We start from the raw sequence: 57,456 nt of genomic DNA on the forward strand, positions 1-57,456 counted from the left end.
CTAAGTCCATGTCCATGTTCAGGCTGGGGTCTGTAGTGGTGTCTGTGAATCTGGTTGCCACAAAGGGCTCTGTAGATGGTAGTGCCCAGGAGCCATTGCTGTGACCGAGTCAGCCACCAATTTGAGTGGCCTGTTCTGCCACTGGAGTTGTGATGGTGCCTGGGCCCAAGCTGCTGCCAAGGATCATGTCTGGGTTCATAGTACTGTTACAGCTGGGATCTGCGGTGATGTCTATGGCCTGTGTTAGCAAGGGGGTCATTGGAAATAGTTTGTACCGAGTCAGTCCCACTTTTCACTGGCACTGGGATGGCTGGCCCTGCCCCTTGCTGAATACTGTAGCAGGTAAGCTGGCCTTATGAAAGGGAGAGCTTGCTGCTAGACTTGGGAAAGATGGCCCCACAACTCACTCTAGGCATATACCTCACCTGAGAAGCAGACTACAGCTGACTCAGTTGTCAGGTAAGCTGACACTGAAGGCATGAGAACAGGAGACTCCACCTTGCTCCCCGATCAGCCATGGTGAGGGAAAGATGTCCTCCCTCCTTCATCCATTACTACCTGTGACAGGTGAGTGTAATGGCACTGAGATCACAAGTGTACGATAGCTTGCCCTAACCCTCACCAGATGTGGAATTTGACAAAGCAGCTTCTGCTTCCCATCTGTGAAGCACACTAGAGCTGCCTCTGTTGTAGATGCAGGTGAGTCAGGCCTAAGATATGGGAGCAACAGAGCTGGCCCCTTCCCCACCCCCATCTTCCATGTGTTGGCATGGGGAAGGGAAAGATGTCCTTCCCCTCTGTCCCTTGCTACCAATGGCAGGTGAGAGAGCTGGCCCTGGGAATGCAAGAGTGAGAAAACTAGCCCTTCCCTACACCAGAAATAGCACACAGGGGAGTGGGACCTACACTCCACTTGGGCAGCACACTAGAGATGGATGACCATGTTATTGAGGTCACAGGTGACCCAGTCCTGAGTGCATAAGAGCATGAGTGTGGACCCAGCACCCCTTTTCATGCCCCCTACAGCAATCAGGAAACAGGGCCCTGCACCTTGCCCTGGCAAAAAAAAAATAGAGCTGGCCCTGGCAAAATGAATGAGGGAGACTTCAGTGTCAGGGCCTTGAACAGGAGAACTGGCCCTGCTCCTTGCTACAGGTGCCTTTGGTGAGCTAGGCAAGACAGTGCTGGGTAGCTCTTCCAGGTAGAGATGATGAGGGAAAGCTAGAGAACTGATTAGCCCAGCTACCATCCAGGCCCAGAATCAGGGCTATGAGTTAACCCAACCCGACATCCAAATCATTTATGAACTGTTGGAGCATGTGAAGAGGATGAACATAGAGATCCAAAATAGCAGGATCTCCACGACACAGGATAACAGTATATACATGAGGAGCCCCACTGAGCCTCATTATCCATGGTGTAGCAGAAACCATTGGCCTGGAGCTAGAACAATGACTCATGGCAATGAACACTTGCAAGTAAACATGGATGGACTAAAGGGTAAACTGTGCCTCAAAGGACCACACTACAACTTCCACCAGATTTTTCTTTTTTGGCTGATTTTGCTTTTGTTTTGTCTTGTTTCTTTGTTTTGTTTGTTTGGGTTTTTTGTTTTGTTTTGTTTTGTTTTTTAATTTTAAATTTGGTTATGATTTGTGAGGGAGGTTGCAAAAGCAGAGGGCAGATGTGAGGAGATGTGGAAAAATGTAGGCTCTGAATGTATGAAATGAAATCCACAAAGAATCAACAAAAGTTAAAAAGAATAGAAAATAAAAAATAGAGTATTAGATGAGGATATGATTAATTACTTCCTCACTGCCCACAAGGCTAAATAGAATGAGGAATTCTCTACCAGGGATGAGGCAGCTCCCTCTCAAAATCTTACTCTCAATTAAAAGCACGCTCTTGAAGCTTAGGAGAGGGGATCTTTTCTTTATTCTGTTATAGAAAGTCCTAAAGAGGCTAAGGTGCATGAAGCCTTAGTGTCACACACCTTCAATCTCAGCACTTGGGAGGCAGAGGCAGGTGGATTTCTGTGTGTTCAAGGCCAGCCTGGTCTACAAAACAAATTCCAGAACAGCCAGGATTGTCCCACAGAGAAAAAATGTCTCAATTGTAAACAAACAGAGAGGCAAAGGTTAAAGCTAAGTTGAAATTGTTCTCAGATATCCTACAGGTTGAAGGAAGGTAAGAAGGTTCCTGTTCTTTTCCTCAAGCATTCATAAAAGGCTAGAGAAAACAAACCAATGTGGTATTGAACTAATAGGAGGAGGAAGCTCTCCTGTTGGACATGCTCTTAGCATAGTCAGCTTCAAACATTCACAGAAACCTGCATAACCTTGTGCACATTAATCACTAATTAAAGAAATGTCTTATATGCTTTACCACAGGCCAGACTTGGGGGGGGGGGTTTCTCAGTCATGGATTCCCCGGTCATATGTATCTCTAACTTGTGTCAAGTTGATTTAAAAAAAAACCAGTCAGGACACAACCATCATTGTTTCCATTGCTTTTCCTGGCATATAATAAAATATTTTATGTTTTTATTGTGTTTCTACTGGAATATGTGCTGTACCTTTTGTAGTATTGTAGCAATTTATATAAGAGATTATCAAATTAGAGTTCAAAATTAATTACAGAGGGAGATCCACAGGCAGCTGGCCCACCTGGTCTTCTGGCAGGTATGGCCTAGGGTTGGACAGGGGGTGTTTGTCTGGTCTTCAGGCAGGCATGACCTGGAACCAGAAGCTGGGTCACTCAGAGACCTAGAACATTCTGCTATACTCATAGGTCAGTGCCTATCCCACTCATCATCGGAGTGGCTTTTTCCAGCAGCTGATGGATGCAGATGCAGATTTCCATGCCAAATCATTAGGCAGAGCTCATGGAACCCTGAAGAACAGGTAGAGAAAGGATCCCAGGAATCAGAGGGGTCAAGGACACCAGGAGAACATGGCCCACAAAATCAACTAAGGAGGACTCATAGTGGTTCACAGAAACTGAAGCAGCAATCTCAAAGCCTGCATGGATCTCTGCTAAGTCCTCTGCATATATGCTATGAGTTTTTGGCTTGGACACTTTTGTGGAACTCCTAACAGTGTGCATGTTAGTGTGCCTGATTCTTTCAACTGCTTTGGGGCCCCCTTTCCTCCTACTCAGTTGCCTTGTCCAGCCTGAACTTTAGGGCTTGCGCCTAGTCTTATTGCATTTGTTATGAAATGTTTGGTTGATATACCTGAGTAGCCTTCTATTTTCTGAAGGGAAACAGAGGAGTAACAGATCTGGGAGAAAAGGGGGATGTGGTGAGGAAGTGGGAAGAACAGAGGTATAGGAGCATGAGAGTGGGAATGGAGGGAGGGAAAATTATGTTGGGATGAGTTGTATGAAAGAATAATAAATAAAAAGAAAAAATAAATTTGTTCCTAATGTTACTTCTAAAAAAAATTTTGTCAATTTCAAAATGGATATATTATCACATGATATTCCTTAAATTTCTTGTTCATTAATGGTGGCCTCAAAGGTAAGACAATCTTAATATTATTCAAAAAATCACTTTCATTAGAATATTTTTCCTCTTATGGATTTGAAATGGATAGCATTAAATAGTTTCCACTTAAACTTTAATTTCTAGTTAAAATCAATGATTCTGCCTGAAGGACCAAAAGGAGGCTCCATTTGCTGTTTGGTGGACCTAAGTCTGTCATCTCTACTTCTAGACACTTACTTTCTGCCCCAGCATTCCAGGAAATCCAGGGAAACCCTGTGAAAGAACAACAAATACTGTGACTGTTTTGAAATGCCACTTGGAACTGGTTGTGGATACATTTGGTCAGCCATTTTTATGATGACTATCCCTCAATCCACAGGTGGGGGAGCTCCCACTACTATTGCAGCACATCACTTGTACAGATTTGCCATTACCTTTTCTCCTTTGTGACCCTAGTCACCACTTTCACCTCTGGATCCCTAGGAGAAAACCAAAAGAGAGGGTCAATGCACTAATATTGTACTTCTCTGTGTGTGTGGTGAGGGGTAGTTAGGGATAGGAGCATGTCAAACTGATATATCCTAGGCCAACTCCCTCATTTTTGCAAAGCTCCAGGCTCAGATAATATGTAGTTTGCTTTCTGGTTAGACCCACTAAGTCTTTTTTTTTTCTTTTGATTTTTGTTGTTGTTTTGTTTGTTTGTTTGTTTTGTTTTTCAAGACAGGGTTTCTCCATGTAGTTTTGGTGCCTGTCCTGACTTTTGCTGTGTAGTCCAGGCTGGCTGGAACTCACAGAAATCTGACTGGCTCTGCCTCCCTTGTGCTGGGATTAAAGGTATACACCACCACTGCCTGGCACCCCTAAGATCTCTTCAAGTTAGGTAGTAAAAGGAAACAAAGAAAGTCCTGACTCTCAGATCCCCTCATCACACAGGGCATGTGTCTACAGGTGCTTGTTGGTGTTTGTTTTATTTTGGTAGAAGAGAAGGCTGTGTGATAGAAACCTGGCCTTAGGCTAAGTCCTCTCTTCCTGCACCCCTATGATGACTGAGGATGACTCCCTACCTGGTTCTCATTTGTTTCCCTACTCCCTGTGAGGAACAGGAACCTCACTGGGAGGTCCTTTATACCAGAATTGCCCTGCCTCAGGAGACCTGCTCTTCTCTCTCAGCCCAAAAATCAGTCTCTGGAAAGACAGAGGAGTAGCCAGGAATGATGGCTGCAGTTGATATCTCAAGAGAGAGCTGGGCCTGTCTTCTACTCACCTCCAACTCCAGTAATGTACCCAGACCAAAATCTGGGATGCTACCCACCACCAACTCTAGGATCTGGTCTGGCAGGAGAGACAAGGATTGACCTTTTCTACTCTGGATCCTGGGAAGCCCTAAAAGAAAGCAGACTGCTTATCATCAGCCTCCAAGACAGCTGGGTGTGCAGTAAGAATGGAAGGACTCCTGAATGTGCTGCTTAGGTCTCTGGACTCGACTGTGAGTTTTAAGGGGCATGCAGTAGTAAACAGGAAGATGTCCTGGGGGTTTGTGTTTATACAAGGCTTAAAAACAATGTAGCTTTTCTCAGCCCTCAAAAGCCTAATCCAGAGGCAAAACCCTGATAGCCAAAGAGAACAACAGGAACATGATCCCTGTGTCCCTGTAGCCCAAGGCATGATGTCCCCCAAAGGCCTGACTCACCAGCACAGGGTGACAGTCCTCCAGTCCTGCCCTCCCCATCTTTGTGGACAACTGCTGCTCCCCAGTCTTAGTGAGAGGGCCTGGGAATGTCCCTCTGGACCACACACTGAACTCAGTGCCCATTGGTCCTCTTGACCCCGCCAAGCCCATCACACCCAGGTCACCTTTTCCACCCTAAGGCAAGTAGAAGATGGAAAAGGACCACAGTGTCAGTTCTTCCAGAAACAGAAACAGGGCTTGTGGGAAAATCTGGGATGGAACCAGGGTGTTGGGTCTGGGTTGTAAACTTGAATTCCTATATGGCCTTTTGCCTCCTTCCGGGGCTCCACTCTCCATTTTTCATTGTGGCCCTTGAGATTAAATAGAGAACAAAAATTGTTAGTTATTTTGTGGTGCTCTTACCGTTTTAAGCATAGCTAGGAATATATGAGCAGGAGAGAAGGAATCCAGAAAAGACGGTTTAGCATTGAGAAAGAAGAAAGCAACTCTTTCCATTTGTCTGCTTCCTGACAGAAATTAGATAACTCCCTTAAAATATCAGGATCTAAGGAGCTGCTCGGCGGCCACTTTTTCTTGTTTTTTAAAGTATATTTGGGCCATTTCTTAGTACAGAGACGGATCAGCTTAGGAATCTTTGTGTAAGGCATTAACCTGAGAGGTTTTAAAGCTTCAAGAAGACAGCCTAATGGAGAGGAAGGACTTACAGGGTTGAAAGCCTTGTTTCCCATGTCTGCAGCAGAGAGCCAGGAAAATAAAAAAAAAATAAAAAAACAAACGTGATCCAGAGCCAAAGCCCCAGGTGTCCCCAAAGCCAAGGACGGATACCAGGCATAGGCCGCTAATTGGCTGGTCAGCCAGAGAAGTGGGGTACCACCACGTGAGGCAAGGATTCCCCAGGAATCTGGACAGCATCTACTGCTTCATCAAGCCGGAAGAACATGTCGCCTTCATGCGGTCCCCAGGACGCACCCAATGGCGGTGGTCCCACTGTGAGGAATATCTCAGGCTGCAGACGTGGGAGATGGCTAGAAATTTAGGCCTGTGATAGGGGCCGACTGTAGCCAATAAAGACCATGGCCAGGGGTTCACCCGGTTTCAAGAATACTTAGTGAGCTGCTGGATGCTCAACAGTCATTCTTACAGATTCAGGAAACCATTTACGATGGCCAAAAAGAGGGGGACTCTCCAATCAGAGAAGCAGTGTTGGATGTAGTTTAGTGCGGCCAGGCAAAATAGATAGTGGTCTGTCATGAACAGAGCAGAGTCCCTGGTTTGTGTGAAGCAGTCCCGGGTTTCAGCACCAGATGTTAGTTATTTTGCAGCGCTCTTACCCTTCGAGGAAATGTCACTAAACACGACAGAATCCACTAACAAGACTTTTATTAAGATAAAAGGGACAGACAAGTGCTCAGGCTTGTGGAAGAGACACCTGTGTGGAGAAAAGAAGAAGAAGAGGAGGAGGAGGAGGAGGAGGAGGAGGAGGAGGAGGAGGAGGAGCCGGGAATATGGCGTAGGCTCATAAAGGCTGGGTGGCTCATGTGCGTACTCAGGTCAATGTAACTACTCCATGCATGGCATTGTGTGCTCTTATGCAACCATGAAAAGTCACAGGATCCTGGTCACGGGAGATGCCTTGACCCGGAAATGGCTATTTTGACCTGGAACTGGCTAGGCAGAAGTGTCTAGGTCTGCCAGGTTTGTGTAAACATGCCCAACCATGGGGGATTGTTGTGGTGAATCCATCAAAAATGTCCAAGATAATACAGATCACCAAACTAAATACTCACTAAGAAGCTATACATGGTAATGTTTGATCGTTTCCTGGAAAGGGTTGTGAGAGGGTGGGGAGACAGTGTGAGGGCCTCAGAAAATAGGCTTGCCACACATACAAATTCTTTGCCTGATTTACTTTTTGCATAGGGTGGGCCTTTCAGACATCTCATTATACTCTCACCCCCAGTTTGAAGCCAAGCAGAGGCAAAAATCAGCCTCTGGATAGATAAATGGCAGGAGGTGGTTAACAAGTAGGGTGGGTTCTGTTGTGACTCAGAGTAAGCGTGAATCTGTTTTTATAGTATTTTTATTTTATAATTAACTTAATTTCACATATCAGCCATGGATTCCCCCATCTTCCCTCCTCCCACCTCTCAGTCCTCCCCTCCCAATTGACTCCACACTCCCACCTCCTCCAAGGCAAGGTCTCCCCTGGTGAGTCAGTCCAGCCTGGCAGACTCAGCCAAGGCAGGTCCAGTCCCCTCCTCCCCTTACACCAAGGCTGAGCAAAGTGCCTCAGCATAGGCCCCAGGCTCCAAAAAGTCAACCCATGCACCAAGGACAGGTCCTGGCTCTACTGCCTGGGGCCCTCCCAAACAGATCAAGCTAATCAACTGTCTCACTTATCCAGAGGGCCTGGTCCAGTCCCATGGGGGTTCCTCCACCATTGGTTCTCCGTTCATGCATTTCCACTAGTTTGGCTATTTGTTTCTGTGCTTCCTCCAACCATGGTCTCAACATCTCTCTAAGCTGGAATCTTAAGCATTCTCTATACTACAAAACTGCATGCCACCTCCAATTATTAGAGATACAAAGTCAACTATATGCTCATTGGTGGGTTAATTTGTGGGTTTTTTGTTTTTGTTTGTTTGGTTTTGGTTTTTTTTGTTATTATTTTGTTTTTTAGGGCAGGATCTCATGTGTCCCTGGCTGGTCTCATTTAAGTGAAGATGGCCTTGGACAGATGCTCCTGCATCCACCCACTGAATGCTAGGATTATAGGAAATGTATCACCACTTCTGGCTGCATATTCTGAATTTTGAATACCTTTACAAATTACCTTAAATGTAAAACTAAGCAAGTGAAATTAATTTTGCTAGCATTTTGCTTTCATTTAATTTGTCTCTTCAACATGTAATCACTGTAAAATTATGGGAAAAAAGGAAACTTTGAAGTGTACATGTTGCATGCTGAGGATCGAGGTTAGGGGTAGTGCACTTGTCTAGCATGTACAGGTGCTGGGGCTCATAAGAGAGAGTGGAGGAACCAAGGTACAGGAACCTGCTACATAACTGCTGGAAGTATAGCTATACAATGATGCAGCCACTAGCACCAGAGTATGCACAGCATTTATAATCGAGAAAAGGTAGAAACCCCAGATAACTACTGCTTGATGAATGGGTAAACAAAGGGTGCTGTGTTAATACAATGGTCAAGTATCTAGCCCTGAAAAGGGGTAGAGTACTGCTACATCCTATAACATGAATAAACATCACAGACATTAAACTCAGTGAAAGAAGCAAAATGACAGAAGAATGGGATAGTTCCCTATTAGCTGGTTTGATTTCTATTAAACACCCAGAGTGAGAAACCTGAAGCAGAAAGTTAGATTGGTAGCTGATAGGGGGTAGAGTCTGGAGGAGTGAAGAGTAACTACTAGTGAATAAAGGGTTTCTTCTCCAATGACAAAAATATTTTAAAATCAAACAGGGTGATGAATGCATACTTTTAAGAACATACTAAGAAAACCCTACTGGATTGTATACTTTAATAGAGTGAACTTACTAGATAAGTGCATTACATTATTATTTAAAGATTATATTTATTTCATGTGTACTATGTTTGCCTGCATGCATATTGTACATTGTATGTATGTCTGCTGCCTGTGAAGATACAAGAGGATGGTGGATTCCCTAGAACTGCATTTACAGATGGTTGTGAGCTCCATGTGGGTGCTGTTGTGGGTCCCAGGGTTTGTAGCTGAGAGATATTGAGGATTACCTTTCTCTCCAGTACAGACTGCCTTCCAGTACCAGGAACTCTGGTTAGTAGGTGAAGAATCTAGTTAGACTTCAGCTGAATTTCTCCATGTTCAATGACAGAAGTGTTACCTTCAGAAACAAGACCTTAACATCAGGTTGTGCAGAGACACCAACAGACTTGGAAATACCCTGTGCTATTTGGAGGGTTCTGTGGGTCCCTTTGGTTAAGGACTCAACAGGCTGTACATTGTTCCTGGCACAGGAGGTTTAAGATAGCGGCATAAGATGTCTAATTGGAGCCTTGTCAAACCTATTATGTTTTGAGCCCGTTTAGATTCCTTTCACTTATGTATAGGAAGCTTCTGGGGTAGTCAGTTCCCATATAGTTTTTCAAAGGGTCTGCAGTGTTGATTGTCCCTGCTCATATTCCCTCCTTTATCCTTCTCTCCCATCTTCCTCTAATTAAACCTTCCTAATCTAGTGTTCACTTATATTTTCTTAACACTATAGACTATTCCCTTCCTTGAGAGATACTCTCCTCCCTTCTTCTCCCTTACCAAGTACCAAACCTCTGTGGTTGTTCAGATTGTAGTTCTCATATCAGAACTTTTAAAAGAAAAAAAAATCAAAACCAGTATTTGTCTTTTTGGATCTGGTTTGGCCCAATCCGGATGGATTTTTTTCTATCTCCATCAGGCCAGTCTTAGGGAGGTATTTTCTCATGGCTGCAGGACTATAAGGACCTGACCCACCAACCAACTCCCCCAGTGTTTTGCCTTGGAAGCTCTGCAGGTAGCTCTACTCCAAAATTCCAATTGACAGTGTTTTGCACATGCTCTGAGCATGGTAGGCTTTCGTCACTGGAGTCTGACATGGGCATGCGCAGAGCACGTGCACGGGGTTCACAACTGCTGAGCACCATTGTGTGCTCACAGCGCATCACAATGCCAGGGTAGCTGTGTTGCTAAGGGTAAAGCCGAGTTTGGCTCACACTGAACCAAGGATCTGCGCTTGCAGGACGGTCCCGTGTGTCAGTGGCGAAAATTTACCAGTGTTTTAAATTTGTATTCTACCAGTGTTCTATTTTTTACTGTAGGGTTTGTGAGGGTGCGGGTGGGTAAAAGGGCGGGGCGGGGGGGGGGGAGGCAGGGAGGGTCTGCACAGCCTTAGGGCTGAACATGCAGGAAGACATTGACCCAGATGCCCTTAGTATTCAAGCCCCAAAGCGGGCTCGCTGGTACACCTGCCTGTGGCCCTCATGCCTGGGTCATGGGTGCTGTTGTCGCAAACGACGAAGCAAATTTCCCCTCGTGAATGGCCAGGACACAAGGAGCAGGTAATGGGACCTGGGGAGGGGAGAGGGACAGGAGGGACAGGAACTGTTGGTGACAGTCAAGGCAACTAAGGAGAAACACACCTTCCAGGACTGTAACCTGAGGGAGGGGAGAGGTCATGCTTAGGCTCTTCTTTCACTGAGCCCAGTGGGGTTTGTGCCTGCTTTAGGCTTCCAGGCATCTGGGACCTGCCCAACTTGGAAGGGCAGCTCCTAGGCCTTTTTTAAGAGAAGTAAAACAAAGAACTTCAGTTAGTTTACAAATCCTTTTACATTGTCTCTTTTAGAGCACTTTATTGGGTGCTTTAAAGTGATTTAGCTAATGAAACTACATACATTTTATTTTTATGTGTATACTTAATTTTTTTTTAGATTTATGTATATGAGTGTTTTGCCTGCATGTATTTCCAATGCACCACGTGCAAAAGAACGTGTTGGATCCCCTGGAACGGGAGTTACGGACAGTTGTCAGTGCTAGAAATCAAACCCAGGTCCTCTCCAAGCAAAACTAGAGTTTGTAAACACAAAGCCGTCTCTCCAGCCCATAACGGATATTTTTTAATACTATGTTATATACAACACAGAAAACTGTAACATGAGATAAATTTTTACATAAAATGTCAACTTTAAGCCCCCCCCAAAGAATCACTAAGAAATCTTACATTAGTGGGATCCCTGTTTGCTGAGGGATCATATAAGGAAATTTTCAGTTGGAACTATGACTCTGACCCCCACTCCTTTGAGTATATGTTGTATGTGTGTTGGTACATATGTGAAGGCTATAGGTTGACATTATCTTCCTCAGTTGCTTTTCATCTCATTAACAGAGTGGTATGTGTGTGTACACATATATCCCATACACCTGCAGTTAAGTATGTGAAGGTCAGAAGAAAGCTATATTTGAGAGTTGTATTCTGCCATATTGTGGGTTCTGGGGGTTGAACTCAGGCCATCAGGTCTGCTGGCAGGTCCCACCACCTGATGAACCACCTTGTGGTCCCTACTCCTCATTTTTTGAGGCAGGTTCTCTCACTCAAATCCCTACTAGGTGTGATTTATTGTCTTGCAGTATACTGATTCAGCTTAACTTGCAGGCAAACAAGCTTTGGGGATCCTCCTGTATCCACATCCCCAGCACTAGATTTTCAAGGTGTTGGGAGTTCTGAACTCAGGCCCTCAGGCTTGCCTGGCAAGAACATTACCAACTGAGCTCTTCCAATCATCCCCAGCCCTTGTTTTCTATTTCTTATTTCACACTATGTTCTAAAGGGGAACCAGGGACACTCAACAGTATATTTTTCCATAGCCCGTATGCTTCTTGGTAATCTCTGTAGTTCTGAGTGGTTACTTAGTCTTCAAAATGTGAACTTTATACAAATAATAGAACAATAAATTATATTTTCAAAATATGCTTTGCTTAACAAACACATTCTTTTAAAACACTGAACTTTCCAACTGTATTTATCCATTCTGTCAATCCATTTATTCCCCACATGGAACTTAGACATCTCCTATACAGCATACACATTCTACTATCTCTCAAGACCCTCTCATTCTTAAAATGTTTATGTTTATCTGCCCAGTCAGCTTTCCTTACATTCTATACATTTAAATAGTGAATACAAAGACCCATGCTCATTTGAATCCTGCTTTTCTTTTGGCTTAAAGCTTTATGAAAATCAAAGCAAGGGAGCTATGATACAGTGGGTTATCTCCTTATAGAGATATTTGCTCAATTTTGATGTGTTGGACACATTGGGGGTTCAAGGCAAAGCACTATGGCTTGCTTTGCTACCATTTGGTGTCTGGATTATCAGGGACACTATGTCTATTGTCTGAGGACTAGGCTGTGTGCCTGTTGGCAGCAAATATAGAAATATTACTTTTGGGCATTGAGAAGTGAAAAAAATCAAAGTATCAATGACTGAGGATTTAGATTTTTGTTACTGCTATTTTCATCTTGTTTGCCTTTCATAGTTTTAAGAGCTAAAATTTACATAGATACATGTGACCTGTAGAATTGCCATGGGCCTGTGGATTGTATCATATATCATTTTATGTAAGGCACAGTGGACTGCATGATAACCTTTTATTTTGTATAGTGGCAAAGTTAAAAATATTGCCTATTATAGTCATAAAATATCATGGCAGAGATTTTAGCAATGCTAAAATGTGAAATAAAGAGTAAGGTAGGCAGTGACACTGACCTGCAATCCTGCCTACTGGGAGGATTACCAAGTTCAAGCCCATCTTGGGGAATATAGTTTTAAAATATTGTAAACATATTTGAATAAAAAATTGTGTCTTCGGAGTAGGTAGAATTCTGTGTGAAATTGGTAAACATTCCAGTATTTTTATTGTTTCTTATATGTTTTCCTTTAAAATGCTATGTTCAGCATAGTTTTTGAAAATCATGTTGACTCTTTGATCACTCATTCTGCTTTAAATGGCTTTTGGGAAATCATGACAATGAAATTCTATTACCAGATCCTATTCTTTTTTTTTTTTGATTTTTTGAGACAGGGTTTCTCTGTGTAGCTTTGCGCCTTTCCTGGAGCTCACTTGGTAGCCCAGGCTGGCCTCGAACTCACAGAGATCCGCCTGGCTCTGCCTCCCGAGTGCTGGGATTAAAGGCGTGTGCCACCAACGCCCGGCCCTATTCTTTTATTTTTTTTTTCCTGTCCTGTCTGAAATGTCTTCATGCTGTGTTGGTCAGATGTGAGTCTGTTCACCCACATTCCTGAAACAGCTATCATGGTTAGAGACAGTTATCCACAATGAGTATAAAGAACTGAGACTCAAGTTTTTGGGCTTTGCTGGGTTCCCATCAGCAGTAGCCTTTGAACATGGTTCTGTAGAGAACTTTCCCACAACTGAATGAAGCCCAACATAGAAGCAAGAAAAACACAGCTATTGCACCAGCATTCACCAACTACAAACCCCAGGCACCTAGAGCTTAGCCATAGCCAGTAAAGAAAGGAGATGGAGAGACGGTGCTCCCCTCCCATGAGTTTTAGAACAGGCTGTGACTTAACATTACAAGGCAATATTTGGTGATGGTTTGGTGTCTACTAGCAAACAGGTAACTACAACAACAACAAATACAATGCCATCTATAGACTGTCAAAAATATATTGGCTGGAGAGAGTAAAGACAAGGGTTGCTTTCCTGTTCCACCATGTCCATCTCTTGGGAGAACAGAGAAGAGACTGTGTGCTATAGGTTCAGGAGAGGAGGGATGAACCAGGAGTAATAATTGAACTGGTCTTATACATGTGCAACTGTAAAATATACTTACAGCAGCCATTAAAGCAAAGGATGTGGAAGAACCCCTCTTCCTTGTCCCTGTGTGCATGCCTGTGTGGTGGTGGTGGTGGTGGTGAAAAAAACAACTTCAAAGCACCCCAAATGCAGTGACTTCTGCGATTGTTGGCAGCTTGATGCTTAGAGATAGGGTATATTTCGTGTTCTACCAAACCAACTTCTTGGGAGAGAGCATGAGACTCAAGGAACTGCCTAAAAAGTTTCTTGACAAGAAAGGGGTCATGGTGCCTTAGGGGTAGAGGAAGAAGAATGAAATAGGAGCACTAGGTGCTTTGAGCACACAAACACAAAGCCATCAGTTACTGCAACCATCAGAACAAAGTGTGTGCAAAAACCACCATCCTCCCTCTAGTGTGTCTGAATATGTGGATGTTGCATGTGATGCATGTGTCTGTGCAGTCATGAAGGGAAGAGGAGGATATCAGTGTTTTGTGTCATTCTCTAGCTTATCTACTTGACATAAGGTCTGTGACTTAACCTGGAGCAGCTATCAGCCACCAAGCCCAAATGATACCCTGTAAATCCCACCCACAGTACTGGGGTTACAAGTGCATACGTCCATGCCAAGATTTTTATGTGGTTGCTGAAGATTCAAACTCCGGCTGTTGTGTGTGGGCAGCAAACACTCTTATTGACTGAGCTATCTCCCAAGCCATCGACTGTTTTAACTTTTATTTTTAAATAGAAGTAAGTCTTAACTGAATGTTTTATAGATTAAGTTGAAACTCCCAAAAGCAACCAGAAAAAAAACTCCATAAAACACAGGTCAAGGTTGCATTACATAAATGCAAAAATGTCACTCAATATACAGGTAACCAATCTTTCAACAGAGTTGATCAAAGGACCAAACCAACTCATTATAGCATGTTTTTATTCTGAAGGCTCTCTGAAAAACCTGACAGCCCTGCATCCACACCAGGGAAAGAAGACACTACGTATGTTGTTACGGTAAAGTGATCCTTTGTGAAATTCATTTTCATATGAATTTTGTTAAAATGCAGCAATAGTTTACCTATCACAGTTTTGCATGGAAATTTGGCCAGAGAAAAACATTCTGTTGGTGTGAATTGTCATTTCTATAAATTGTAAGTGAGTAATAAGTCCTTGCAGATAGTGGTGGCCCAATAAAGGAATGGACTGGAAACACAGTGAGTGGAAGATTGAGAACAGTCCTCACATAATACATGCTTCATGTTTGACCAAGGATGGTTTGCAGATACAAATACACCTTAGAGTGATTTTAAAACATGACTGTGTTAATACACCTGAATACATTTTAATAGGTCCAGTGATTTCAGTTTCTAGGAATTGCCCAGGTGCCTTTACCTTTGGCATAAGTGCAGGCAGCTTTTATCTTCCTATGGACACTCCTACTTCAGGATCACATGTGAGAGCATCTCCTCTTTTCTGTCTTTGCTTCTTATTTACACTAGCAGGAACTTGTGGAAATTTAGCCACTTGTAATCTGTTCATCCAAATTGTTCATTATGAAGAGATTATAGCATGTTTTTTTCTTTGATTCCCTAGGAGTATGTGGAAAAGTCTTCCTTTACTTACATAATAGGTTTGTATTCCTCAAATAGCCAGCAGTTCTAGAAGCGAAGATTCAATTACCATATAGTAACATTTTAATGTCTGGAATTTTTGTTTTGTGTTTTAAAATAATAGACCCTTACATTCTCTGTGCCACATTTGAACATTTAAAATAGTGGTGGGTTTTAATTAGATATTGATCTATTCATATTAAAGCGACTTTATCACTGTGAGCTGCTGGAGGTAAGGAAACTGGTTTAATTGTATCCTGGAGCCTTAGAGTGAATCATAAGTTGCATATTAATGACTTCTGAATGTGAATCAATGGACAAAAGCTGTTTCATGGGTACTATGATATGGAGAACACACATTAGTGATTAAATCAGTGTTTATTTACAAATGAAAAATAATACACACCTTGGACTCCCCACGAGGATAGAGAAACACTGATGAAAGGAGGTCAATTAAAATTAATAATCATCTCATATAAGATCAGAAATTTTGAAACACTGGGAATTCAGTGTAGTCTCAGCCACAGGGCAAGGTCAAGTTTCTAAGTTCATGATGTTCTCTTATACTTGGCTAGCATAAATACAGGTTAGTACTTGATGACAAAGTAGTAATTTGTAAATAGATGAGCATATTTTGAGATATTTCAGGTTTAAGTAAGAGTTTCTACATTTTATGATTCAATACACTGAACCTTTCAGGAATAAAGGAGTTTTAATTTGTGTGGACACACACACAAAAAAAAGAATTAAATTCAGAAAAAAAACAAAGAAAGTGAAACCTCTAAATTTCTATTACAGAAAAGCAAAAAACAACTATTTTACTTTACTAACATCTGCAATTTGAAAAAGATGAAGACTGAAATAAACCTATCATCACTGGAAAAGGTAATAACTGACAATTACAAAGAAAAAAATTTATTAACTGATAATTGCACCTAATATAAAAAGTAACATATTTGCTTGTGAGAGGAATGATGCCTCTGCATCGCCATATCTGCAGTATTGCAAATAGTGTCAGAGAGAGAAACCAAGCTTTTAAAATGTCCTTCACCACCGGGCAGTGGTGGCACAAGCCTTTAATCCCAGCACTCGGGAGGAAGAGCCAGGCAGATCTCTGTGAGTTAGAGGCCAGCCTGGACTAGCAAGTGATTTCCAGGAAAAGGCACAAAGCTACACAAAGAAACCCTGTCTCGAAAAACCAAAACAAAAAAACAAACAAATAAATAAATAAATAAATAAATAAATAAATAAATAAATAAATAAAATGTTCTTCACCACCTTGATACCCTCATTTCTGGAAACACACAAGCATTTCACCCTCTAGTTCTCAACCTTCCTAAGGGTGTGTCCATCTGATGACCTATCTCATGTTGTGGTGAACCTGCACAGGAAATTTTTTCCCTTGCTATTTGATAACTGTCATTTTTCACGTCTTATGAATTATCATGTCTATATCAATGTTTTCAGAAGGTGTTAGGTGAACCCCGTGAAAGACAGTCTTAGGTTTTCCAAATGGGTCACTAACCACCTGTTGAGAACCACTATTTTCATGGGTATGTGATAGTAAATTAGACTATGGAGACAAAAATCAGAAAGGGAGCTCTTTGAATCAGAAAAGACGCCACACACAAATAAAGAGAGTAAACGTTAGAGAATCATGCAGTAGATAATGTCAACAGGAACCTACCAAACACTCTTGTATGACTTCAGTGGATTTATTTTAGGGGTTTAAATGTTTGGAATGCATTCTTTCTGTGCACTCTCATTGTGGTCTGCCCACTGACATCCAGGGGCGCTTTGGATCCCCTGGCACTGCAGTTCCAGAAGGTTCTCAGCCAAGATGTTGGTTCTGTGAATCAAAACCAGAGCCTCTGCCCCAGCAAAAAGTGGAAACCCTGCTGATTCATCTTTCCAGACCCCAGAATCAATATGTTTCTTATGCACCTGTTCATAAGCAAAGACCAATATGTCCTTAGTATAAACGGTGAGTCAGCTTTCAGGGTGGTTGCCAAAATTTTATACCCTAGGCCTCATCAGCCTGCTGGTATGAAACATTGAAATGCAGAGAACTTATAGGAAGGAAGAACATGAATAGGAGGTGGTCTTGTTGGTACACTCCTCTAATCTGTGCACTCATAATGCAGAGGACACTGGTCTCTTTGAGTTCAAGGATAACCTGTTCTCAATTTATTTGGTGAATGGGAAAAGGCAAGAAACTGTTTGCCACAGCAGAAGTGTGCAGGTGCAAGGATAATTTTTAGGAGTTGTTTCTATCCTCTCACCATTTCAATCTCAGGGTTCAATTGGAAGTGTCAGTCATGCTGGCAAGTGCCTTTATGACATTAGCCATTTGGAGGCCTTAATACATATGCTTTGAATGTAAATATATCAGCATTAATACACACTCACACACACTCCACAAAATACAAAAGAAATTGATACAATACACTAGCACACCAATGCCATCAGATCATTCTGCATGCAGGCATAATGACCCGGGATCCATCCCAGAAAACACAATTACCAGCAAACTGCTTAACTAAAACCATGTGTTGAGAATACTCGGTTAAAGATCATTAGACATGGTTCCCATTTTACTTCCAGCAATGAAACTCAGATCCACCTATCTCATGCCAGAACTCAGGCGACCTCAAAGAAACTGAGCAAAAGAGAGTGAAACACTTTTCTCCTGTTCTGTTTTGAATTTTGGTATTCATAATTTAAAGGAACCCAGCACAGCCTCTTTTGTGTCAGAAGACGGCTTCATTTGAAAACGAAGCAAATAACGGTTTTGGGTCTCACACACACTTCACATACAGACCAAACAAAAGAATTGATTTCCTTAACTGAGAAGGTTCATCCTCTACCTTTCCTTTGCAGAAGAGCGAGGAATATATTGGCTGTGCAATAAGGTCCTCCAGCATCAAGACCATCTTGGGGGACCTGGAACTGTCTCCGCTCCATGAGGTAATAACTGATAGCTGCAAAGAAAAAGAAATATATTTTCCTTTAATTCCCACTAATTTGACATGTAATATATTTGTTTGTGTAAGGAACGATGTCTCTGTGTTCCTATGTCTGCAGTATTTCAAATAGTGTCAGAGAAGAGGAAGCCAGCCTGGCCCATTTCTTCACATCCTTCATATCCTCCCTTCTGGGAGCCCACAATCTAATCACCCTGTAAGGCACTAGTTCTCAACCTTCCTAAGGGTGTGGCCATCTGATGACCTATCCCATGTTGTGGTGAACCTGCACAGGAAATTTTTTCCCTTGCTATTTGATAACTGTCATTTTTCACGTCTTATGAATTATCATGTCTATATCTATGTTTTCAGAAGGTGTTAGGTGAACCCCGTGAAAGACAGTCTTAGGTTTTCCAAATGGGTCACTAACCACCTGTTGAGAACCACTATTTTCATGGGTACGTGATAGTAAATTAGACTATGGAGACAAAAATCAGAAAGGGAGCTCTTTGAATCAGAAAAGAAACCACACACAAATAAACAGAGTAAACGTTAGAGAATCATGCAGTAGATAATGTCAACAGGAACCTACCAAACACTCTTGTATGACTTCAGTGGATTTATTTTAGGGGTTTGAAATGTTTTGAATGCATTCTTTCTGTGCACTCTGTTTGTGGTCTGCCCACTGACATCCAGGGGCGCTTTGGATCCCCTGGCACTGCAGTTCCAGAAGGTTCTCAGCCAAGATGTTGGTTCTGTGAATCAAAGCCAGAGCCTCTGCCCCAGCAAAAAGTGGTAAACACTGCTGAGTCATCTTTCCAGACCCCAGAATCAATATGTTTCTCATGCACCTGTTCATAAGCAAAGACCAATATGTCCTTAGTATAAACGATGAGTCAGCTTTCAGGGTGGTTGCCAAAATTTTATACCCTAGGCCTCATCAGCCTGCTGGTATGAAACATTGAAATGCAGAGAACTTATAGGCAGGAAGAACATGAATAGGAGGTGGTCTTGTTGGTACTCTCCTCTAATCTGTGCACTCATAACGCAGAGGACACTGGTCTCTTTGAGTTCAAGGATAACCCGTTCTCAATTTATTTGGTGAATGGGAAAAGGCAAGAAACTGTTTGCCACAGCAGAAGTGTGCAGGTGCAAGGATAATTTTTAGGAGTTGTTTCTATCCTCTCACCATTTCAATCTCAGGGTTCAATTGGAAGTGTCAGTCATGCTGGCAAGTGCCTTTATGACATTAGCCATTTGGTGGCCTTAATATATATGCTTTGAATGTAAATATATCAGCATTAATACACACTCACACACACTCCACAAAATACAAAAGAAATTGATACAATACACTAGCACACCAATGCCAGCAGATCACTCTGCATGCAGGCATAATGACCCGGGATCCATCCCAGAAAACACAATTACCAGCAAACTGCTTGACTACGAACCATGTGTTGAAAATACTCGGTTAAAGATCATTAGACATGGTTCCCATTTTACTTCCAGCAATGAAACTCAGATCCACCTATCACATGCCAGAACTCAGGCGACCTCAAAGAAACTGAGCAAAAGAGAGTGAAACACTTTTCTCCTGTTCTGTTTTGAATTTTGGTATTCATAATTTAAAGGAACCCAGCACAGCCTCTTTTGTGTCAGAAGACGGCTTCATTTGAAAACGAAGCAAATAACGGTTTTGGGTCTCACACACACTTCACATACAGACCAAACAAAAGAATTGATTTCCTTAACTGAGAAGGTTCATCCTCTACCTTTCCTTTGCAGAAGAGCGAGGAACACATTGGCTGTGCAATAAGGTCCTCCAGCGTCAAGACCATCTTGGGGGACCTGGAACTGTCTCCGCTAGATGAGGTAATAACTGATAGCTGCAAAGAAAAAGAAATATATTTACCTTTAAGTCCCACTAATTTGACATGTAATATATTTGTTTGTGTAAGGAACGATGTCTCTGTGTTCCTATGTCTGCAGTATTTCAAATAGTGTCAGAGAAGAGGAAGCCAGCCTGGCCCATTTCTTCACCTCCTTCATATCCTCCCTTCTGGGAGCCCACAATCTAATCACCCTGTAAGGCACTAGTTCTCAACCTTCCTAAGGGTGTGGCCATCTGATGACCTATCCCATGTTGTGGTGAACCTGCACAGGAAATTTTTTCCCTTGCTATTTGATAACTGTCACTTTTCACGTCTTATGAATTATCATGTCTATATCTATGTTTTCAGAAGGTGTTAGGTGAACCCCGTGAAAGACAGTCTTAGGTTTTCCAAATGGGTCACTAACCACCTGTTGAGAACCACTATTTTCATGGGTACGTGATAGTAAATTAGACTATGGAGACAAAAATCAGAAAGGGAGCTCTTTGAATCAGAAAAGAAACCACACACAAATAAAGAGAGTAAACGTTAGAGAATCATGCAGTAGATAATGTCAACAGGAACCTACCAAACACTCTTGTATGACTTCAGTGGATTTATTTTAGGGGTTTGAAATGTTTTGAATGCATTCTTTCTGTGCACTCTGTTTGTGGTCTGCCCACTGACATCCATGGGCGCTTTGGATCCCCTGGCACTGCAGTTCCAGAAGGTTCTCAGCCAAGATGTTGGTTCTGTGAATCAAAGCCAGAGCCTCTGCCCCAGCAAAAAGTGGTAAACCCTGCTGAGTCATCTTTCCAGACCCCAGAATCAATGTTTCTCATGCACCTGTTCATAAGCAAAGACCAATATGTCCTTAGTATAAACGATGAGTCAGCTTTCAGGGTGGTTGCCAAAATTTTATACCCTAGGCCTCATCAGCCTGCTGGTATGAAACATTGAAATGCAGAGAACTTATAGGCAGGAAGAACATGAATAGGAGGTGGTCTTGTTGGTACACTCCTCTAATCTGTGCACTCATAATGCAGAGGACACTGGTCTCTTTGAGTTCAAGGATAACCCGTTCTCAATTTATTTGGTGAATGGGAAAAGGCAAGAAACTGTTTGCCACAGCAGAAGTGTGCAGGTGCAAGGATAATTTTTAGGAGTTGTTTCTATCCTCTCACCATTTCAATCTCAGGGTTCAATTGGAAGTGTCAGTCATGCTGGCAAGTGCCTTTATGACATTAGCCATTTGGTGGCCTTAATATATATGCTTTGAATGTAAATATATCAGCATTAATACACACTCACACACACTCCACAAAATACAAAAGAAATTGATACAATACCCTAGCACACCAATGCCAGCAGATCACTCTGCATGCAGGCATAATGACCCGGGATCCATCCCAGAAAACACAATTACCAGCAAACTGCTTGACTACGAACCATGTGTTGAAAATACTCGGTTAAAGATCATTAGACATGGTTCCCATTTTACTTCCAGCAATGAAACTCAGATCCACCTATCACATGCCAGAACTCAGGCGACCTCAAAGAAACTGAGCAAAAGAGAGTGAAACACTTTTCTCCTGTTCTGTTTTGAATTTTGGTATTCATAATTTAAAGGAACCCAGCACAGCCTCTTTTGTGTCAGAAGACGGCTTCATTTGAAAACGAAGCAAATAACGGTTTTGGGTCTCACACACACTTCACATACAGACCAAACAAAAGAATTGATTTCCTTAACTGAGAAGGTTCATCCTCTACCTTTCCTTTGCAGAAGAGCGAGGAACACATTGGCTGTGCAATAAGGTCCTCCAGCGTCAAGACCATCTTGGGGGACCTGGAACTGTCTCCGCTAGTTGAGGTAATAACTGATAGCTGCAAAGAAAAAGAAATATATTTACCTTTAAGTCCCACTAATTTGACATGTAATATATTTGTTTGTGTAAGGAACGATGTCTCTGTGTTCCTATGTCTGCAGTATTTCAAATAGTGTCAGAGAAGAGGAAGCCAGCCTGGCCCATTTCTTCACCTCCTTCATATCCTCCCTTCTGGGAGCCCACAATCTAATCACCCTGTAAGGCACTAGTTCTCAACCTTCCTAAGGGTGTGGCCATCTGATGACCTATCCCATGTTGTGGTGAACCTGCACAGGAAATTTTTTCCCTTGCTATTTGATAACTGTCATTTTTCACGTCTTATGAATTATCATGTCTATATCTATGTTTTCAGAAGGTGTTAGGTGAACCCCGTGAAAGACAGTCTTAGGTTTTCCAAATGGGTCACTAACCACCTGTTGAGAACCACTATTTTCATGGGTACGTGATAGTAAATTAGACTATGGAGACAAAAATCAGAAAGGGAGCTCTTTGAATCAGAAAAGAAACCACACACAAATAAAGAGAGTAAACGTTAGAGAATCATGCAGTAGATAATGTCAACAGGAACCTACCAAACACTCTTGTATGACTTCAGTGGATTTATTTTAGGGGTGGAAATGTTTTGAATGCATTCTTTCTGTGCACTCTGTTTGTGGTCTGCCCACTGACATCCATGGGCGCTTTGGATCCCCTGGCACTGCAGTTCCAGAAGGTTCTCAGCCAAGATGTTGGTTCTGTGAATCAAAGCCAGAGCCTCTGCCCCAGCAAAAAGTGGTAAACACTGCTGAGTCATCTTTCCAGACCCCAGAATCAATATGTTTCTCATGCACCTGTTCATAAGCAAAGACCAATATGTCCTTAGTATAAACGATGAGTCAGCTTTCAGGGTGGTTGCCAAAATTTTATACCCTAGGCCTCATCAGCCTGCTGGTATGAAACATTGAAATGCAGAGAACTTATAGGCAGGAAGAACATGAATAGGAGGTGGTCTTGTTGATACACTCCTCTAATCTGTGCACTCATAATGCAGAGGACACTGGTCTCTTTGAGTTCAAGGATAACCCGTTCTCAATTTATTTGGTGAATGGGAAAAGGCAAGAAACTGTTTGCCACAGCAGAAGTGTGCAGGTGCAAGGATAATTTTTAGGAGTTGTTTCTATCCTCTCACCATTTCAATCTCAGGGTTCAATTGGAAGTGTCAGTCATGCTGGCAAGTGCCTTTATGACATTAGCCATTTGGTGGCCTTAATATATATGCTTTGAATGTAAATATATCAGCATTAATACACACTCACACACACTCCACAAAATACAAAAGAAATTGATACAATACACTAGCACACCAATGCCAGCAGATCACTCTGCATGCAGGCATAATGACCCGGGATCCATCCCAGAAAACACAATTACCAGCAAACTGCTTGACTACGAACCATGTGTTGAAAATACTCGGTTAAAGATCATTAGACATGGTTCCCATTTTACTTCCAGCAATGAAACTCAGATCCACCTATCACATGCCAGAACTCAGGCGACCTCAAAGAAACTGAGCAAAAGAGAGTGAAACACTTTTCTCCTGTTCTGTTTTGAATTTTGGTATTCATAATTTAAAGGAACCCAGCACAGCCTCTTTTGTGTCAGAAGACGGCTTCATTTGAAAACGAAGCAAATAACGGTTTTGGGTCTCACACACACTTCACATACAGACCAAACAAAAGAATTGATTTCCTTAACTGAGAAGGTTCATCCTCTACCTTTCCTTTGCAGAAGAGCGAGGAACACATTGGCTGTGCAATAAGGTCCTCCAGCGTCAAGACCATCTTGGGGGACCTGGAACTGTCTCCGCTAGATGAGGTAATAACTGATAGCTGCAAAGAAAAAGAAATATATTTACCTTTAAGTCCCACTAATTTGACATGTAATATATTTGTTTGTGTAAGGAACGATGTCTCTGTGTTCCTATGTCTGCAGTATTTCAAATAGTGTCAGAGAAGAGGAAGCCAGCCTGGCCCATTTCTTCACCTCCTTCATATCCTCCCTTCTGGGAGCCCACAATCTAATCACCCTGTAAGGCACTAGTTCTCAACCTTCCTAAGGGTGTGGCCATCTGATGACCTATCCCATGTTGTGGTGAACCTGCACAGGAAATTTTTTCCCTTGCTATTTGATAACTGTCATTTTTCACGTCTTATGAATTATCATGTCTATATCTATGTTTTCAGAAGGTGTTAGGTGAACCCCGTGAAAGACAGTCTTAGGTTTTCCAAATGGGTCACTAACCACCTGTTGAGAACCACTATTTTCATGGGTACGTGATAGTAAATTAGACTATGGAGACAAAAATCAGAAAGGGAGCTCTTTGAATCAGAAAAGAAACCACACACAAATAAAGAGAGTAAACGTTAGAGAATCATGCAGTAGATAATGTCAACAGGAACCTACCAAACACTCTTGTATGACTTCAGTGGATTTATTTTAGGGGTGGAAATGTTTTGAATGCATTCTTTCTGTGCACTCTGTTTGTGGTCTGCCCACTGACATCCAGGGGCGCTTTGGATCCCCTGGCACTGCAGTTCCAGAAGGTTCTCAGCCAAGATGTTGGTTCTGTGAATCAAAGCCAGAGCCTCTGCCCCAGCAAAAAGTGGTAAACCCTGCTGAGTCATCTTTCCAGACCCCAGAATCAATGTTTCTCATGCACCTGTTCATAAGCAAAGACCAATATGTCCTTAGTATAAACGATGAGTCAGCTTTCAGGGTGGTTGCCAAAATTTTATACCCTAGGCCTCATCAGCCTGCTGGTATGAAACATTGAAATGCAGAGAACTTATAGGCAGGAAGAACATGAATAGGAGGTGGTCTTGTTGGTACACTCCTCTAATCTGTGCACTCATAATGCAGAGGACACTGGTCTCTTTGAGTTCAAGGATAACCCGTTCTCAATTTATTTGGTGAATGGGAAAAGGCAAGAAACTGTTTGCCACAGCAGAAGTGTGCAGGTGCAAGGATAATTTTTAGGAGTTGTTTCTATCCTCTCACCATTTCAATCTCAGGGTTCAATTGGAAGTGTCAGTCATGCTGGCAAGTGCCTTTATGACATTAGCCATTTGGTGGCCTTAATATATATGCTTTGAATGTAAATATATCTGCATTAATACACACTCACACACACTCCACAAAATACAAAAGAAATTGATACAATACCCTAGCACACCAATGCCAGCAGATCACTCTGCATGCAGGCATAATGACCCGGGATCCATCCCAGAAAACACAATTACCAGCAAACTGCTTGACTACGAACCATGTGTTGAAAATACTCGGTTAAAGATCATTAGACATGGTTCCCATTTTACTTCCAGCAATGAAACTCAGATCCACCTATCACATGCCAGAACTCAGGCGACCTCAAAGAAACTGAGCAAAAGAGAGTGAAACACTTTTCTCCTGTTCTGTTTTGAATTTTGGTATTCATAATTTAAAGGAACCCAGCACAGCCTCTTTTGTGTCAGAAGACGGCTTCATTTGAAAACGAAGCAAATAACGGTTTTGGGTCTCACACACACTTCACATACAGACCAAACAAAAGAATTGATTTCCTTAACTGAGAAGGTTCATCCTCTACCTTTCCTTTGCAGAAGAGCAAGGAACACATTGGCTGTGCAATAAGGTCCTCCAGCGTCAAGACCATCTTGGGGGACCTGGAACTGTCTCTGCTAGTTGAGGTAATAACTGATAGCTGCAAAGAAAAAGAAATATATTTACCTTTAAGTCCCACTAATTTGACATGTAATATATTTGTTTGTGTAAGGAACGATGTCTCTGTGTTCCTATGTCTGCAGTATTTCAAATAGTGTCAGAGAAGAGGAAGCCAGCCTGGCCCATTTCTTCACCTCCTTCATATCCTCCCTTCTGGGAGCCCACAATCTAATCACCCTGTAAGGCACTAGTTCTCAACCTTCCTAAGGGTGTGGCCATCTGATGACCTATCCCATGTTGTGGTGAACCTGCACAGGAAATTTTTTCCCTTGCTATTTGATAACTGTCATTTTTCACGTCTTATGAATTATCATGTCTATATCTATGTTTTCAGAAGGTGTTAGGTGAACCCCGTGAAAGACAGTCTTAGGTTTTCCAAATGGGTCACTAACCACCTGTTGAGAACCACTATTTTCATGGGTACGTGATAGTAAATTAGACTATGGAGACAAAAATCAGAAAGGGAGCTCTTTGAATCAGAAAAGAAACCACACACAAATAAAGAGAGTAAACGTTAGAGAATCATGCAGTAGATAATGTCAACAGGAACCTACCAAACACTCTTGTATGACTTCAGTGGATTTATTTTAGGGGTGGAAATGTTTTGAATGCATTCTTTCTGTGCACTCTGTTTGTGGTCTGCCCACTGACATCCATGGGCGCTTTGGATCCCCTGGCACTGCAGTTCCAGAAGGTTCTCAGCCAAGATGTTGGTTCTGTGAATCAAAGCCAGAGCCTCTGCCCCAGCAAAAAGTGGTAAACACTGCTGAGTCATCTTTCCAGACCCCAGAATCAATATGTTTCTCATGCACCTGTTCATAAGCAAAGACCAATATGTCCTTAGTATAAACGATGAGTCAGCTTTCAGGGTGGTTGCCAAAATTTTATACCCTAGGCCTCATCAGCCTGCTGGTATGAAACATTGAAATGCAGAGAACTTATAGGCAGGAAGAACATGAATAGGAGGTGGTCTTGTTGATACACTCCTCTAATCTGTGCACTCATAATGCAGAGGACACTGGTCTCTTTGAGTTCAAGGATAACCCGTTCTCAATTTATTTGGTGAATGGGAAAAGGCAAGAAACTGTTTGCCACAGCAGAAGTGTGCAGGTGCAAGGATAATTTTTAGGAGTTGTTTCTATCCTCTCACCATTTCAATCTCAGGGTTCAATTGGAAGTGTCAGTCATGCTGGCAAGTGCCTTTATGACATTAGCCATTTGGTGGCCTTAATATATATGCTTTGAATGTAAATATATCAGCATTAATACACACTCACACACACTCCACAAAATACAAAAGAAATTGATACAATACACTAGCACACCAATGCCAGCAGATCACTCTGCATGCAGGCATAATGACCCGGGATCCATCCCAGAAAACACAATTACCAGCAAACTGCTTGACTACGAACCATGTGTTGAAAATACTCGGTTAAAGATCATTAGACATGGTTCCCATTTTACTTCCAGCAATGAAACTCAGATCCACCTATCACATGCCAGAACTCAGGCGACCTCAAAGAAACTGAGCAAAAGAGAGTGAAACACTTTTCTCCTGTTCTGTTTTGAATTTTGGTATTCATAATTTAAAGGAACCCAGCACAGCCTCTTTTGTGTCAGAAGACGGCTTCATTTGAAAACGAAGCAAATAACGGTTTTGGGTCTCACACACACTTCACATACAGACCAAACAAAAGAATTGATTTCCTTAACTGAGAAGGTTCATCCTCTACCTTTCCTTTGCAGAAGAGCGAGGAACACATTGGCTGTGCAATAAGGTCCTCCAGCGTCAAGACCATCTTGGGGGACCTGGAACTGTCTCCGCTAGTTGAGGTAATAACTGATAGCTGCAAAGAAAAAGAAATATATTTACCTTTAAGTCCCACTAATTTGACATGTAATATATTTGTTTGTGTAAGGAACGATGTCTCTGTGTTCCTATGTCTGCAGTATTTCAAATAGTGTCAGAGAAGAGGAAGCCAGCCTGGCCCATTTCTTCACCTCCTTCATATCCTCCCTTCTGGGAGCCCACAATCTAATCACCCTGTAAGGCACTAGTTCTCAACCTTCCTAAGGGTGTGGCCATCTGATGACCTATCCCATGTTGTGGTGAACCTGCACAGGAAATTTTTTCCCTTGCTATTTGATAACTGTCATTTTTCACGTCTTATGAATTATCATGTCTATATCTATGTTTTCAGAAGGTGTTAGGTGAACCCCGTGAAAGACAGTCTTAGGTTTTCCAAATGGGTCACTAACCACCTGTTGAGAACCACTATTTTCATGGGTACATGATAGTAAATTAGACTATGGAGACAAAAATCAGAAAGGGAGCTCTTTGAATCAGAAAAGAAACCACACACAAATAAAGAGAGTAAACGTTAGAGTATCATGCAGTAGATAATGTCAACAGGAAACTACCAAACACTCTTGTATGACTTCAGTGGATTTATTTTAGGGGTGGAAATGTTTTGAATGCATTCTTTCTGTGCACTCTGTTTGTGGTCTGCCCACTGACATCCAGGGGCGCTTTGGATCCCCTGGCACTGCAGTTCCAGAAGGTTCTCAGCCAAGATGTTGGTTCTGTGAATCAAAGCCAGAGCCTCTGCCCCAGCAAAAAGTGGTATCCTGCTGAGTCATCTTTCCAGACCCCAGAATCAATATGTTTCTCATGCACCTGTTCATAAGCAAAGACCAATATGTCCTTAGTATAAACGATGAGTCAGCTTTCAGGGTGGTTGCCAAAATTTTATACCCTAGGCCTCATCAGCCTGCTGGTATGAAACATTGAAATGCAGAGAACTTATAGGCAGGAAGAACATGAATAGGAGGTGGTCTTGTTGGTACACTCCTCTAATCTGTGCACTCATAATGCAGAGGACACTGGTCTCTTTGAGTTCAAGGATAACCCGTTCTCAATTTATTTGGTGAATGGGAAAAGGCAAGAAACTGTTTGCCACAGCAGAAGTGTGCAGGTGCAAGGATAATTTTTAGGAGTTGTTTCTATCCTCTCACCATTTCAATCTCAGGGTTCAATTGGAAGTGTCAGTCATGCTGGCAAGTGCCTTTATGACATTAGCCATTTGGTGGCCTTAATATATATGCTTTGAATGTAAATATATCAGCATTAATACACACTCACACACACTCCACAAAATACAAAAGAAATTGATACAATACCCTAGCACACCAATGCCAGCAGATCACTCTGCATGCAGGCATAATGACCCGGGATCCATCCCAGAAAGCACAATTACCAGCAAACTGCTTGACTACGAACCATGTGTTGAAAATACTCGGTTAAAGATCATTAGACATGGTTCCCATTTTACTTCCAGCAATGAAACTCAGATCCACCTATCACATGCCAGAACTCAGGCGACCTCAAAGAAACTGAGCAAAAGAGAGTGAAACACTTTTCTCCTGTTCTGTTTTGAATTTTGGTATTCATAATTTAAAGGAACCCAGCACAGCCTCTTTTGTGTCAGAAGACGGCTTCATTTGAAAACGAAGCAAATAACGGTTTTGGGTCTCACACACACTTCACATACAGACCAAACAAAAGAATTGATTTCCTTAACTGAGAAGGTTCATCCTCTACCTTTCCTTTGCAGAAGAGCGAGGAACACATTGGCTGTGCAATAAGGTCCTCCAGCGTCAAGACCATCTTGGGGGACCTGGAACTGTCTCCGCTAGATGAGGTAATAACTGATAGCTGCAAAGAAAAAGAAATATATTTACCTTTAAGTCCCACTAATTTGACATGTAATATATTTGTTTGTGTAAGGAACGATGTCTCTGTGTTCCTATGTCTGCAGTATTTCAAATAGTGTCAGAGAAGAGGAAGCCAGCCTGGCCCATTTCTTCACCTCCTTCATATCCTCCCTTCTGGGAGCCCACAATCTAATCACCCTGTAAGGCACTAGTTCTCAACCTTCCTAAGGGTGTGGCCATCTGATGACCTATCCCATGTTGTGGTGAACCTGCACAGGAAATTTTTTCCCTTGCTATTTGATAACTGTCATTTTTCACGTCTTATGAATTATCATGTCTATATCTATGTTTTCAGAAGGTGTTAGGTGAACCCCGTGAAAGACAGTCTTAGGTTTTCCAAATGGGTCACTAACCACCTGTTGAGAACCACTATTTTCATGGGTACGTGATAGTAAATTAGACTATGGAGACAAAAATCAGAAAGGGAGCTCTTTGAATCAGAAAAGAAACCACACACAAATAAAGAGAGTAAACGTTAGAGAATCATGCAGTAGATAATGTCAACAGGAACCTACCAAACACTCTTGTATGACTTCAGTGGATTTATTTTAGGGGTGGAAATGTTTTGAATGCATTCTTTCTGTGCACTCTGTTTGTGGTCTGCCCACTGACATCCAGGGGCGCTTTGGATCCCCTGGCACTGCAGTTCCAGAAGGTTCTCAGCCAAGATGTTGGTTCTGTGAATCAAAGCCAGAGCCTCTGCCCCAGCAAAAAGTGGTAAACCCTGCTGAGTCATCTTTCCAGACCCCAGAATCAATGTTTCTCATGCACCTGTTCATAAGCAAAGACCAATATGTCCTTAGTATAAACGATGAGTCAGCTTTCAGGGTGGTTGCCAAAATTTTATACCCTAGGCCTCATCAGCCTGCTGGTATGAAACATTGAAATGCAGAGAACTTATAGGCAGGAAGAACATGAATAGGAGGTGGTCTTGTTGGTACACTCCTCTAATCTGTGCACTCATAATGCAGAGGACACTGGTCTCTTTGAGTTCAAGGATAACCCGTTCTCAATTTATTTGGTGAATGGGAAAAGGCAAGAAACTGTTTGCCACAGCAGAAGTGTGCAGGTGCAAGGATAATTTTTAGGAGTTGTTTCTATCCTCTCACCATTTCAATCTCAGGGTTCAATTGGAAGTGTCAGTCATGCTGGCAAGTGCCTTTATGACATTAGCCATTTGGTGGCCTTAATATATATGCTTTGAATGTAAATATATCAGCATTAATACACACTCACACACACTCCACAAAATACAAAAGAAATTGATACAATACCCTAGCACACCAATGCCAGCAGATCACTCTGCATGCAGGCATAATGACCCGGGATCCATCCCAGAAAACACAATTACCAGCAAACTGCTTGACTACGAACCATGTGTTGAAAATACTTGGTTAAAGATCATTAGACATGGTTCCCATTTTACTTCCAGCAATGAAACTCAGATCCACCTATCACATGCCAGAACTCAGGCGACCTCAAAGAAACTGAGCAAAAGAGAGTGAAACACTTTTCTCCTGTTCTGTTTTGAATTTTGGTATTCATAATTTAAAGGAACCCAGCACAGCCTCTTTTGTGTCAGAAGACGGCTTCATTTGAAAACGAAGCAAATAACGGTTTTGGGTCTCACACACACTTCACATACAGACCAAACAAAAGAATTGATTTCCTTAACTGAGAAGGTTCATCCTCTACCTTTCCTTTGCAGAAGAGCGAGGAACACATTGGCTGTGCAATAAGGTCCTCCAGCGTCAAGACCATCTTGGGGGACCTGGAACTGTCTCCGCTAGTTGAGGTAATAACTGATAGCTGCAAAGAAAAAGAAATATATTTACCTTTAAGTCCCACTAATTTGACATGTAATATATTTGTTTGTGTAAGGAACGATGTCTCTGTGTTCCTATGTCTGCAGTATTTCAAATAGTGTCAGAGAAGAGGAAGCCAGCCTGGCCCATTTCTTCACCTCCTTCATATCCTCCCTTCTGGGAGCCCACAATCTAATCACCCTGTAAGGCACTAGTTCTCAACCTTCCTAAGGGTGTGGCCATCTGATGACCTATCCCATGTTGTGGTGAACCTGCACAGGAAATTTTTTCCCTTGCTATTTGATAACTGTCATTTTTCACGTCTTATGAATTATCATGTCTATATCTATGTTTTCAGAAGGTGTTAGGTGAACCCCGTGAAAGACAGTCTTAGGTTTTCCAAATGGGTCACTAACCACCTGTTGAGAACCACTATTTTCATGGGTACGTGATAGTAAATTAGACTATGGAGACAAAAATCAGAAAGGGAGCTCTTTGAATCAGAAAAGAAACCACACACAAATAAAGAGAGTAAACGTTAGAGAATCATGCAGTAGATAATGTCAACAGGAACCTACCAAACACTCTTGTATGACTTCACTGGATTTATTTTAGGGGTGGAAATGTTTTGAATGCATTCTTTCTGTGCACTCTGTTTGTGGTCTGCCCACTGACATCCATGGGCGCTTTGGATCCCCTGGCACTGCAGTTCCAGAAGGTTCTCAGCCAAGATGTTGGTTCTGTGAATCAAAGCCAGAGCCTCTGCCCCAGCAAAAAGTGGTAAACCCTGCTGAGTCATCTTTCCAGACCCCAGAATCAATATGTTTCTCATGCACCTGTTCATAAGCAAAGACCAATATGTCCTTAGTATAAACGATGAGTCAGCTTTCAGGGTGGTTGCCAAAATTTTATACCCTAGGCCTCATCAGCCTGCTGGTATGAAACATTGAAATGCAGAGAACTTATAGGCAGGAAGAACATGAATAGGAGGTGGTCTTGTTGGTACACTCCTCTAATCTGTGCACTCATAATGCAGAGGACACTGGTCTCTTTGAGTTCAAGGATAACCCGTTCTCAATTAATTTGGTGAATGGGAAAAGGCAAGAAACTGTTTGCCACAGCAGAAGTGTGCAGGTGCAAGGATAATTTTTAGGAGTTGTTTCTATCCTCTCACCATTTCAATCTCAGGGTTCAATTGGAAGTGTCAGTCATGCTGGCAAGTGCCTTTATGACATTAGCCATTTGGTGGCCTTAATATATATGCTTTGAATGTAAATATATCAGCATTAATACACACTCACACACACTCCACAAAATACAAAAGAAATTGATACAATACACTAGCACACCAATGCCAGCAGATCACTCTGCATGCAGGCATAATGACCCGGGATCCATCCCAGAAAACACAATTACCAGCAAACTGCTTGACTACGAACCATGTGTTGAAAATACTCCCTTAAAGATCATTAGACATGGTTCCCATTTTACTTCCAGCAATGAATCTCAGATCCACCTATCACATGCCAGAACTCAGGCGACCTCAAAGAAACTGAGCAAAAGAGAGTGAAACACTTTTCTCCTGTTCTGTTTTGAATTTTGGTATTCATAATTTAAAGGAACCCAGCACAGCCTCTTTTGTGTCAGAAGACGGCTTCATTTGAAAACGAAGCAAATAACGGTTTTGGGTCTCACACACACTTCACATACAGACCAAACAAAAGAATTGATTTCCTTAACTGCGAAGGTTCATCCTCTACCTTTCCTTTGCAGAAGAGCGAGGAACACATTGGCTGTGCAATAAGGTCCTCCAGCGTCAAGACCATCTTGGGGGACCTGGAACTGTCTCCGCTAGATGAGGTAATAACTGATAGCTGCAAAGAAAAAGAAATATATTTACCTTTAAGTCCCACTAATTTGACATGTAATATATTTGTTTGTGTAAGGAACGATGTCTCTGTGTTCCTATGTCTACAGTATTTCAAATAGTGTCAGAGAAGAGGAAGCCAGCCTGGCCCATTTCTTCACCTCCTTCATATCCTCCCTTCTGGGAGCCCACAATCTAATCACCCTGTAAGGCACTAGTTCTCAACCTTCCTAAGGGTGTGGCCATCTGATGACCTATCCCATGTTGTGGTGAACCTGCACAGGAAATTTTTTCCCTTGCTATTTGATAACTGTCATTTTTCACGTCTTATGAATTATCATGTCTATATCTATGTTTTCAGAAGGTGTTAGGTGAACCCCGTGAAAGACACTCTTAGGTTTTCCAAATGGGTCACTAACCACCTGTTGAGAACCACTATTTTCATGGGTACGTGATAGTAAATTAGACTATGGAGACAAAAATCAGAAAGGGAGCTCTTTGAATCAGAAAAGAAACCACACACAAATAAAGAGAGTAAACGTTAGAGAATCATGCAGTAGATAATGTCAACAGGAACCTACCAAACACTCTTGTATGACTTCAGTGGATTTATTTTAGGGGTGGAAATGTTTTGAATGCATTCTTTCTGTGCACTCTGTTTGTGGTCTGCCCACTGACATCCAGGGGCGCTTTGGACCCCCTGGCACTGCAGTTCCAGAAGGTTCTCAGCCAAGATGTTGGTTCTGTGAATCAAAGCCAGAGCCTCTGCCCCAGCAAAAAGTGGTAAACCCTGCTGAGTCATCTTTCCAGACCCCAGAATCAATATGTTTCTCATGCACCTGTTCATAAGCAAAGACCAATATGTCCTTAGTATAAACGATGAGTCAGCTTTCTGGGTGGTTGCCAAAATTTTATACCCTAGGCCTCATCAGCCTGCTGGTATGAAACATTGAAATGCAGAGAACTTATAGGCAGGAAGAACATGAATAGGAGGTGGTCTTGTTGGTACACTCCTCTAATCTGTGCACTCATAATGCAGAGGACACTGGTCTCTTTGAGTTCAAGGATAACCCGTTCTCAATTTATTTGGTGAATGGGAAAAGGCAAGAAACTGTTTGCCACAGCAGAAGTGTGCAGGTGCAAGGATAATTTTTAGGAGTTGTTTCTATCCTCTCACCATTTCAATCTCAGGGTTCAATTGGAAGTGTCAGTCATGCTGGCAAGTGCCTTTATGACATTAGCCATTTGGTGGCCTTAATATATATGCTTTGAATGTAAATATATCAGCATTAATACACACTCACACACACTCCACAAAATACAAAAGAAATTGATACAATACACTAGCACACCAATGCCAGCAGATCACTCTGCATGCAGGCATAATGACCCGGGATCCATCCCAGAAAACACAATTACCAGCAAACTGCTTGACTACGAACCATGTGTTGAAAATACTCGGTTAAAGATCATTAGACATGGTTCCCATTTTACTTCCAGCAATGAAACTCAGATCCACCTATCACATGCCAGAACTCAGGCGACCTCAAAGAAACTGAGCAAAAGAGAGTGAAACACTTTTCTCCTGTTCTGTTTTGAATTTTGGTATTCATAATTTAAAGGAACCCAGCACAGCCTCTTTTGTGTCAGAAGACGGCTTCATTTGAAAACGAAGCAAATAACGGTTTTGGGTCTCACACACACTTCACATACAGACCAAACAAAAGAATTGCTTTCCTTAACTGCGAAGGTTCATCCTCTACCTTTCCTTTGCAGAAGAGCGAGGAACACATTGGCTGTGCAATAAGGTCCTCCAGCGTCAAGACCATCTTGGGGGACCTGGAACTGTCTCTGCTAGATGAGGTAACAACTGATAGCTGCAAAGAAAAAGAAATATATTTACCTTTAATTCCCACTAATTTGACATGTAATATATTTGTTTGTGTAAGGAACGATGTCTCTGTGTTCCTATGTCTGCAGTATTTCAAAGAGTGTCAGAGAAGAGGAAGCCAGCCTGGCCCATTTCTTCACCTCCTTCATATCCTCCCTTCTGGGAGCCCACAATCTAATCACCCTGTAAGGCACTAGTTCTCAACCTTCCTAAGGGTGTGGCCATCTGATGACCTATCCCATGTTGTGGTGAACCTGCACAGGAAATTTTTTCCCTTGCTATTTGATAACTGTCATTTTTCACGTCTTATGAATTATCATGTCTATATCTATGTTTTCAGAAGGTGTTAGGTGAACCCCGTGAAAGACAGTCTTAGGTTTTCCAAATGGGTCACTAACCACCTGTTGAGAACCACTATTTTCATGGGTACGTGATAGTAAATTAGACTATGGAGACAAAAATCAGAAAGGGATCTCTTTGAATCAGAAAAGAAACCACACACAAATAAAGAGAGTAAACGTTAGAGAATCATGCAGTAGATAATGTCAACAGGAACCTACCAAACACTCTTGTATGACTTCAGTGGATTTATTTTATGGGTGGAAATGTTTTGAATGCATTCTTTCTGTGCACTCTGTTTGTGGTCTGCCCACTGACATCCAGGGGCGCTTTGGATCCCCTGGCACTGCAGTTCCAGAAGGTTCTCAGCCAAGATGTTGGTTCTGTGAATCAAAGCCAGAGCCTCTGCCCCAGCAAAAATGGTAAACCCTGCTGATTCATCTTTCCAGACCCCAGAATCAATATGTTTCTCATGCACCTGTTCATAAGCAAAGACCAATATGTCCTTAGTATAAACGATGAGTCAGCTTTCAGGGTGGTTGCCAAAATTTTATACCCTAGGCCTCATCAGCCTGCTGGTATGAAACATTGAAATGCAGAGAACTTATAGGCAGGAAGAACATGAATAGGAGGTGGTCTTGTTGGTACACTCCTCTAATCTGTGCACTCATAATGCAGAGGACACTGGTCTCTTTGAGTTCAAGGATAACCCGTTCTCAATTAATTTGGTGAATGGGAAAAGGCAAGAAACTGTTTGCCACAGCAGAAGTGTGCAGGTGCAAGGATAATTTTTAGGAGTTTTTTCTATCCTCTCACCATTTCAATCTCAGGGTTCAATTGGAAGTGTCATTCATGCTGGCAAGTTCCTTTATGACATTATCCATTTGGTGGCCTTAATATATATGCTTTGAATGTAAATATATCAGCATTAATACACACTCACACACACTCCACAAAATACAAAAGAAATTGATACAATACACTAGCACACCAATGCCAGCAGATCACTCTGCATGCAGGCATAATGACCCGGGATCCATCCCAGAAAACACAATTACCAGCAAACTGCTTGACTACGAACCATGTGTTGAAAATACTCGGTTAAAGATCATTAGACATGGTTCCCATTTTACTTCCAGCAATGAAACTCAGATCCACCTATCACATGCCAGAACTCAGGCGACCTCAAAGAAACTGAGCAAAAGAGAGTGAAACACTTTTCTCCTGTTCTGTTTTGAATTTTGGTATTCATAATTTAAAGGAACCCAGCACAGCCTCTTTTGTGTCAGAAGACGGCTTCATTTGAAAACGAAGCAAATAACGGTTTTGGGTCTCACACACACTTCACATACAGACCAAACAAAAGAATTGATTTCCTTAACTGCGAAGGTTCATCCTCTACCTTTCCTTTGCAGAAGAGCGAGGAACACATTGGCTGTGCAATAAGGTCCTCCAGCGTCAAGACCATCTTGGGGGACCTGGAACTGTCTCCGCTAGATGAGGTAATAACTGATAGCTGCAAAGAAAAAGAAATATATTTACCTTTAAGTCCCACTAATTTGACATGTAATATATTTGTTTGTGTAAGGAACGATGTCTCTGTGTTCCTATGTCTACAGTATTTCAAATAGTGTCAGAGAAGAGGAAGCCAGCCTGGCCCATTTCTTCACCTCCTTCATATCCTCCCTTCTGGGAGCCCACAATCTAATCACCCTGTAAGGCACTAGTTCTCAACCTTCCTAAGGGTGTGGCCATCTGATGACCTATCCCATGTTGTGGTGAACCTGCACAGGAAATTTTTTCCCTTGCTATTTGATAACTGTCATTTTTCACGTCTTATGAATTATCATGTCTATATCTATGTTTTCAGAAGGTGTTAGGTGAACCCCGTGAAAGACACTCTTAGGTTTTCCAAATGGGTCACTAACCACCTGTTGAGAACCACTATTTTCATGGGTACGTGATAGTAAATTAGACTATGGAGACAAAAATCAGAAAGGGAGCTCTTTGAATCAGAAAAGAAACCACACACAAATAAAGAGAGTAAACGTTAGAGAATCATGCAGTAGATAATGTCAACAGGAACCTACCAAACACTCTTGTATGACTTCAGTGGATTTATTTTAGGGGTGGAAATGTTTTGAATGCATTCTTTCTGTGCACTCTGTTTGTGGTCTGCCCACTGACATCCAGGGGCGCTTTGGACCCCCTGGCACTGCAGTTCCAGAAGGTTCTCAGCCAAGATGTTGGTTCTGTGAATCAAAGCCAGAGCCTCTGCCCCAGCAAAAAGTGGTAAACCCTGCTGAGTCATCTTTCCAGACCCCAGAATCAATATGTTTCTCATGCACCTGTTCATAAGCAAAGACCAATATGTCCTTAGTATAAACGATGAGTCAGCTTTCTGGGTGGTTGCCAAAATTTTATACCCTAGGCCTCATCAGCCTGCTGGTATGAAACATTGAAATGCAGAGAACTTATAGGCAGGAAGAACATGAATAGGAGGTGGTCTTGTTGGTACACTCCTCTAATCTGTGCACTCATAATGCAGAGGACACTGGTCTCTTTGAGTTCAAGGATAACCCGTTCTCAATTTATTTGGTGAATGGGAAAAGGCAAGAAACTGTTTGCCACAGCAGAAGTGTGCAGGTGCAAGGATAATTTTTAGGAGTTGTTTCTATCCTCTCACCATTTCAATCTCAGGGTTCAATTGGAAGTGTCAGTCATGCTGGCAAGTGCCTTTATGACATTAGCCATTTGGTGGCCTTAATATATATGCTTTGAATGTAAATATATCAGCATTAATACACACTCACACACACTCCACAAAATACAAAAGAAATTGATACAATACACTAGCACACCAATGCCAGCAGATCACTCTGCATGCAGGCATAATGACCCGGGATCCATCCCAGAAAACACAATTACCAGCAAACTGCTTGACTACGAACCATGTGTTGAAAATACTCGGTTAAAGATCATTAGACATGGTTCCCATTTTACTTCCAGCAATGAAACTCAGATCCACCTATCACATGCCAGAACTCAGGCGACCTCAAAGAAACTGAGCAAAAGAGAGTGAAACACTTTTCTCCTGTTCTGTTTTGAATTTTGGTATTCATAATTTAAAGGAACCCAGCACAGCCTCTTTTGTGTCAGAAGACGGCTTCATTTGAAAACGAAGCAAATAACGGTTTTGGGTCTCACACACACTTCACATACAGACCAAACAAAAGAATTGCTTTCCTTAACTGCGAAGGTTCATCCTCTACCTTTCCTTTGCAGAAGAGCGAGGAACACATTGGCTGTGCAATAAGGTCCTCCAGCGTCAAGACCATCTTGGGGGACCTGGAACTGTCTCTGCTAGATGAGGTAACAACTGATAGCTGCAAAGAAAAAGAAATATATTTACCTTTAATTCCCACTAATTTGACATGTAATATATTTGTTTGTGTAAGGAACGATGTCTCTGTGTTCCTATGTCTGCAGTATTTCAAAGAGTGTCAGAGAAGAGGAAGCCAGCCTGGCCCATTTCTTCACCTCCTTCATATCCTCCCTTCTGGGAGCCCACAATCTAATCACCCTGTAAGGCACTAGTTCTCAACCTTCCTAAGGGTGTGGCCATCTGATGACCTATCCCATGTTGTGGTGAACCTGCACAGGAAATTTTTTCCCTTGCTATTTGATAACTGTCATTTTTCACGTCTTATGAATTATCATGTCTATATCTATGTTTTCAGAAGGTGTTAGGTGAACCCCGTGAAAGACAGTCTTAGGTTTTCCAAATGGGTCACTAACCACCTGTTGAGAACCACTATTTTCATGGGTACGTGATAGTAAATTAGACTATGGAGACAAAAATCAGAAAGGGATCTCTTTGAATCAGAAAAGAAACCACACACAAATAAAGAGAGTAAACGTTAGAGAATCATGCAGTAGATAATGTCAACAGGAACCTACCAAACACTCTTGTATGACTTCAGTGGATTTATTTTATGGGTGGAAATGTTTTGAATGCATTCTTTCTGTGCACTCTGTTTGTGGTCTGCCCACTGACATCCAGGGGCGCTTTGGATCCCCTGGCACTGCAGTTCCAGAAGGTTCTCAGCCAAGATGTTGGTTCTGTGAATCAAAGCCAGAGCCTCTGCCCCAGCAAAAATGGTAAACCCTGCTGATTCATCTTTCCAGACCCCAGAATCAATATGTTTCTCATGCACCTGTTCATAAGCAAAGACCAATATGTCCTTAGTATAAACGATGAGTCAGCTTTCTGGGTGGTTGCCAAAATTTTATACCCTAGGCCTCATCAGCCTGCTGGTATGAAACATTGAAATGCAGAGAACTTATAGGCAGGAAGAACATGAATAGGAGGTGGTCTTGTTTGTACACTCCTCTAATCTGTGCACTCATAATGCAGAGCACACTGGTCTCTTTGAGTTCAAGGATAACCCGTTCTCAATTTATTTGGTGAATGTGAAAAGGCAAGAAACTGTTTGCCACAGCAGAAGTGTGCAGGTGCAAGGATAATTTTTAGGAGTTGTTTCTATCCTCTCACCATTTCAATCTCAGGGTTCAATTGGAAGTGTCAGTCATGCTGGCAAGTGCCTTTATGACATTAGCCATTTGGTGGCCTTAATATATATGCTTTGAATGTAAATATATCAGCATTAATACACACTCACACACACTCCACAAAATACAAAAGAAATTGATACAATACACTAGCACACCAATGCCAGCAGATCACTCTGCATGCAGGCATAATGACCCGGGATCCATCCCAGAAAACACATTACCAGCAAACTGCTTGACTACGAACCATGTGTTGAAAATACTCGGTTAAAGATCATTAGACATGGTTCCCATTTTACTTCCAGCAATGAAACTCAGATCCACCTATCACATGCCAGAACTCAGGCGACCTCAAAGAAACTGAGCAAAAGAGAGTGAAACACTTTTCTCCTGTTCTGTTTGAATTTTGGTATTCATAATTTAAAGGAACCCAGCACAGCCTCTTTTGTGTCAGAAGATGGCTTCATTTGAAAACGAAGCAAATAACGGTTTTGGGTCTCACACACACTTCACATACAGACCAAACAAAAGAATTGATTTCCTTAACTGCGAAGGTTCATCCTCTACCTTTCCTTTGCAGAAGAGTGAGGAACACATTGGCTGTGCAATAAGGTCCTCCAGCGTCAAGACCATCTTGTGGGACCTGGATCTGTCTCCGCTAGATGAGGTAATAACTGATAGCTGCAAAGAAAAAGAAATATATTTACCTTTAATTCCCACTAATTTGACATGTAATATATTTGTTTGTGTAAGGAACGATGTCTCTGTGTTCCTATGTCTGCAGTATTTCAAATAGTGTCAGAGAAGAGGAAGCCAGCCTGGCCCATTTCTTCACCTCCTTCATATCCTCCCTTCTGGGAGCCCACAATCTAATCACCCTGTAAGGCACTAGTTCTCAACCTTCCTAAGGGTGTGGCCATCTGATGACCTATCGCATGTTGTGGTGAACCTGCACAAGAAATTTTTTCCCTTGCTATTTGATAACTGTCATTATTCACATCTTATGAATTATCATGTCTATATCTATGTTTTCAGAAGGTGTTAGGTGAACCCCGTGAAAGACAGTCTTAGGTTTTCCAAATGGGTCACTAACCACCTGTTGAGAACCACTCTTTTCATTGGTACGTGATAGTAAATTAGACTATGGAGACAGAAATCAGAAAGGGAGCTCTTTGAATCAGAAAAGAAACCACACACAAATAAAGAGAGTAAACGTTAGAGAATCATGCAGTAGATAATGTCAACAGGAACCTACCAAACACTCTTGTATGACTTCAGTGGATTTATTTTAGGGGTGGAAATGTTTTGAATGCATTCTTTCTGTGCACTCTGTTTGTGGTCTGCCCACTGACATCCAGGGGCCTTTGGATCCCCTAGCAATGCAGTTCCAGAAGGTTCTCAGCCAAGATGTTGGTTCTGTGAATCAAAGCCAGAGCCTCTGCCCCAGCAAAAAGTGGTAAACCCTGCTGAGTCATCTTTCCAGACCCCAGAATCAATATGTTTCTCATGCACCTGTTCATAAGCAAAGACCAATATGTCCTTAGTATAAACGATGAGTCAGCTTTCAGGGTGGTTATCAAAATTTTATACCCTAGGCCTCATCAGCCTGCTGGTATGAAACATTGAAATGCAGAGAACTTATAGGCAGGAAGAACATGAATAGGAGGTGGTCTTGTTGGTACACTCCTCTAATCTGTGCACTCATAATGCAGAGGACACTGGTCTCTTTGAGTTCAAGGATAACCCGTTCTCAATTTATTTGGTGAATGGGAAAAGGCAAGAAACTGTTTGCCACAGCAGAAGTGTGCAGGTGCAAGGATAATTTTTAGGAGTTGTTTCTATCCTCTCACCATTTCAATCTCAGGGTTCAATTGGAAGTGTCAGTCATGCTGGCAAGTGCCTTTATGACATTAGCCATTTGGTGGCCTTAATATATATGCTTTGAATGTAAATATATCAGCATTAATACACACTCACACACACTCCACAAAATACAAAAGAAATTGATACAATACACTAGCACACCAATGCCAGCAGATCACTCTGCATGCAGGCATAATGACCCGGGATCCATCCCAGAAAACACAATTACCAGCAAACTGCTTGACTACGAACCATGTGTTGAAAATACTCCCTTAAAGATCATTAGACATGGTTCCCATTTTACTTCCAGCAATGAAACTCAGATCCACCTATCACATGCCAGAACTCAGGCGACCTCAAAGAAACTGAGCAAAAGAGAGTGAAACACTTTTCTCCTGTTCTGTTTTGAATTTTGGTATTCATAATTTAAAGGAACCCAGCACAGCCTCTTTTGTGTCAGAAGACGGCTTCATTTGAAAACGAAGCAAATAACGGTTTTGGGTCTCACACACACTTCACATACATACATACAAGGCAGGCATGGTGCTGAAGCAGCAGCTGAGAGCCACACTGACTCACACAAGAAACAGAGAGCTCCCTGAAAATAGCTCAAGTCTTCTGAAACCTCAAGGTGAACCAATAATGACACAACTCCTCTGAAAAGGCCACACCTCCTAATCCTCCCCCAGATAGTTCCACCAACTGGTGGCCAAGCATTCAAATATATGAGCCCATTGGGGCTGTTCTCACTCAAGTCTCCAGAGAAGTGCTGGGTCAGGCCATTATAGCTATCCTCCATGTATGACAATAGTCATAGTTAAGGAGTAAGAACTTGGAAGGCATCTCCCAGAATCCTAACTTGCAGCTCCACAGCTCCCCTCTGCTCATGCATTTCAAAATCACCCTCACTGTTCTACTGTCCAAGGAACCTAATGGCAATTGTGAAAGGTTGTGGGGAAAGCATTAATGCAGTGCAGAAGAGAGAGGTTCCTTTTGTTCCAAAAGCTCCTCATTGTCACATTTTCTTAATCTGGCCAGAATGCAAAATCCCAGTCATACAGACAGGAAAGGACACATTTTGTCCTTTTCCTTTTACAACTTCCCATTATACAGAGAATATACATTATACAGTGTCAGGTAGTAAAGAAAAGAAGGAAAGAAGGCATAAAGCTGAGCAGGTCCCCTTTTAAATTTCTCAAAACTCTGGGCCTTTTACTCAAACAGAAAGGAAGCAGAAAGTACTGAATATCAATGGCTGTTGTGATAAAATTAGACTGAGAAAAGAGACATTTGGGGGCTATAAATCAAGACCCTGACATAACAGGTAAGTCTTAAAATGAATAAAATCAGTGAAAATGTTAATGAAAACTAACGTCTCACATTTTCCTTAAAGGTTGAAAAGAAGGCACCTTGTGATCCCCATATTACCGTTCGGCACAATTTGGTCCATTTACCACCTACATGGGATGGAGAAGGAGTTGACCCGGTTGATAATAAAAAAGGTGCGCATTCAGCCCAGGACACTGTTCTGGATCCCACAATTATTTAGGTATTTGCACTGGGCATGCAAGGGGGAGACCATACACTGACCCTGAGCCTGCTCTTGGTCACCACACTAATGACACCATGGACCCTTTTCAAACACTGACCCAGTTCTTGAAGCGTGTCTTAGAGCAGAACACAAGTGTAGTAGATTCACTACTGATCGGGAATCTTCTCTTGTTCATGTGCCATGTGACACTCCAGAACCTACACAGGGTAGCAACAAAATTTTTGGTTCTGTAAATACAGCTGACCACACCAGCTATACAATGAACACCTCTATTAAATCTATTCCTCCTCTGGCAGAAGACATGCTGCTGCTCCTTATAACTCCAGCAATGTGGTTCCTGGTTTCGATTATGATGATGATAAGACACATAAGCAATATAATATTCCGCAGACGAAGTAATTTGAGAGATTACAGGAACCAAAACGTTGGACAAGGTGAGACCACAGAAATGGTTTAAAATAGATGAAGATTTTTGTAGTAGAAATCTAATTTTTTGGGCACTAGTATGTAAGATTAATAAATTTCATGCTTTATATAGAACTTTTGGGCATTTCCTAGCACCAGAAAAAATTTGATTCTTTTTTTCCAATAATATTAAAAATATATCACATAAAAATAACAGTTTAGTCCAACGAAAGTGCCCAAGTAAAGCTGGTAGGTTCACAGTTGTCTCCTATTCTGGAACAAGGGAATTTCTTTCACTCCTAATGTGAACCTTGTGTTTTTCTGAATGGCTAAGCAGAGTTATATAACTGTTAAATATTAGTTTCTATTTTTCTGTGTGCATACATTGTGACTTATGAGTATAGCATCTTCTTAGAAACAAATATTTCAGAAGAAGCAACATCTGAGAATAGAACCAACAAAATGAGGCTCCACATTCTCACACCTTCTCAAACACAATGATACTAATGTCACTCCATAAGATTCTACTGATGATGCCACTGCTACTCCTGATCCTGAGATGTATGTCACCAGTGATGTTCTTGATGATGCAACTGATAGTTCTTTCTTTTCTTTTTAGTTGCTACCGAAGCTGATAATTCTCTGAAAGAACACAACAAATGACAATCTGTCAGGAAGATTTTATCAAAAATAGACATGGTTAACTATTTTCTGGCAGAAGACATAGTATATATTGAATTCTGTATATGTTTGAAATATTTTCCCATTAAAATGCATTATGCAAATATTTTAAGCTGTTTCTTGGTATTGTACAAACTGATCACCTGACCTCTCAGTGATATGTTTAAGGGGAAGGATTTTTATTATAGATACCAGAGTTTGAACAGATAGAGTGATCTGGAATGTTCAAAGCAGAAGGAGATGTTGGCTGAACATAGTCAGCCAACTGGACCTGGCTAATGATAGAAGCAGAAACAGCCAGAGAGGCAGAGAGAGAGAGAGAATGAGACAGAGGAGGAGACAGAGAGAGGGAGAGGAACATGGAGACAGGAGGAGAGAGAGACACAAAGAGAGAGATTTATAAAGAGACTGAGAAGGTGTGAGAAGGGATGCTTCTGAACTAGAGGGAGTTTAGGGTAGGGGAGGAGGGGAGAGGACCTAGGACACTAGCATAGACTTTGAAATGCATAACAAGTACTTGTGACCCTGAAGCAGCCTGGAGGCTAGCATGGGCCTCATTATGGTAATATGCACCACAGGCAGCCATTTTCTCTACTGCCAGTCATAAGGGAAATGACACCTTTGGGTAGAGATTCACAAGTTTTTGAGGAATGTTGACTTCTATCTACCTTCCAGAAATCCTCCTAAAGTCCAGGTTGAGCCCATTTCCGGATATCTGAGCCTGCCCTTGGAGTTTTGGGAATTGCAGTTTTCTTTGGACATAACAGGCATCAATGAATTTTAGTGGATTTTGCAAGTCACAAATCAGCCTTGTTGAGGTTTACATACTCAAACTGCTCAAACACAAGTAAACACCACCAAAATGCCATATTGTCCTTAACATCCATAGAGTTCAAGTGTGGTTGCTTACCTGCATTTCCTTTTCCTTTAATTTGATGCTACAAGCTGCAAAAATATACAAAGGAGGATTTCAGCTGATGATGACAAAGCTAATACCTGGAAGAAGCCAAGGGCCTTCGAGAGGCTCAAGGAGCCATGGTAATATTTGGCTTTTGATTATCAGCCTTTTCCTGCTATGAGTTTCTTGTGTGCTATTGTAGCTTTTCCATCACTTATTGCACACCATTTCCCCTCTCCTAAAGGAATATTTAGATAACCTCATGCACTGACAGCTATGCACAGCCAGAACCCCAGTTTAAGCCTGTCTGTAATTATCATCACTGGCAACATCTGGCCAGGTCCATCCACAGATGGAGGAAAGTACCTTATCAGAGATACCTCTGTACTCTCTAAGAACAGACTTAAGCATCCAGACTACCCATATGTGAAGGCCTGGCAGATGTGCCAATTAAGCTTAACTTCCTCCTTTCCCAAAACTTACCTCTAATTCCAGATCTCCCTTTAACTATCACCAGAGGAATCACAGGTTGCCTAGCAACCAAGCATTCTTTCCCCCGCCCTGCAGAAAAAAAATAAAACAGCAGATAGCTTGGACAGATAGGAGCTACAGGAAAAAAGAAGACAGTTTTATTTTCTCCCATTGACCTAGTAACTTATAGATTCTTTATATTTTCTACCAATCATGTTTAAGATTATAATTGAGCACATTGAATCCCTCTTCTTAGACATTACCTGAATTAAGCCCTTAGTTAATTCATTTCCCCATTAGTCACTTTCTTTTTGGGTTGCAAATGATTATTAACAATTACTGCCCCTCTATGTGATTCTTATCACCCCTCCATTTGACCCTGGAAGCCTGGCTTTGCAGTGCCAAAAGATTACTGCCTGTAAGTGTATATATACTGGGACTCCCAGGGCACAGGAAGACCAAGGAGAAGATATGGAAGAATAAAAGACTGGACTAAGAGCTCTGTGTGCTACGATTCTGTTTTCAAAAATAACCCTTGCCATTCATAGTTCTCTCTCCTGAGCCCCTGGGGTATATAATATTAAGGCTGGTCCCTCTAATGTTATACAAGAAATTTTATGACATCCCATCCCCAGCACACATTAACTGCACAAAATCCCTCACTGAGGGGTGGGGCTTATGAGTTCCTCACTGTGTATGAAGGTGTCCTGGACACACTTTTACAGTAATCATCTACAACCTCTGCCTCTGTCTTCCAAAGTAGTCCCTGAGCCTTGGAGGGAGTGATTCAGACATCCTGTTGAGGTCTGAGCAATTCATAGTTATGCATTCTCTAAAGTTTGGCCAGGTGTGAGTCTGCGCATTCACCACAGCCCATTGCATAAATAAATGTCTCTGATGAGGGATGATAGTTGTCCTAATGGACAGGTACAAGCCTGAATATTTAGAAGGCAGCTTGATGCCATGTAGTTTTGACAAAACAATGGAGCCTATTGTGTGGAATCAACACATCAGCCATTAACTCAGAGTCACAATACTGTATCAGGGCTGCATTAAGGAAAGAAATAAAAGCACTTCTACTTGGAGTCCTTCAACCAAGAGCAAGTCCAGGTTTGGATTTTCTACTTCATGCTCCCTATCTTCTCCCATCTGTCTGGTGCATGACTCTGAGTCTGTGCCTGTGTGAAGAAATCTGTCTGTTGCTCTCTCTGTTTATTTTTTTTAATCTGAGTCTGTGCCTGCCCTATGTCTGTGTCCATCTGTCCCTGTGGCTGTCCCTGTGTGTGAATGTGAGTGCCCCTTTTGTTGTGCTCTCTTTTATTGACTTCCCAGGAAGAATCACATTGGGAAGGAGTGGGATACTTTACAGAAATCATGGAGTCTTACAAGGGATTAAGCCAATAACTTCAACTGACAGCAACTCACCCAGACAACAAGCAGTATTTTAAACTCCAATGTTTACCCAGCAATGCTGCTGTGTTCAATAGTTTGGGTGGATATTCATTGAAGAAGAGTGTTTTCAACCTCTATGTTTGCTATATCTCACAAATGACACACATGAATTGTTCTGGATTGGGCCATAGAAGAGAACATAATAGGATTGCAGTTAAGTATTAGTTTAGGTTGTAAAAGTTGATTATGTGGGAAGTCCAAGGAAAGTAAAGGTGATTGTTACATCGTTCTCTTAAAAGTGGGTTTAGCGATCAGTTTGTGTACACAGTAGGGCTCACAGTCAGTGGGAGGTGTGGGGAAAGAAGCATCTGGTTTACTGCCATTCTGGAGTCCCCAGGCATCTGTTTCTTGAGGGAGCAGAGAAGGCAAGTTGCAAGGAAAAAATAGATTATTAACACCTGCACTGTGACTGCCAGAAAAAATCTTGGTTGTACTGACAAAGTAGAATGCACAAGGCAGAAGAACAGATACACCCTTCAATTGGACATCTTGGGAAACTGGAGGGTGGAGAGTCCCCAAAGCTGAACAGATCATGTATCCTGCATAGGTGGCTGCTTGAGCCTGAAGAGATGGTACCAGCTTTGTTGTCCTAGGAGCCTGGCAATCAAAGGGATGCTGAAGATCACAGTGTAGGATTTTGTCCACCTGGTCTCAAGAGACTTAAGTGCTAGGAGTTTGAGGAGTACTTGGTTCCCCCAGGGTGCATGGGGCAGGCTCAGGGGCAGTTAGATCTATTGGTATGGGGGCAAGGAGATAGCTACCAGCATGTGAATGGGAAGGGACCTTAGAAGGACAAGGTAAGGGAGGTACCCAGCCAGTGAAGGAGTTTGGGCTGGAAGGTCGGTGATTGGGGAGGATGGATCTTCCATAAAAGGAGCTCAGAAGGGCTTAGACCTGTAGGAGAGCATGGGGTGGCTCAGAGGAAGGTAAAGGCAATGAGGAGATGCCCTTGTCAAAGCCAAGATAACCTGAGTTCATTGGAGAGCTTGGTGAGGGGTTATTTGGTGAATCCATGGGCCCCCTCCACATTTCATGAGGATTGTGGATAATAGGGGATACGGATGTTCCAGGAAATGTTGAGAGCTTACAACATGAGCTCCATGACCCTTGAAGAGAAGGCTGGCCTATTGTCCATTTGTATGGTCTTGGCACGCCAATTCAAGGGATGATGTGTTCCAGGAGTACTTGAGCTACCACATCTGCTGTTTCCCTGGATGTGAAGAAGGCTTCTATCCATCCTGTGAAGGTCTCAACGAGAGTTAGGAGATAATGGCGTTTGGCTGAAATCAATCTGCCAGTTGTCACTTCATTGGTGTCCTCAAAGTTGCTGTAGACAATGATGTGTCTGAAAGACCCCTGCAGGTTGGCCGTGCCAAAAGTCTGGCAAGAGGAATGAACCTGTGAAATACAAGCTTAAAGATGGGTGGGGTCAAAGAGGGGCTCTAAGAAATGGAACAAAGTTTTGGGCCTACATATAAAGTCTGGTGAATGTCTGAAATGATGGACAATGCCAGCTCCTGAGGGAGGATGAGGCAGTTATTGAAGTAAAACCATCCATCCTTTGTCTGCATGACCCCAATTTTCAGGAGTTTGTCAGTCTCCTCTGGTTGATAACAGGGCTGGTAGGAGAGTACCAAAAACAAAATATATTCTGTTGATCCAGAGGTGCTGGAGGCCTGTCGGTGGGCTAATGAGTTTGCCTTGGCATTGACTAAGGCCACTGGGTCCTTAGAGGACTGGTTTCCCCTGCAGTGAATTATGGCTACTTCTCCAGTTAGCTTGGCAATAAGGGGACCATTAACTATGGGAGTGCCCTTGGTAGTGAGGAAGTTACTTTCCCTCCAAAGGACAGATGGGCATGGGCTATTAAAAAGGCATATTTAGAGTCAGTATATATGTTAGCCCATTGACCCTTGGTAGGTCACTTCAAATGTTTTAGTGGAAGTGATCACTGCATATGCTGACTGGTGGTTTCTTGATCTGTCTATAAGAGAGCTTCCCTCAACAAAGATGGTAAGTTGGGTGTTTGCAAGGGGTTGGTGTAAGAGACCAGGCCAGGATAAACATAAGACCTCTACAGCCTCTGAGCAGGAGTGAGAGGAAGTACCAAAGGAAGAAGTGACAGAAAGGAGGCTTGCAGCGTTTAGGGCAAGGATGAAGGTCAATATAACTGGGGGGGGGTCTAGAAACAGTAAGTGAAAGATTTGGACCTGTGATTGTCCAAAGAGAATGAGAGTGGGGTGCCTCATAATGTCTGAGAGGCAGTGGGGGGAGTATACCAGGATTGACTGGAACAGGGTACAAGGTGTGGAAAATGATACATTTCAGAAAATGTGTCAAAACCTGGTCAATTTCAAGTTTTACAGAAGACGGGAATGTAGCCTGAAGTTTTCCTGTGTTCTGCCCAGTCTTGCATCCACTAGGTCCTAAGTAAACACACAGAGGCTTATATTAATTACAAACCAAATGGCCTATGGCTCAGGCTTCTTGCTAGCTAACTCTTACAACTTAACTCAACCCATTCTAATTGAGCTGTTTGCCATGTGTCATTTTGGCATTACCTGTCTTCCATTACATCTTGCTACCCTGGCATCATTTATCCTATATTTGTGAGTGTAAAGTTTCATATCTAATTTTCCTTTTATCCTAAACAAGGAAAACTGTTATTATAACTATCTAGTCTTTAAAAACTCCCTCAAAGACCTCAGAAGAATATAATATTATCTGAGTAAATGGGAAGTATATTGTAAGCAAGTTCCAAAATTCTAGAAATAACAGAGACATCTGGCTGTCTGGACAGTCACCCAAAGTTCCTCTGTATCATTGGGGAATGTATCTTCAGCCCACAGGCCTAAGAGTCTCTGGCATATTTTTCAGTGAAGCAGGAAATTTCAAGGACTTGTCTGCCTAATTGCAAAGTTCATCAGTCACTTTCCTGTGTTCTGCAGAATGTCTCACAGTTTCTTCTGCAAAGCATGGTCCTGGAGGATCATCCCTCCTTGTTTTGGCAAAGTTCAGTGGTCACTTTCCTATGGGTCCTGCATGTGCAGTTTATACAATATACTCTCAAGCACTTCAGGCAAGAGCAGTTTCTTGCCCCAATCTTTTCCATATTATAAGCAAACTCCATAATGAGTTTCTTAACAATGCCCATCATCCTCTTTGAAGTAATTGATGCTGCCAAGAACAGACATGTCTCACTGTCCTCAAAAGTCTAAGTTCTTAAAATATTTTAAATGCCATGTTTTGTAAGTTTTGAAGTGTTTGAAGATTACCTATGTGATTGAAATATGTTTGCATATCTATCAAACCTAACATGAATATAAGTTTGATTATTATAAATGACTATTAATTTATATTTCTTAACTATACATTATATTTTTAAATGAACTCTAAAATCATAACCTTAAGCAAGACTAGAAATATACATATAATATAACAAAACTAACATTAAATTTACATCAATAAGCCAAAATTCATACTAATGAAAAATATCTAAGAATAGTTCTGGGTTTTTTGGATTAAAGTAGATTCAATAATCTACTCTTTTATTATTTCTCTATCATATCCTCTCTTCTCCTTTTAGAAAGAGATCTCTCAATTTAACTCCTTTGTTTAGTCTTTTTTTTACCTATGACCAATAACAGTTTGTAACCAACTCCCCTTAAATGAAAATAAATATTTACAATTTTTGTAATATTTGGGCATAGTTTTGTAATTTGGCCATAGTTTTCTATACTACATCCTGCTGATTGGGGCCACTGGTAACCTTATGTGGCTCCTGAGACAATTTAGAATTATAGTCAAGTCCTGAGTGGAATAGTCTGTGAGTCTTCATCATCTCAGCCAGTTGCCTTGAAGCTGTTCTGGATATTGAATCATCTGAAGACCTCTCAAGGGGTCTTCCCTTATGGAACTATATTAACTTGGAAAAAATTCACAGCTCCTCATCTTCTGTGGAAACAAAAGCAGAGCTCTTTTCCAAAGCAACATATCCTTAGACCCAAATTTTTAAGTCAAGATACCTTTAAAATACACATATTGGTTTAACTTTGTAACCTCTACAATCAAATGACTCTTTGCACTTAAAAAAAATCCCAATGACAATGCAATATTATACAGTATGCAGACTCTCTGTATAATTTCCATCTTTACATGGCTTTTTTAAAAAATGTTTCAAAAGACTTTTTCTACCGTTTTTTTTTTTCTCTCCCAAGCTTACCTATATTTTTAAACACACTGTTACCTACTTAGAGGATTTTCCCATCTGAATCTGTTTTATTTTGCACCTTTAATTCTTTCCTTACTGGAAGAGTTTTTAAATTGCTAAGCTGCTCATCTTTGACTGCTGGTTCTGCCCCATTCATCTTTTCAACAAGGCACGACAATGAGTTAAGCTTACCTCCCCAATTCTGGGAAGCAGTATGTGTAGAGCTGTGTCCTTAAGTCTGCAGCTGTGCTCTCAAGCCCACAGGGAGAGGCTAGGAGAATCCTCTCTCTATCATGACCTGTGGGAGAGACTGTAAAAATCCACCATGCTGCTTAGACTATGGCAGCTGGTGGACAGGTCCATTTCTGAGCTGCTGATGGCATGAGATTGTAAGACTAGGAAGCCCAGTGTGGCTTTGTTTTTGTGTATTCAGAATCTATTTTAAGCTTTCTCAGGTCTGTGTGAATTCACGACAGATAGTAGGTGTCATTTGTAAACAGAATAATCTTTCCTGCCCCTCAATACCCAAATAACCAGTCAGAGGCTTAATATTAATTACAAATCAAATGGCCTATGGCTCAGGCTTCTTGCTAGCTAACTCTTACAACTTAGCTCAACCCATTCAAATTAAGCTGTTTGCCATGTGTCTTTGTGGCATTACCTGTGTTCCATTACATCTTGCTCCCCTGGCAGTGCTCATCATCCCTCTGACTCCACTTTTCTTCTCCTTGTCTTTCTGCTTGGATTCCCCATCTGGCTCCATGCTGTAGATGGAGAATTTCTCTCCAGCTCCCAGCAAGTCCCGTCAGTCCCTGAGCCCACTTATAAAATAAACACACAGACTCTTACATTATTTGAACTGCTTGGCCATTAGCTCAGGCCTATCATTGTCTAGCTCTTATTCTTATATTTAGCCCATTTCTATTAATCTATACTTTGCCGCGTGCTTTGTGGCTTATTAGTACCATATATTTTTCTGGTCCTGGAGGGGGCTCCAGGCAGTCTCTTCCTTCCCTTCCTGTTTCCTCAATTCTCCTCTCTGTTAGTCCTGCCTATACTTTCTGTCTGGCTATCGGCCAATCACTTTTTATTTATACAGAGTGATATCCACCGCACTTCCCCTTTTCTTCATTTTCAAAAAGGAAGTTTTTGACATTAACATAGTAAAATTGCAAATAACAAAACAATTATCAAGCAAGAATAGCAGTTATAATATTAAAGAAAATATTCTACCTATCATATATTTGTGAGGTTAAGGTTTTATATCTAACTTATCTTTTATCATAACTAAGGAAATGTGTAACTCTCTAGCTTCAACTATATCAAAGACCTCAGAAGGATATAATATTACCTGAGAGATGGGAGGATGCAAGCAACTTTCAGGAGTCTTGCAGTGTAGACAGAGACAGCTGACAGCCTGGACAGTCACCTCATGTTCCTTTGTTAAGTTGGGGCATCTGTATTTAGTCCACAGGGCTAGAGTCTCTTGGTCATTTTTTTCAGTGTCCTGTAAAATTTCTAGGAGTTTTCTCTGTGAAGCAGGCACCTGAAGGACCATTTTGTCAAGCAAAGTTCAGTGGTCATCTTTCTATGGGTCCTGTAGGTCCAGTCGATCAAGCAGTCCAGGCAAGAACAGTTTCTTGCCCAAATGGCTATTTTTGCCAAGGTGAATACAAATTCCATATGGAGTGTTTTCAAATCCCATCCTCCTCTCTGAAGTAAATCTGGTGCTGTCAGGAGCAGACATGTCTCACTGTCCAGAAAGTTCACATTTTTTAAAAAAATTTTAAATGCCATATTCTGTAGGTCTTTGACGTATTTGAAGATTACCTGTCTCTCTGAAATATATCTTTGTATACCTAGAAGACTTAGCTAACATGGCTACAAGTATGATTATCATAGAATACTAACTATTAATCTGTTTGTCTAAACTATCCATTACTACCTAAATGAGTTACATAAACATAATACCTCAAACGAGAATAGAAATATATATATACAGTATAACAAAATTAACTTTAAAATTTTATCAATGAACTAAAATCTATACCAATGTAAAACATTTCAAACAAGTTGCTCTTTAAAATTAGGTTCATTAATCTACCCTTTCATCCTATCATATCTATATCATATCTCCTTTTCTTCTTTAGAAAGAGATCACATTTATAATAAACCTGATTTAAATAAAAATATTGGTTTTTTCCTGTCCCACACCAGAGGGCTCTTCTGATATGGGACAAAAGAATCTTTTAACCTTTTATTTTAGAAATATGTTTGGGTTTAGAGAAGGAATGAGCCAATTCCATCTCCAAAGGGGTCATGGTATATTTGAGAATTTGGGGACGTTGCTTCTCTTACTACTTCCTGCTAGAGTTGTAGTAAATTGTAGCTAGAGTTTTCCTGCCTGGCCCACAGTCAGGACAAATCTCTCTCACACGGCAGTCCCACAGCCGCTCAGACCCAACCAAGTAAACACAGAGACTTATATTGCTTACAAACTGTATGGCCGTGGCAGGCTTCTTACTAACTGTTCTTATATCTTAACCCATTTCTATAAATCTATGCTTGCTACATGGCTCGTGGCTTACCAGCATCTTCACATGCGGCTTGTCATGGTGGCGGCTGGCAGTGTCTCTGACTCAGCCTTCCACTTCCCAGAATTCTTCTCCTCCTTGTCCCACTTATACTTCCTCCTGCCTGACTACAGGACAATCAGTGTTTTATTTACTAACCAATCAGAGCAACACATTTGCCATACAGAACATCCCACAGCAGAAAATTTTAGGATTATGGGTAGTCCATGAGGGTGTGTCATCTGAGCCAGTTGCCTTGAAATGGTTCTGGATGTTGGATCATCTGGGCCATGGTGTCATCAGAGAAAATTCAGGTAATCTTGGCTGGTCAAACCTGTTATATCTTAATCTGAAACAAATTCATAGCCTCTGGCTTTCTGTGGAAACAAAAGCAGATACTCCTTTCCAATGCAACATATCCTTACATCCAAATTTTGAATTCAAGGTACCATTAAAGTATACATTTTGGCATAAATCAACAGCTTTTACAATCAAATGTTTTTCTTTAGTTACCAATATCAAAGACAACATAATATAGATTCTCTGTGTGATAGTCAGCTTTATGTGGCTTATTACCTTTTCTGTTTCTTTAAAGACTATTTTTTAAACTATTTGTTTATGTAACTCTGTATAATCCTTTTTCTCACTCTTTCAAGCCTACCTACATCAGTCTTATGGTGAACCTATTGCTTGAAACTACGGCATTCTAAGACTGAAACAGCATTATTGCTGCTTGCTCTGCCCAATTCAGCTTCCCAACATGGGGGTGGTACATTTTCCACCAGCTCTGAGAGCCATCAACTCTCAGAAATAGTGGGTCTATGCTTCTAACAAAGCAGTGTGTAGCCCAGAAACCTCTTTTTGTTTTGTACTAGCAAAGGCTAAATCTGCCACGCAGCTTAATGTGCCACTTGCAGAGGCCTCATTCCCACCATACTGCAGGTGGAGAGTGCACACCAGGAACCCGACATAGTAGATAGTAGCTCAAACACGCAGGTTGCCTCTACCTTGAAAGAGACAACTAGAAACAGTTTTTAGCTCTGTTTTGGAATCTTTTTACTCAGGTTTTAGGTGGAAACTCTTGCCAACCCATTGGGCACCATTTGTAGCTTGAGAATTTCTCTCCAGCTCCCACCAATTCCAGCCAGTTCCAGAGCCCACTTATAAAATATACACACAGACTCTTACATTATTTAAACTGCTTGGCCATTAGCTTAGGCCTATCATTCTTTAGCCCTTACTCTTATATTTAGCCATTTCTATTAATCTATCCTTCGCCACGTGGCTCATGGCTTATTAGTACCATATATTTTTCTTGTCATGGAGGGGGCTCCAGGCAGTCTCTCCCTTCGCTTCTTGTTTCTTCAATTCTCCTCTCTGTTAGTCCTGCCTATACTTTCTGTCTAGCTGCTCGCCAATCAGTGTTTATTTATACAGAGGGATATCCACAGCACTATGCTGCCTTGCCATAAGACATAGCAGCTTCTTTGTTAACCAATGGTAGCAACACATATTCACAGCTTATAGAAAGACCACCCCACAACACAAGAATGAGCTTATTTTGACCTTGCTACAAGATGGCTTTTAATCTTAAGATGAAGTCAGGTTGGCCCATCACTTAACCACAGAAGAAGAGTCTATAACCCCCTTTTTGTATCCTTCTCCAGTTGAAAGCCAAATCCTCATGGCTAACGCTTCCAGGTTCTTCTGCTTGCTGGGGCTGAAATATTGCCTTTTCCTTGAATTCAATTTGCATAAGCTTTCTCTTGTTTAGGTCTAGGAAAGCCCTCAGTCCTTTTCCTTTCACAGGTTTCAGGATTAGCTGAATAACGTCTTGCCCTGAGGTTACCACTCCCTTTCTTCCATTTAACACTGTGCTTTACTTTTAACTTTTAATCTCCTTGAGCACAAGACTTGGCCCCAACATTACATTTTTCTGGTACTTCTTTTCTCCTCAAATGGTACATTTTGTATTTCTCCTTATCCTGTTTGCTACTTTTTAATTGTGGATCTACATTAGAATGATAACTAATAACCATATGATCTGGAAAGTTCCCTCTCTATCTCTCTCTGTGTCTCTCTGTGTCTCTCTGTGTCTCTCTCTCTGTCCCTCCTCTCTCTGTCTCTCTCTCTCCCTTCAAACTCTACCCCCTCATTGAGTCTCTAACAAATAAAGTGCCCAAAAAGCCCAGTTATGCTTTCTTAGTGACTACTGCAACTTCTTCCCTTATTTCTGCCAGCTGCCAAAGTCCCTGCCACATTTAGGCACAAATTCCATTTGTGGCAGACATGTCATCACCCCTTGCCTACAACCTATAAACTTTCCCTGCTTTTGTATGTAGATGTGCTTCCTCTGGCCTCAATGTCTGGAACTGGAGAACTTGCACAGATGTTGCTTTGCTCAAGTAAACATGTTATACTTTTTCAATTTGGCTTGATCTGACTTTCTATGTTGGCAGAGAAACCTATTATGGGGAGGGGGCAGAAAATCTGTTACTTAGGACAAGGACAAAAAGCAGCCACATTCTTTAGCAAAGTACCCCAAGAATGGTCTCTAGGATAGCCTATAATATTTTCCTTCTAAACTTTGGAGTTTGGACACCACAGTCAAAATTGCCCTTAGCACTTCTGTCTTCCATGCTCTTACTAGAATGGCCCATTAAGCCCCATTTAAAGAACTGAACTGTTTTTGTACTCTGAAATCCCAAAGTCTTTCATATTCTTCCAACAAGTAACATTGAAGGTTTTTGCACCCACAGATCTCTAGGGTAACCAGGAACGTTAAGCCCACAAGATTGTCCTCTCAAAAGACAGGATTGATTCCAGTTCTTCCATCCAGAAATCTGGGAATTGGAGGCAATTAACAGCCTAGTGGTCTGCATTATCTATTGGTCCAATCCATATCAAGCTTCTACAACCAGGACCTGAGATACCTAATAGCGCAAATGACTCCAACATTACCTTTATGACCAAGAACAGGCCAGATCCTTCCCTAGACCTTAAGCTAATACAGGTAGCCTATCTCTGGAACTCGTCTTCTTGGATGAAATGACATTTACTTTAAGTTGAGTTTCAATGTAATTATGCCTCATTATACACCAGGGATAGTATTACATTGGGAAAATATTTTGTCCCCAAATTGCGCTGTTTAAACATGCAGGCAATAAACCACCTGACATTAGACTCCAAAGTTTGATCAAAACTGATTAAGTCAACCTTAGCCAAGTTTTCATTTCTCATCTCTCTGCAGTTCTTTTCTCTGTCTGCCATGATGCTTGCAGGGTCCCCTCACAGCATGATGAGACTTAACATAGCAATACCCTCTCCTGGTACCAACTTCTGCCTTAGTTACTATTCTATTGCAATAAAGAGACACTATAACTAAGGCAATTCTTATAAAAGAAATCATTTAATTAGGAGATTGCTTAGAGTTTTTGAGGGTTAGTCCATGTTCATCATGGCAGAAAGCAGACAGACATGGCATTGGA

At 41.7% G+C, this 57,456-nt stretch overlaps 1 protein-coding gene and 2 long non-coding RNA genes across 3 annotated transcripts; 1 reads left to right on the top strand and 2 right to left on the bottom strand.

Annotated features, from left to right (window-relative positions):
• Positions 1-2,497: 2,497 nt before the first annotated feature.
• Positions 2,498-3,869, bottom strand: LOC143270129 (uncharacterized). The gene is made up of 2 exons (XR_013047100.1): positions 3,725-3,869; positions 2,498-2,765 (listed from the first exon to the last, which is right to left on the bottom strand). It is a non-coding gene; the product is annotated as an uncharacterized LOC143270129 (long non-coding RNA).
• A 1,007-nt stretch (positions 3,870-4,876) lies between these two features.
• Positions 4,877-9,849, bottom strand: LOC143270131 (uncharacterized). Its single transcript, XR_013047102.1, has 3 exons — positions 9,490-9,849; positions 8,952-9,061; positions 4,877-5,527 (listed from the first exon to the last, which is right to left on the bottom strand). It is a non-coding gene; the product is annotated as an uncharacterized LOC143270131 (long non-coding RNA).
• LOC143270124 (uncharacterized) lies at positions 9,789-44,470 on the top strand. Its single transcript, XM_076558969.1, has 19 exons — positions 9,789-10,268; positions 14,471-14,537; positions 15,932-16,018; positions 18,014-18,100; positions 19,885-19,971; positions 21,754-21,840; positions 23,624-23,710; positions 25,492-25,578; positions 27,362-27,448; positions 29,230-29,316; positions 31,098-31,184; positions 32,968-33,054; positions 34,838-34,924; positions 36,707-36,793; positions 38,577-38,663; positions 40,444-40,530; positions 43,120-43,228; positions 43,575-43,712; positions 44,303-44,470. The coding sequence occupies exons 1-19, from the start codon at positions 10,111-10,113 to the stop codon at positions 44,344-44,346; spliced, it is 1,734 nt and encodes a 577-aa protein (XP_076415084.1). The 5' UTR covers positions 9,789-10,110; the 3' UTR covers positions 44,347-44,470.
• The last annotated feature ends 12,986 nt before the right edge of the window (positions 44,471-57,456 follow it).

This window comes from Peromyscus maniculatus, chromosome 22 (assembly GCF_049852395.1).
Source record: "Peromyscus maniculatus bairdii isolate BWxNUB_F1_BW_parent chromosome 22, HU_Pman_BW_mat_3.1, whole genome shotgun sequence".
In the NCBI taxonomy this organism is placed as follows: Eukaryota; Metazoa; Chordata; class Mammalia; order Rodentia; family Cricetidae; genus Peromyscus; species Peromyscus maniculatus.

Excerpts from the sequence above, each read along its gene's own strand:
- LOC143270124 (XM_076558969.1), top strand. The coding sequence starts at position 10,111 with ATGCAGGAAGACATTGACCCAGATGCCCTTAGTATTCAAGCCCCAAAG. Across the intron at positions 27,449-29,229 it reads AACTGTCTCCGCTAGTTGAG|AAGAGCGAGGAACACATTGG; the intron begins GTAATAACTGAT and ends TTTCCTTTGCAG. Across the intron at positions 43,713-44,302 it reads GAACCAAAACGTTGGACAAG|TTGCTACCGAAGCTGATAAT; the intron begins GTGAGACCACAG and ends TTTTCTTTTTAG.